Consider the following 72,089-nt stretch of genomic DNA (forward strand, 5'->3'; position numbering starts at 1 on the left):
AGCTGTGGCAGGGAGATGCTAAAGCAAACCAACAAGACCGTCACAGAGCAGACAACCTTCTTGTGTATGCTACTCTTGTCATGTGTCTTGCCCTCCCTTTTGCTAACCAGCAATGAAAAATAAAATTAAAAAAAAAAAATGTATTCTGCTGCACAAGTTGGGTTTGTCCTGATCGGGGGTTCTGGTGTCTCTGATGCTTTTTGAAGGTATTGCTGGATAGGAGGGAGGTGTTTCCAGCAGAATTCAGATCCAGGCTTTGAATCGAGTTACATTTCAAAGCGCTCAGATCTCTTCTTGGATTAGGAGGAATTTGGATCTACTCTTGGCAGCTGTCTCCACAATTTGGAGAATTCAGAGCCAGAAATTGGCACCGATTTCAAAGCTTTTTTTCATGACTCTTCAGGGCCTTGATGTTAGTACCATCCATTGATTCATTATCTCAAGTGATGTAAGTACAGCCCCGAGGCAGGTTTGAACTGAAACTTTTGAGAACCCTTCCAAGTTTTCTAAGATATTCCAAGATTTTGACCTTACCAGGCTTTAAGGTGAATGTGGCTGGTAAATGTTTTGTTCTTTCCTGAAAACAGAGATAAAATCAAAACAGAAATGCTTCTGTTCTTTCAAGGATAAAAAAATAAACTTTTCACTGAACCCAGTGTTTTGTGAGGTTTTGGCAAAAAGCTTCCTTGAATTCAGTCTTCAATGAATAATGTGAGCATTTTCAAAGGAAGCAGACACTTTCCACGCACAAAAAATAAATAAAGTTGTTTCATTCCCCTTTTAAAAATGGTTTAACTGTAAACATTTAAACAGCTGCCCCGTGGATGCAATGCCACTTTTTAACATATTGAATTGCCTTCTTGGAGAAATCCTGCCAAACTCTGATTTTCTTAAATCCTTACTGTCCAGACTTCCTCATCCTGAATCAAGTGATTGATGGATGTCATATCCACTTCCTTTCACGCTTAGGCAGCTCACAGCTTCACATACTGCGATTGTTCCCTTTGGCACTTTCTGCAAAGCCAATGCCGAGATACTTGCTCCTTTGCTGACTTCTCATCCAGCTGTTGGGCCAAACACTGCTGGCATGGAGGATGACCCCTCATGGAGGGTTACTCATTGTATTCCTACTTCAGAGAGTGCTTTCCAGTTTATTAGATGGGAATCTTCCAATTCATTAGCCAGGAGGTTTTTTCTGTGGGTATTTTTTTTTTTAAAGCATCATAGCATCCTAGATCTCACCCTGCATTCTCCAATTACTGTTTCAAATAACCACTCCAATAGTGAGGGAAAGCATTATTTTCAAGGCCTGTATTCTACCACATCTTCTCTCACAGCTTTTAAAATTACGTGCTATTATGACTTTCCTCCAGGGAAGCATTTGAGGATATTCTTTGCTTCCAATCACAATTATAATATATCCCCTTGTAGTTCATCTTCCCTCTGGGCTGGAGGATAGCAGCTCAGAAGCACAGCTTCCTACCCTAGAATTTCATTAGCCATGATAATTTCCTACCTACTCCAGGAAGCCAAACAGAAGCAGAGAAGGATGTCAGCAGGAGATCTGCTGAGTTATTTTTCCTCCCTTGTACTCCTAAAGATCCTTCTGCAATTCAAAGAGAAAGGGGCTTGGTTCTCCCCCTGGTTCTCATGTGGCAACATTTATCAGAGAGCCTGATTCTCTGGCACAATACTCTTCATCCTGAATCCTGACTAATTGTGGTTTTCTTCAAAATCTCTGGTTTCCATGACAAGGATCTTCCTTCTGCTTAATTCTGCCACAGGTTTTCCAGCCTTGTCAAGATGCATGCTCAGATGGAAAAGCCAGGAGATACCCCAATGTTCACTTAGCCCAGTATCCCATATAACTCAGCTGTTCAACCCAGCATTTTCCAGACACATCCACAATGCTTGGCCAGACTAAGCCATGTGATCTACAGGCTTTGGTTTTCCTTCTGAAATGGGAAATCCCTGGGTCAATGGTGAGGACAACTCCTTTCCCTGAGATGGTTTAAGATTCCAGGGCAGCATTTCCTAAGGGTCCTGCCTGGCGCTGTGTGTCAATGTGCATTTTCCAAGCTTTGCTCCATGAACAAAGTGCCTGGTTCTCCATGGGGTCATATCTCATAGCCAACTGATATTGCCATCTAAGAAGAGAGTTGCACTAAAATTTCTAGTTTACTGTTGCATTTTTTTTTACCATGCTGGTAAATACAAAAAGATCTTGTCTTGTACTCTCTTTTATCTAAAAAACAGTAAACTCACCTATTTTTTCCTAGGAAGCCAGAGCTTGCAACTTTCAGAATGCTGATATTGGTGCACACGGTTTTGCCAGTCCTTTTCCGCCCCAGAGGCCAGTGTTGAGCTCAGGGCTACCTTATTTGCAGGGTCAGTCTACAGCTATGCCAAAAGACAGCTATGCCATGTTCAAGAGCTCCTGTGATTCGAGAGGAGAGTCCAGAGAAGCTCTGGGTCCATCTCATCTCAAAGCTACCCTTTCTGTTTCTTCAAAGAGGTGCAGACACAATAATGGATGTCCTGTGAATCTCCAAGCCAAGTCCTCTTGCAAATGCATCTCCCACTGATGTCTGTGTGGGGTTTCATGTGACTTTCTGCCAGCATCACCCACATCCAATTTCCAGAGCTTGGAGGGGCTTCTCAGCCATACTGAGTCCCATCAGCCATACTGATCTCCTCATTTTGCTCCATGGGGGATGGGGTGGAGGCAGTCTCCATCACCTCTGAAAACCTGGCTTTACCCCCAGCACAGGCTCCATCATCATCTTACATGACCCTGAAAAGAGAGGATTCCTCTACTCCGTGATGGTGCTGAAGGAAGAGCTTGTGCTGGAGTAAACAAGTTGCTTGTCCTGAAACTTGAGCAGTACCAGTTGACCCCAGATGACTCCCTCCTCTTATTTATCAGGATTTTTTGCTGCCTGACCCTCCATCTCCCTCCCTTCATTCCTGGGGAACAATAAATCAGAATTCAGTGTTGTCTATATAATGAGAACCTCAGGCCTTGTTTCTCAGCTGGCATAAATAATCACATATCCACCAGTTCCACTGGAGTCAATATGCACTCAGGGTGAGCACCAACCCCCTTCCCCCTGGTCCATTTTGGCCCTCTCTGTAATGCTGTAAAATAAAACGCACATGTGAAAAGATGTCTTTCTTTTTCTCTTTCCCCAACAGGCATTACAGAAGAGCAATTTCCCCAAAGTGTTCTCCAGAAGCAGCCTAAAGTATGGCTTGATTAGTTTGCAAGGGTTTTTTTTTTGTGGTGCAGCTGCCCAGAAATCAGGCTGAGAGCAAGGGTGGGAAACTTTGCAGCTCACAGCCTCAGTGCAGAGAATTTCTGCCTGCTTAGCTGGTCTTTCGCCTCCAAAGATCCTCTTTTGCTGTGCTTTCCCTCTGGGGCTGCAGAAGCAACTGTTTTCTTAATGGTATTTCTTAGGTGGTTGTTTTGGTTTTTTTTTTTCCTTTTCTGTCTTTCTTTTTATATATATATAAATGGCTTGTGTAGAGAGGTGGAGGTGTTGAGCATAGATTCAATGCTGAGTTGACAGGACACAGAACAGCGTCCTCTCTCAGGAGAACACAAATGTGTTGGGAAAGGAAATCCCAGATTGTTTGAATTTCAGTGCTAACAGCCCCAACATATGCCCAGGACTTCAAGGGAGATTTACAGAGGAGATTTGCATTGGGATGGCTGGAAATCTTTCCACCTTCCCACTACCACTGCTGAGAGCCACCAGCTCTCCATTCATGCGGTGGGGAAAGAGTTTACACCATCATTTCTCAACAGCAGCATGCCAGATTCTTCTTTGGACCTGGTCCACCCCTAGAAAACTATCATAAATAATTACATATGGTATCAGGAGGACATCTCAGACATCCCCAAGCTCCTTGGGTCCTGACAAAAGACTAAGTGAAGTCTTGAGCTCAGCACTGATGTCTGTCCCGTGCTGTGATATACTAGCAAGAATGAAGCAAAGTCCAAGGCCAGAAAAGCCAATACAAACTTGTTCTTTGGGGAGGAACCTAAAATACATCCTAAGTGCCTGAAAACTAGTCTGGGTTGTCTTGTTGAACTGTATGAGCAGGGAAGTACAAAGGCTCAAGGTCATGAGACGTGCACACCCCAGCCAACCTCATCCCCCTGTGAATAAATCCCTGTGTTTGAGAACAAAACCCACTTTCTCTGTTTACCAGGACCTTCGTCCATGCGCATTGCTCAATCTCTTTCTCATGATTCACTGATTTTTTTTCTACCTTTGGAATACATTTAATGTCTCTTGCCTGCTATAGATTCCCTGGTGTCTAATACAGGAGCCTGTGTTTCGTCTGTCCCTTCTGAGCTTGTGGGCCTCTCTCCCCAACCTTGCTGCTTTTCCCAAACTTCATTAGCTCTGAGAACTCTCCCTCTGCTTTGAAAGTGGTTGAAAATTATACAGGGGTTCAGGAGTTGTTGGGAGGAAGATAAGGAGGAGGAGGGAATGGAAGACCTAGAAACAGACAGAAATAATCCCACTTCGTTAAGAAAAAGACCGTGGGTATTTCTGGCTGCGGCAGTCTGGAATGGACAACATGGAGGCCCTGCAAATCACAGGAAATCTGTAAGGAAGATGACCCATGTTCACAGCTGACATGGGACCAGGATTCAGATATTTGGACTGCTTTGTCATAGCAATTTTTGGATGTAGACTGCCCACCAGGTTCTGGGCCCGACCCTGCAGGGCATCTTGCAGGTCTCGGTAGGAAGCAAAGACAAATCAACATGATTTTGTGAGCATATTTAAACAGAGGCTGCAAGTTCTGGGAGGTACTGGGCACTGTCTTAGTACAAGACACCCCAGAGGGGCAAATTCTATTCCTTTTCTGTCTCATTCCCGGGAGAGAAAAACAGGAGAATGGAATCAGATGAAGTGCTATGGGCAGAGGTGCTCTCCTCAGGGAGCTAATGTGAGCAGAGCTCTTTCCTCCTCTGATGCTTCTGCTGCTGCAGGAAGAGAGCAGGCTGGCGGTGGCATGGCGTCACGCTCGTTAAAGTGACCCCAAGGGTCTCTGTTCATTGCCTTACCCTTTCCACATCCAGCACCTTGACCCAGTGCTGTGCCCAGCCCTGCCCATCTTCTAAGGACTGATATGCTTCCAGCTAGAACCCCAGCAGAGCCAAGGACTGCCAGCACGCAAGAAGCTGGTGAGAAGTTTAGAAAGCTTTTCTTCTTTATTTTTTTCTCGAATCTTTATGTTTTCAATTGCTGTCTATAAGCACAGACTATTTATAATCGGGAGAAGGTACTCCACCCACGCTACCGTGAGATACAGCACGGTTCAGAGCAAGGTTCAGAGCCTGGGAATCATTCTTTTTCAGGTCCTGATTTTACTGGAAAATCAATAAAAAACAACTGATGTAAGTCAAGCCCAACTATTTCCCCTCTCATTTTCAGATAAATTTAAAAAAGCTGAAAAAACGGTTATTTAGGGTCAACACAAAATATTTCTCTTGACCACCTAATTAAATTTTTTTGCTACATTTCTAAGTTACTAAAAACAAACAGGTCCATTCTAAGAGAAATTCCATTTTGAAATGACAAATAGAAGCTGAAAGGTTTTGCTATGAAATTGCTCTGGTGTTTCTGATGTGAAACACAAGACAGGTTGAAAAGAAACATTTTGACATTTCCCTTCCATCATCCCCATACTTGTATTTTCAGCTGAAGCCATCAGCTACACTCAGCCCATGCTCACAAATAACTCTCTGCCCCCATTCCTCCGCTTTTAATTGAATTAGTTCTTTGTGAAAAATGACTCACTGGACCCTACACACCATTTGGTCCAAGCCGTCAACAACTTCTTCTTTCTTCCTTTGGAGTTTGCTATCATCCAGCAACAGTGAGGACAACCATGATTTGGTGATTACAGCCCAAAATGAGAGGGAGAAGAGAAAAGATCGCTCACTTTCTGTATGGGGAAGGGGGGAAAAGAGAGGAGAAATGGCATACAAATCTTTCCTGAGCAAAAGCCCGAGGCAGTGAGCCCAGAAGGACTACAGAGCTCAACCCATCATCAGAGGTATGTTTGACCCATCAGGACCAGGCACACTGCAGCACCTGGGTGTGGGAGCAGACCAGCAGCCAAATGCAGGTGAAGAATCATCACTGGCCACTCTGGCTTTTAAACCAACTGTGAGGAAGACGAGGACTGCGAATTCTCCCAAGGGGTGTCTCAGGGGTGGGTTGTAAACGAAAGCTTTTTTGTTTCTTTGTGAAAATCCTCTTTTTACCATCCCTGTTCAGCCAGAACTTTTGCAGACTGCAGTTTAGAATTGGATAATCACCTGGGTTAAAGTAAATCTCCCTCTTGTTGCAAACTGGACATTATTCTGCTGGTTTTCCTGCTGCTTCCACATGTCTCTATAACTGCATCAAAGAGAGAGGGCAGTGCATTCGTTAGATACAGCCACAAAGACACCAAGAAGAAATGTTTTGTGATACAAGACATCTACCCCATGAGCACACACGTGTGTGCCATGCTCCAGCACAACCCTCTCTAAGGGATTTTAGCTGGAGGTGTACTGCTAGGAGGAAGAATTTTCCGGGAGCAGAGGATCTTGCCAACAACACTGATATTTCCAAGGGCATGTGGAAGTGTATCTTTGTTAGTCCTGACCCCAGCTTTGCTCAGCTCTCACTTTAAATGAACTGTGATCAGTTAAAAGCTCTGCTCACTGCTTATTCAAAGAGCATATAAATCTTCAGAGTCTGATTTTTCCTTTCGGACTGCCTTCGGAAGGCTGAAAATAAAGCCAGTGCCAATTCTAAATATTTCATGTCTCCACGTTCCCAAGCTCAAATGAGTCTGATGGCTCTGGTAAGCTGTAAGGAAACAACAAGAACAGACCAGAAATACTGGGAAAAAAAGTCACCTGTTATCACTCCGAAGAGAAAATATTCCTTTTGTTTTTCTTCCTTTTTTAGAAAAACGTGGGCTTTCAGGGGAACAAACTGGAGGGCTCCAGTGCTGTTTGTTGTTAGGTTGCTCTTGAAATCCAGCTGTAAAGACTCAAAGGATCTTCTCACTCATCTAAAATGATTTCAGTCTAGAGAGGAGGTACCCCAGCAAGCTGCTGTGAAGCAGCCGCAAATTGGCTTTAAGAGATGGGGGATAATATTCTTCTACCTGGAGGCGCATCTTCCTAACTGGTAGCTCCTCGTTAAAGACAGCGGGCAGAGAAGATTGAGCCTGTATGGCTGTTTTCTCTTCTGCTCCTTTTTCAGGGTAAATGCAGGACCATGCTTTCCCAGGCTGTCAATGTGGTGCTTTGGAACGTGTCCCACACTCACTTAAAATAAATAAATCTATGTCGGACTGACTTTCTCATGTTAATCAAGTCACTGGAGACAGTGAAGACAAATGGTGTGGGACACTGCCTGTGCTTACCAGGGAGGGAATGACACTCCTGCACCTTGCTAGGCCAGATTCATAGTACAGGGCCTGCAGCCTTCCCTGAGTTAGCACCGTTGGGTGCTCCAGGACTGTGTTTAGAACAACCACAGGTCACTGCCCAGGCGATCCTATCGTCAAACAAGAACTGGTGCTGACTAGGGACCGGCGCTTGATCTCACCACTGGGTGCTGGAAGTGTAACCATGAATTTCTTCCATCTGCCCTCCTCTGATCCACGGTTTCAGAGGTACTGATGGACACATGGCCATTATTAGATCAGGCAAGGGGGGACACCTTTCCCTTTGTAGATATGCTCTGTCTCCTGTAGCTGAGAACGAAAGGCTGCTTCTCTTCCTAGACCTTTACTTTGTTGGTACTCCTTGTCCTGGGTTACAGTGTAAAATGTGCCAAAAGAAAAAATATATTCTATTACCATCTTCAGGAGCTGTTGAGACCAGGTGGGGCGGTGCTCCCTGCCTCCCCCCTCTGGACTATCTCCTGTCAATGGGCACAACAATGCCTTATCGCCTGACCCATCGGTAACTCGCTCCTGGGCTATCTCCTGTTAATGGCCCATCAAGGAACTGCCTCACGACTCCCCATCCCATTGTGAGATACTCCGCCCGGGGAGGGGGGGGGAAGGAGCCAAGCAGTCCATGCCAAATAAAAACGGAGATTTTGAACACCCTAGCCGCCTTTCTTCCACTGGATTCCCAGAGGAGCTTTTCCCCCCACTGGAGTTCCAGAGGACAAGAGCTACCTGCCGAACACTGGACCTTCGGAGGAAGACCAGACTCTTTTACCTGATCGCTGCTTCCACAGAACTACACTCATCACTTCAGGAGGACTGCAGCCAGCATCTTATCGGACTGCTACTGCCACCCTAACAGGGTGTCAGGTTGTATTCCTGACTCTTGTCAGTGTAAACTAGTGGGTTGTTTGTTTTTTCCCTGCCTTGTGTTATATACATATATATATTAGTAAAGAACTGTTATTCCTATTCCCCATATCTTTGCCTGAAGGCCCGTTAATTTCAAAATTATAATAGTTTGGAGGGAAGGGGGTTGCACTCTCCATTTCAAGGGAGGCTCCTGCCTTCCTCCACAGACACCTGTCTTTTCAAACCAAGACAGATTTTGGCGCCCAACGTGGGGCTCGAGGGCATCGAGAGATAAAGGAATAACGGTTTTTGTGCATTGGATATAGATTCCTTGTTAAGTGGCATCATGTGGGCTAGTTTATCCCGGTTCGTGTGGCATGTGGTGGTGGCTGTATTTCTCCCATTTGCAGGCCCTTATCTAAACATGGGTCCTATAACTAAGGCTACCGTGACTGTTATCCAGTTTGTTTTATGGATTAATAAGGTGAGGAATTCATGGCTTATTAACTTCCTCTGGAAGGCGGGCACATGGATTCGGAGCTATCAAACACTAAATGTATGCTTTCGGGGTTACTTTAATAATGGTACCTACTGTGAGGAAATGACACCGGGAGAAACTTTCTCCCAACCCCTAACCCAGCTCTTTGGGTCTACTCCACCAGTTTTCGAAGGATTCAGAGCTTTCCTAAGTGCTAATGATATCATACAGTGGCTGGTGTTGCTGATAATCCTGTTTTATTCAGTATTCAGAGATCAGGGGAGATTGGCTTGGATAACTACCCTGACTAGGAATGCTGCTCCAGAATCTGACCCTGCCTCACAGCTCACATCAGAAATGAACCACTCGGATTGGGTGAAGGAGATACGTGAGATGGGCCAGATGCTGAAGGAGTGCATTCTCTCAGCTGCTGGGAATCCCTCCTCCTGCCTTGAAGAGGGAGAGTCTAATGGTGCAGCAGTAGAACCCACAGACGTTACAACCGTCCAGGCTCCAGCTGAAACGCAAGGGCAGTCAGAGCCAGCAGCAGTCGCCCCTGTGGAAACGAGGAAATCTAAGATGAAATCAGACCGCTCAGTTAAGAAAGGAGGGCCCTCAGAACCTGCAGGCGAGCCAGTGGTTGAGATAATCACAGAGTCCCTGACGTACGACAGTCTCCGTAATCCGCACAAAGACATCGTACGGCGGGGGCGTGAGGCTTTTACAACCTGGTTACTTCGGGTCTGGGATCTTATGGGTACGGGTGTGCAACTGGATGGCAGTGAGGCAAGGAATTTGGGACCCTTGACTCAGGACTCAGGTGTCAATCTGGTATTTGTAAGGGAGCCAGGGACCCTTTCCCTCTGGGAGCGGCTTTTAATGAGTGTGAGAGAGAGGTTTGTCCACAGAGAGAGAATGCAGGAGCACCATCATAGAATGCGCTGGAAGACCCTTGAGGAAGGGATCCAGCAGCTGAGAGAAGTGGCAGTATTGGAGGTACTCTTTGGGAGGGATGGACAGCATGGTAATGACCCTGACAAAGTCAGGTGCACAGGGCAAATGTTGTGGAATCTGGCAAATCTAGGGCCATCCGAATACTCCACCTTCATTGCAATGATTAATGCAGATAACGACCGAGAGACAGTGGGTTCTGTCACGAGCAAGCTTAGAAATTTTGAAAGCATGATCAATGGCCCAATGCAGGCTAACGTTTCTGCTGTGATTAAGAGCCTACAAGAGGAGATGAGGGAAATAAAGCAGGAGGTGAGGAGGAGCAGTTCCCATTTGGCACCGGTACAAGTCACAGGCCCCAAAGTCGGAGCCCAACGTCCCCCAGCTAGAGGGAGAGGGTACACCCCACGAGCTGAGCTATGGTACTTCCTGCGTGACCATGGGGAAGACATGGGAAGGTGGGATGGGAAACCCACTTCTGTCCTGGCAGCACGGGTGCGTCAACTCAAGGAGGGAAACACTAACCGGGGGAGTAACACTAAAGTGAAGGTAGCCTCAACCTCCCAGGACCGAGCTGCCAGATATTACAGAAGGGAGGATGATCTGACAGATCCCCTTGAAGGAACCTCTAGTATGTATGTCCAGGAAGGGAATGGTAACCAGTGCTAGAGGGGCCCTGCCTCTAGCCAGGGAGAGGCACGGGAAAACCGGATATTTTGGACGGTGTGGATCCGATGGCCTGGCACGTCAGAGCCACAAAAATACAAAGCGTTAGTTGATACTGGTGCGCAGTGTACCCTAATGCCATCGGGACATGTGGGGGCAGAACCTGTTTCCATTGCCGGGGTAACGGGGGGATCGCAGCAATTGACTCTGTTGGAAGCCGAGGTGAGCCTTACTGGGAAGGAGTGGCAGAAACATCCGATTGTGACTGGCCCAGAGGCCCCGTGTATTCTGGGCATAGACTTCCTCCGGAACGGCTATTACAAGGACCCAAAAGGTCTCAGGTGGGCATTTGGGATAGCTGCTGTGGAGGCAGAGAGCATTAGGCAATTGAACACCTTGCCCGGACTATCAGAAAACCCATCTGCAGTAGGACTCTTGAAGGTGGAAGAGCAACAAGTGCCAATTGCCACCTCGACAGTGCACCGCCGGCAGTATCGGACGAATCGAGATGCCGTGATCCCCATCCACAAAATGATCCGCGAGCTGGAGAGTCAAGGGGTGGTCAGCAAGACCCACTCACCCTTCAACAGCCCCATTTGGCCTGTGCGCAAGTCTGACGGAGAATGGAGATTGACTGTGGACTATCGTGGCTTGAATGAAGTGACTCCACCGTTGAGCGCTGCCGTGCCGGACATGCTGGAACTCCAGTACGAGCTGGAGTCCAAGGCAGCAAAGTGGTATGCCACTATTGACATTGCCAATGCTTTTTTCTCCATTCCTCTGGCAGCAGAATGTAGGCCTCAGTTTGCCTTCACCTGGAGGGGCGTACAGTACACCTGGAACCGACTGCCCCAGGGGTGGAAGCACAGTCCCACCATCTGCCATGGACTGATCCAGGCTGCACTGGAAAAGGGTGAAGCTCCGGAACATCTGCAGTACATCGATGACATCATTGTGTGGGGGAACACAGCAAAGGAAGTATTTGGGAAAGGAGAGAAGATCATCCAGATTCTCCTGGAAGCTGGTTTTGCCATCAAGAAGAGCAAAGTCAAGGGACCTGCCCGAGAGATCCAGTTCCTGGGGGTAAAGTGGCAAGACGGACGGCGTCAGATCCCCACCGAGGTCATCAATAAGATCACTGCGATGTCTCCACCAACCAGCAAGAAGGAAACACAGGCTTTCCTAGGCGCCATAGGCTTTTGGAGAATGCACATTCCTGAGTACAGCCAGATCGTGAGCCCTCTGTACCTGGTTACCCGCAAGAAGAACAATTTCCACTGGGGCCCTGAACAGCAACAAGCTTTTGCCCAAATCAAGCGGGAGATCGCTCATGCGCTAGCCCTTGGCCCAGTCAGGACGGGACCAGAGGTGAGGAACGTGCTCTACTCTGCGGCCGGGAACAATGGTTTGTCCTGGAGCCTTTGGCAGAAGGTGCCTGGAGAGACTCGTGGCCGACCACTGGGATTCTGGAGTCGAAGTTATAGAGGGTCTGAGGCCAACTACACTCCCACAGAGAAGGAAATCCTAGCAGCCTATGAAGGAGTCCAAGCTGCCTCGGAAGTGATTGGCACCGAAGCACAACTCCTCCTGGCACCCCGACTACCGGTGCTGGGGTGGATGTTTAAAGGAAAGGTTCCCTCCACCCACCACGCCACTGACGCCACATGGAGCAAATGGATTGCCCTCATCACACAACGCGCCCGTATTGGAAACCCAAATCGCCCTGGGATTTTGGAGATAATTACGAACTGGCCGGAAGGTGAAGACTTTGGCCTCACTGACGAAGAGGAGCAGGAACAAGTGATGCGGGCTGAAGAAGCTCCACCGTACAACCAACTACCAGCAGAGGAAACACGATATGCTCTTTTCACTGACGGTTCCTGTCGCATCGTAGGGATGAACCGGAAGTGGAAAGCAGCCGTATGGAGCCCCACACGACAGGTCGCACAAGCTACTGAAGGAGAAGGTGGATCAAGTCAACTTGCTGAACTCAAAGCCGTTCAACTGGCCCTGGACATTGCTGAAAGAGAGAAGTGGCCAAAGCTCTACCTTTATACTGATTCATGGATGGTAGCCAATGCTCTGTGGGGCTGGCTGGAAAGGTGGAAAAAGGCCAACTGGCAGCGTAGGGGAAAACCAATTTGGGCTGCTGATGAGTGGAAAGATATTGCCACTCGGGTAAAGAAGCTACCTGTGAGGGTCCGTCATGTAGATGCTCATGTCCCCAGGAGTCGGGCTAACGAAGAACATCGTAACAATGAACAGGTAGATCAGGCTGCAAAAATAGAGGTGTCCCAGATAGACTTAGATTGGCAACATAAAGGAGAGTTGTTCTTAGCTCGATGGGCCCATGATGCCTCAGGCCATCAAGGCAGAGAGGCCACTTATAAATGGGCACGGGACCGAGGGGTGGATCTAACCATGAACAGTATCTCCCAGGTTATCCAAGACTGTGAGACCTGCGCTGCAATCAAGCAGGCCAAGCGGGTGAAGCCTCTGTGGTACGGTGGACGATGGTCGAAGTACAGGTATGGGGAAGCCTGGCAAATTGACTACATCACTCTTCCCCAAACCCGTCAAGGCAAGCGCTACGTGCTGACCATGGTGGAAGCAACCACTGGGTGGCTGGAGACCTACCCTGTGCCTCATGCTACTGCCTGGAACACCATCTTGGGCCTGGAAAAGCAAGTTCTTTGGAGACATGGCACCCCTGAGAGAATCGAGTCAGACAACGGGACACATTTCAAGAACAGCCTCATAAGCACTTGGGCCAGAGAACATGGAATCGAATGGATATATCATATCCCTTATCATGCACCAGCTGCCGGGAAAGTTGAACGGTGCAACGGGCTACTTAAGACTACCCTAAAAGCACTTGGAGGGGGGACTTTCAAAAATTGGGAACTGAACTTAGCAAAGGCCACCTGGATGGTCAATACCCGAGGGTCCATCAATCGAGCTGGTCCCGCCCAGTCTGGACCCTTGCACACAGTGGACGGAGATAAAGTCCCTGTGGTACACACGAGAGGTATGTTAGGAAAGACTGTTTGGATTAATCCCACATCAGGCAAAGGCACACCCCTCCGTGGGGTTGTTTTTGCTCAAGGACCTGGTTACACTTGGTGGGTAATGCAGAAAAATGGGGAAACCCGTTGTGTACCACAAGGAGACCTAATTTTAAGTGAGAACTCTGTGTAAGGTTTCATTGTGTATATATGTATATATGTATCTGTAAGGGGGCATTGGGTTGGGTATGGTGTAGATGGTAATAGAATAAGGGGTGGATTATGTCCTGGGTTACAGTGTAAAATGTGCCAAAAGAAAAAATATATTCTATTACCATCTTCAGGAGCTGTTGAGACCAGGTGGGGCGGTGCTCCCTGCCTCCCCCCTCTGGACTATCTCCTGTCAATGGGCACAACAATGCCTTATCGCCTGACCCATCGGTAACTCGCTCCTGGGCTATCTCCTGTTAATGGCCCATCAAGGAACTGCCTCACGACTCCCCATCCCATTGTGAGATACTCCGCCCGGGGAGGGGGGGGGAAGGAGCCAAGCAGTCCATGCCAAATAAAAACGGAGATTTTGAACACCCTAGCCGCTTTTCTTCCACTGGATTCCCAGAGGAGCTTTTCCCCCCACTGGAGTTCCAGAGGACAAGAGCTACCTGCCGAACACTGGACCTTCGGAGGAAGACCAGACTCTTTTACCTGATCGCTGCTTCCACAGAACTACACTCATCACTTCAGGAGGACTGCAGCCAGCATCTTATCGGACTGCTACTGCCACCCTAACAGGGTGTCAGGTTGTATTCCTGACTCTTGTCAGTGTAAACTAGTGGGTTGTTTGTTTTTTCCCTGCCTTGTGTTATATACATATATATATTAGTAAAGAACTGTTATTCCTATTCCCCATATCTTTGCCTGAAGGCCCGTTAATTTCAAAATTATAATAGTTTGGAGGGAAGGGGGTTGCACTCTCCATTTCAAGGGAGGCTCCTGCCTTCCTCCACAGACACCTGTCTTTTCAAACCAAGACACTCCTATCTATGAAAGCTGCTGGACTCAGGCTGTAATAAGAACAGCAGCTCTAGTCCTGTCTTCAATGTAACTCTGCTGTTCAGGATCCTGCCTGACAGCCCACCTAAGCCAGTCAAGGAAAGTGGCTTGATTTACATCAGGTGATAATCCAGTCTGTTTTCTAAAAGTGGAGGGAAGAGGCAAAGTTCCATAAAAACAGAGGTGGATGCCTGGAAAACTCATTAGAAGCCCTCAAAATACAATGGCTAATGAATCCTCAGTGGGCCATAACATCTCTGTAACCCAGTGGGCAGCTGACACCACATTTATCTTCCACATGTTACCTCTGGTCCCTTAAAACACATTATCAGAGCAGATCTGTGTTGCTGGAGGACTGGAAACATAAACACTCCAATTAAAATCTTTATCAGTCAGACAAAGTCCTGCGCTGAGTCTGTCCATCTCCCACTGATGCCCCCTAAGATACACTGCTGAAAAGGCTTTGCAAAGTAGGCTGGGGAAAACACTGTCCTTTCGCTGCTTGCCAGCTAATTGTGGGCTGCTGCAGCTTGTTTTGTTGTTGTTGTTGTTGTGTTTTGGTTTTTCTCTGTCCCCCAGCGTTGAAAATTCATTAGTCACAGGGGCGTGAGGTTAAACGACACTGCGTGCAAATCACATTTTATTTTAGGTTGCATAAGCTTCACAGAATTTCTGCCTAATGCTTTTGCATTCTCTTGTGCCCTCTCCTCCTCCTTTCCATTATTCTTGTCAGTCTAACAGCTAACAAGACTGATCTTGCTCACTGCTTTCTGATCCCTGCTCCCCCTCCCAGCTCTCAGTTTACAGTAGTTTTTATTGTAATACAGCTGAATAGGGAAGATTCAAAGGCACAAAGGACCATGAGGGATTTGCTTCCCATCAGTCTCTGTTGAAGCACAGGTGTCTCTGTGCCCTTGAAATCTCACCAACACTGGGAAACTGTGGGATCTTCCATTGATCTTCAAATTAATCCTCACATTGCTCTTGTTCTACCTCCTCCCAGCTTCCTTTTGGTACTCGGGTTCATTGGTCAAGGAGTTTGGAAGTTAAAAGAGGTAGCAGGTTCCCACCAGCTGGGAAGCTGACCTATGGAGCCTGTTTAATAGCAGAACATGTGGTCTTGGCTCTGTATTTTTATTCTCGTTCCTTATTCCATGAGCATCTTAACGATGCTGGAGTGCCTTTCCTTCCTATTTACCTTGCAATTATGGTCGTTTGGATTCACATCATTTGAAGTCTTTAAACTTTAAATCTCTAAGACTTTAAATCAGTGTACACTTCTCCATCTGAATTAGCTGCCCACCTTCCACATCTAATCAAGGGAGAAAAATGGGTACTTCTAGGAATGACTCATCGCCTCCTAAGTGAGTTTCTAAACTAGACAGATGGCTTGTATCCTGTTTCACTCCATTGGCTACAAAGGGAGCCCGGGGCGCTAGCTCCCCTGGAGACTTCTACATTGCAGACCTGTCTATTTGCCCAGAGGAACCTCAATGTAGACCATTGGCTAAAGAGTGGGCATGTAGACTAAGACTGTTTAATATTAGGGGAGATTCAAGGAGAACAAGAGCTTCTGGAATACATGCTAGGTCAGACGAAGCCTGCTAGTCTGGATTTTGTCCTTTAAGAACAAACAGTGACAAAGGTCCTTTCTGGATATAAGACCCTGTCAGCTATATTCTTGCCTAATGTCATTGGGAAATTAGCTACACTCTAAAGAGAAAGGCTCAGTGGCAGCTCTGGGTAGGAAACCACAAGGTTTCATGAGGATGTAGGGCAGGTTGTACACGGGAGGAAATGTGATGGGGGAAAAACAGGTTTGTATGATATATCTGTTAATGGTTTGCTGGTTTTGGCTGTCCACCTCCAGTTGCCAAGGGATCTCAGGAAACTACTGGGAGGACTCGTGCTTGAGTGTATTCTTGAACCTTGGGCCATATTTACTGCTCGTGCCAGGCTCAGGAGTTGGTGGCATTTAATATATGCTCAAAAAAACCCCCAAAACAAACCAAAATAAGGAAGGGTGTCCATGTTTCTCCCAACAGTAATGCAGTGTTGATGTTGGTGGGAGATGCTGGCTAACAGAGGGCAGGTAAGAGCCTAAACAAAACATGTGGATGGTGACCATGAAATACACCTGTCTTCCAAGGACATCTGTCTGCTGGGCCAAAGTGTCAGGCACTCTCGGGGAGCACTTTGACCAGGATGCTGTTTTGTAAGCCCTTATTTTGACCTTGGACAAACAGGATCAAGAGAGCTCTTATGTTCAGCTCTTGTCCAACAGCTCAATAAAAGCTTGCTCAACACACAGTTCAGAAAAAACATTGTCTCCTCTCTACAGTGATGGACACCAACCAACATCCCCACTTTAGGGCATAAAAAGGGCTCAGAGAGACTTGAGATTTGTTTTTCAGCAGGAATAACTCTTTGGCAAAAATTGACCTGGGCGTCCACAAGCCGTGGAAATTCACCTATGGGAAATGTTCTTGAGGAAGCAAACTGGGGAGGGAGATAGATGGGAGAACAGTTAGAGGCCAGACTCACACTCTATCAACACCGAACGAATGAGCTGTCACATGAATATATAAGGAGAGAGACACAGGTTAGTAAATTAAAGCCCTGACAGCTCTTGACTCCAATCCAAAGTGCTAATTGGAAAGACTTCAACTGTTGCTGTCCCCAGAGACCTATATCTCAATCACAGGCCCGCCCTCCCCAGGTCAGCCCAAAGAGCTGTTATCGTCTACTGCTTGGTCTTTTCCTGGAAGAGGCTCAGGAGTATGAGAACAGGCAAAAAGATGTTTTCTTTGCTCCTGCATGGCTTTTCTGAGCTCTGCTGTGCTTGAGTAGGAGCACACAGAGGAAGGCCTGATCCTGGTGAGTCAGTGTCTCACCACTGCAGAGCTGCTGTCACCATCCAAGAAACTATGCCACTTTGTGCAGATTGGAGGCCTTCTGGTGGTGGCTGGTGGCAGAGTTACTCCGCTTTAAACTGAAAGAGGGTCAGTCCTCATTACACTGGTGTAACAAACACTGAAATAAGTGTTTTGTTAATTATTATTAATTATTAATTAAAATAATAATTTCACACTCTTAATTATGGCTGTAACTGATTCCACTATTGCTGGTTAAGCACCAATTATGCAGATTTACCATAGCCTGTGGCATTGTCTATATCCAGCATTTGATGACCCAAAATGACTTGGATAATGCTGTATTAACCAATAAGGTGATATCTGAGATACTGCTCTTTCTTGCTTGACCAGCAGGAAATAACTTGGTTACATGCAGGGAAAATCTGACTTTCTAATCGTGGCTACTTTGACTTTGCAAGTTGGATCCATCTCGATTCATAAAATCTTCCTTTACTGGATACTGAAATCTTTGACACTTGTTGGGTGCATTTCTGGGCAGGCACTTTCCCAACTGGTTTGTGTGTAGCTATCCACCAGAGCTGGACCCAGAGACTTTATTACTGAACCTTACATACTCTTGCAATCTCTTCAATAGACAGAAACTACATCTTACTCTCTTCTGTGGAAGTCATACGAAGACATGCATTTTTTTATACTGTATCATAACACAAACGCACAGATGCTGACTTGGGGACAGGTGCTCTGAAGTTATTCTAAAGGCTCTCCTTCACAGGGGATCACTTCATTCAAAACTGGCCAAGAAATGCGGATAAATCCTCCACCTTTTTTAGGAGGGCCCCAAGAGCTACAATTACCTCAAGAAATTAAGACCACAGCTCTTTCCCATGACCCAGTAGTAGCAACTGAAGAAAATATTCCTCTAAATGTCTGCTTCAGTTGAGACTGATCTCATTGGTAGCCCCGAGCAATGTAAAGTTTTCTTACCAAGTTATTGTAATTCCATCTTATTGAAACACTTTTCCTGTGGCCTTTTAGAAAATAAGTATTTTTGGTAAATGCTTGTTCATCAAAGCAAGAAAATGATACCCATTTTTGCTCCATACAATGGGCTGCCTAGGCACATGGTCAATGCTACCACAGTGGGATGGAGAAAAGGAAGGCTTCCTGCAAAAGTATTTTTTGAAAAAAACATTCATTCAAATGTATTGTTGCTAAACAGTCAAGCTACTCAGAAGGGCATTTGATTAACTGGTGACTGGACAGCTTGTGTCTGCTGTTTAGGGAGAGTGGAGTAAACACTGCTCCAGAGAAAGTCAATGGGAGAGTGTCTCTGGGAGGGTTCAAAGATAAGATGCTTCTGGTATATAACATCAGGATGGAGGATAGCTAAAAAGGCAGTTAAATGTCACTGCACCATGTTCTGCTCTCACCGGTTTCATATGGATGGATTCAGACATTTTGAAAAGGTCTGGTAGTAAAGTGAAGGGAAGTGAAGGAAAGAAAGGGGAAGCTGAATCCAGTATTCAGGATGCCTCAAACACAGAACTCCAGACCTGGAAATGACCCCCAGGTGACAACCCTGGTAAAATATATGCTAATCAGACTAATAAAATAGAAATAATCAAGGAGCCCTCACCCCTTGGGAGCTTCCAACAATCCTATGCGACACCTTCATGACATCTATGAAGCTACTCCTGATTCGCGTCCTGGAGTAGAAGGATCAGGCCCAGATACTACAGAGCTGTGTAGCTATAACCGTCACACATGTCTCAACAGAAGAAAGGTACGTCCTCTGTGGACTGATCTCATCCTGGATTATCCACCCGTCTTGTTACAGTTCCCAACACAGCTTCCCAAGGACAGAAACATCCCAGGAAGGAAACTTTGGCTGCCTCTTGATCCCTGAGCTCCTGCCATGGCGCCATGCAGCCTCTGGGTTCAAGATGTGGACGAGCTTTTGCTACCACATGGCTCCAGGTGAAGAGCCTGGCTCAGGTCTTGAAAGCCGGGCAGCCTTCCCAGCTCAGCACCGCTCCAGAGGCAATTAGCTGTGCAGTGCTGAGAGCTCAGGCATGATGCACGTTCCCATTCCTGAAACAGCCACTCTGCTACTGTGCCTGGGAGTTCACCCAAGCTGACCCTTGACTGAGTATTCACACTTGGCTTTTAATTACTGTTACAATTAGCATTGGTTTCTTGGCTTCCTTCTCATGCAGCTTTGCAGGGAGCAGAAGCACTGAAGCCACTGCTCTAAACTCACTGTGGAGGAAGGGATGTGCCCTTAAAGCCCAAGGTGATGGAAAGGCACGGAGAAGAAATGAGCTGAGCTGAGAACCAGAGAAAGTGAACCTGTTAGAAATGCTGAGAGTCCTGTTCAGCACCCAGGGAAGGGGACTAAAAGTCATTTGAAAGAGGTGTCTTTTGAATGCAGCTACTCACACTGCATCTGGACACAGGGACCTGAATAAAATGCACCAGACCTATGGTAGAAAGCACTGTCCATTGCTTTCCCATGCCTGTTCAATTCTATGATGATGCACTCTCAGGATTTTTTCCCCTCTCCTGGAAACAGGAGCTCACACCTCATTACTTGGAAGGTCTGACATCCATGAAGGACTCGGGTTGCAGATGAGTGATGCTGCTGCTGCCACCACACTCTGTGAACATAAAGACACATAAGCAGAACTTTCAACCATAACAACTTTCACTTTGCTAACATCTCTGCTCTAGTGACACCAGCTCCTGTTTTTTCACTGATCAGCAAGTAAAACATGGAATAATCCTCTCCAACCTGATCTTGATTTGAAGTTTGCTGCTTTTGTTTCAGACCTACAAAAGGCCTTGGGAACCCAAAAGCTCCCCAGTAGCTCCCACACACATATCTCATGCATGAGTAAGGGATGCTGCCCTTTTCATACCATCCTGCTTCATGACTTAGCTTTGGAAATCAACCTGAGTGCATTGGGCAGCCAAGCAGTGATAATGCAGCTGTATGCTCTTCCCAAGGCCTCCACGAGGACATGGACTCTGCAGCATGACTCCAAACCACAGCAGACTGCAAAGGAGGATGGTCCTTGTCTATTTTTCTCTGTTTCCATGCTGAATGTCTTTCCAGGCTTTCTGGGCTCTGTCCAGATCTTCTCTGCCATTGACTTGGGCTTCTTCTAAGTGGCCCTTGCCCAGACACAGTCCCACTGCTGGGGCAACACAGGCATCTGCAGGGAAACACTGCCTTCTGCAAGGCCTTTCTCCAAAGCACAGCCCTGCAGAAGCTGTGTCAGCAGCCCTGAGAAGGTCCAAAGCTCTGGTATGTATCATTGTTGCCAACTCAGCCATTTCAACGGCATGGTTTACATCACAACAATCATGCAAAGAGCCTCAAAGTGAGCTGTAAGCGAGGCACCTTTCCACTATCAGAGTATTTTTATCAGATCCCACTAGGACGTTGTTTACTAGGGCTTAAGAACTGTTACTCTACCTAATACAGCCCACACTCTTGCTCACTAGAACCCAGACTGTCCCCCAGCTCTTCACTGTGATGGGTCTAGCTTTGAGACCTTATTGCCATTTGCTGGATGTGTCCTGCAGCACACAAAGGGTTACTGTGCAACCAAGGATTTCGTGGTGTGGCAAGGACATACAAGGAAAGTATTAATCACAAGGAAATATGTGAGGAATGTCACCCTCTGTAAAATCAAGCCCTTGTTATCAGTTTGAAAGACTACCATTCTGGCACAGGCTGGGGTTTGTTTTCCTCCCAGACCTCCATCAAGTCAACCCCACTGACACGAGGGATGATTTACCTTTTGTTCCACGGACTTGGGACTTACATGGTCACTAGTCACCTTCTAACTACAGTGACAGAGACCTCACTGCCTTGACAAGCCCCCCTGGGATCTTGCAGGGCTGCAGGAATTTGGACTCTCAAAGGGTCACAGCATGCCAGGAAAAGCATGCACCACCATGCTTGGGAGGACTGGCTTTTGCAGGGACTGAAGAGACTGGTTGCATGTAGGGAGTCTGTAGGAGGAGATCATTAACTCCGTGCTTGGGACAGGGGAGAGCAGGGAAGGCACAGCAATGACGATAAGCTTGGTCAGGTTGTGGGGCGGTTGTGGGGCAGTTGTGGGAAGGAACAGAGTCTCCAAGGGCCAGAAGGAAGGTTGGACGAGTAATGCTGTTCCTCAGTCAATTCCAAAGCCCTCCTTTCCCTGCAATACTCGTTGTTTCCCCTTTCTATGCATCACTTTAGTTCATTGGCTGGTTAGATGGGAGCATCCCTACAATACAAGTAGCTTCTCATAGTCCTCTCAGTGAAAGAAGAATATCCCTGAGAAACTTCCAGGCATGTAGAGGACCTTCAAAGGGTCACTCCTACACCTCCCTCCCACACATCCAAACACAGCCTCACATCTTTTCTCCTGGAATGTTTCAGCTTGCACCCCATGAAGTAACCTCAGTTTGGCTTCTCTTGTGGTGACTACGGCAAGTGTCACTGGAGGAGGTTAAGGATGGACAGCTGAAACTGAAGCTCTCCCTGTGGCCACGTTTCTCGGTCCTTACCAATAGCTGAAGGGCAAAAAGCAATCCCCTGTCTGGAAGGTCTGGTCCTCGGTAATTCTGGCTAAGAACTGAGCAGATGTAGCTGTGACTTCTTCCCTCCATTCACCATCAGATGGCAGAAGGAGCTTCTTACTCTCTCAGCTTTAAACCACAGCTCTGATGTCCCTTTACATCTAGAGAGGACTTGGAGAAGTGCTTCATTTTCTAGCAGAGATGTTTTTTCCTGGTGGTGAGTTTCACCCAGTTACATAGTTTCTATAAAACGTGGGTTATACACCTGTGGGTAAAGGTGTTATAGAAGCCAAATTTTGTCCCCTGGCTTCTTTGAAGCTAAGTTAGTCCCAACTTATAAACAAAGAAGCTGAAACACAGATGGATAAATGGTTTTTGTGCAATCCAAGCCCTCACTCTCATTCCTGGGATAATCCTCTAGAATTATGAGAATGGCAGCCTTGGAGGGACTCACTGGCACCCAAATATACTTTCCCTTGGCTCTGGAGTGCAAATGCAGTTGCTAGGTGGCCAACAACACAGGTCCTTTAGCGATGCATGCTCTAGTGTCCTCTTCGGATCAGTGAAGAGCAGCACTTCGCTGCCTCCAGGCACTATCCACAGCATGAGCCAGGATCCAGCCTTGGGTGTCTAGCCAGCATGGCACAGCTTCTTGCCACTCCGGGGTGCCAGGGCATCAAAGGAAAGCAGCAAGAGGCACGATTGAAAGGAAGGAGGTGCTTCTTCACATGCATTGTTAGCAGTGGTGGTCCTTGCTGCAGTATGTGATGTGCCCCGAAAACTTACAGCAGTTGGAAAGTCAATTGGATGAATTCACTGGTGGGAAATCCAGTGAGGTCTATTAATTACACAGAGCCATGAATTACTGTGGGTTGGGGGACTATTATGATGTCATAGTGTCATGTATGTGCTTCTGTTCATGTCCTTCTCACAGCTTCTGCTGTGGCTGCTCTCAGAAGCAGCTTAAGCTATAGGACAGTTCTTCCGTGCCTGTGATCCAAGGTCTTGGGGTCTTTTTTTTCACTGTGGACTTAGGTGATGCCAACATTTTTTTTGTAACACCAGAGACTTTTACAGCCAGACACATGAGGGCAGAAATGCAGCATTATGTTATCCTATGGACCTGTAATCACAGCCCCAGACTGATCATTTGAGGATTTCTGTGTTTTTTCACAGGTGGCAGTCAACAGATGACTATTCCCTAGGACAGATTCCTTGAAATAACACCTTCACACCCGATATACATATGAAACTAGCAGCAAGGAAATAATTTTCCGGGACTGGAAAGGGCTGAGACACCAAAACAGTCTCCATCCTTGGAGGTTTTCAAGACCAGACTGGACAAAGTCCTGACTAATCTGGTCTGATCTTGTAGCTGGCCCTGCTTTGGACGGGAGGCTGGACTGGAAAAGTTGTGAGGTCCCTTCCAGTCCACATGAATCTGTGACACTTTGGGCTATGAATACAAAACATGGCATGAACAAAGACATCTCTGTTGCATCTTACAGCCTCATGGACATGGGTGATCCAGCAGCCCAGCCTTCTTAGTGGTGTAGATCTCTGAAAAAATAGGATCACTCTATGCAGCGGTGTCACCAGGACCAAAGGGAAGTCAAACCAGGCTGCAGGGGCTTAGTGCTTCCCCATTTGGCTCCTTTTGCTTCTCTGGCCCAAGCCACAGCTATGACAAGAAGCTGGAGGAGCATTTACCTTCTTTACTTGCTCTTTTGGAGATATGTTGAGCCAAAACACGAAGTCTTCGCAGGTCCCTTGGCTTCTGGGCTGAGGCAGCTGAGGTCGAATTTTGCAGAACAGTAGTTTGGTGGGAGAAGCTGATTGGGGTGGCTTTCTGTTTTCACTAGCAAAATCAGTATAGCTGGAAGCATGCAAAGAAGTGGGAATGAGGACCCCAAAGCTGTAGATTTACTTTGTAGGTGAATACAACTGCAGATGTTGTTGGAGAGAGAATTTTGCACCTTTACTCCCTTGTGAGGGAGATTTTCAAAAAAAAAAAAGTAAGTGCAAAGTCAAAGGAGCAAAAGCTTCTCTCCTCTGATTTATCCAAGTGGAAATGGGCTTGGAGCATTGCAAACCTGGTTGGTGTTTCCATGTTTCTTGCGTGGTATTGCAAACATTTTGATGTTTATTCTGTGTGGGTTGTTTACGATATTTGACAACTTCAGTGAAATTACAATGCAAAAAAAAAATTGACTGAGTGCATTTTCAAATTGTAATGCTTTAAATCTGCACAGAGCTTACATGTCCAGTGACCCCAAATGGCCAAAAGAAGATTTACATCTCACTGGGAATCACAATGATTCAGAACTAAGAAAAATTGATGAGAAAATTGATTTTAACAGAATTTCAATGGAGAATAATCCAAACAAGCCTTCTCATTTTGCATTGGCACTTGTCTCTGGGACTGCCAGTTCCTCACGGAAGTTTTAGTTCTCAGTGCTTTTAGCCCTAGGTTTGCTTTATGTGCTTCTCTTTTTACCTGGACGGTAGCTCACAGAGTATCTGGCATTCCCTTTTGTTGCCTAAGCTAAATCTTGCTACCTCAAAGACTATTTTTTCTCTTGTTTGATCCAAATGTTTTTCAATATATTATTCTTCTTGGTTCTGTTCAAGAGAAGAACAAATGACAAACCCAGGGAAATTTTTCAGAAGGTGAAATATCCCATTTTTTAATCCTTGTTAATTAACTTTCCCTTCTGGCTTCATCCCCAAAGCTGATCTAGTCACCCCCTTGCTTAGCTGGGAAAAGCTGATGCCGTCACAGCCTAATGTGAACATAAATTACCACCTTACACCTCTTGTATATGAAGGAAATGTCATACTGGAAATCCAGCTCAGTTCTTTTTAGTCCCAGGGTAGCATGAATCCACCATCAGGGCATAGCTTGTTCCTTGAAACTAGAATAAAATGATTATTACTGAAATGTTTCAGGAGTGATTCCTATTGCTAAGCTCCAGAATCATGCTTATTTCTTTGCTTAAGTTTGCGGGATTGCTTTTTTTTTAACCTAAGCTGACACTCTTTCCTGTCTCAGGAGAAATTTCTGTATCGCAGTTAGAGCAGCAGCTGCAAGCTGAAAGCTGCACATGCAAAGGGACATTTCAGCAAATCAATCCTCTTGGCTTTTTAAAACAGGGCGATCACTTAACAAGGAAGACAGGAGGATGCACATTGAATACCAGATCGTTTTGGAAGGCAGCAGGGTTCATGGCTGGCTTCTGCTGCTCAAACTCTGTGCGACCCCATGCACATCGCTTTGGACCTCATCCTCAGCTCTTTGTTCGCTGTTGGAAAGCTCTCAGTCCAGCCATCCCTCATCACAGGGGTTCTATCATGCTCTCAAGGAGCCCTGCTTGAGTCCTAGCAGCTCATGCCTTCCCCTCACTTCTGTGCCAGGACATCATGGAATCACAGAATCATAGAATCTTAGAACAGTTTTGGTTGGAAGAGACCTTCAAGACCATCAAGTCCAACCTTTGTCCTAGCTCTATCAACGCCACTAAATCATGTCCCTAAGTACAACATCTACCCGTCTCTTAAACACCTCCAGAGATGGCAACTCAACCATCTCCCTGGGCAGCCTGTTCCAATGCCTGACAACTCTTTCGATAAATTTTTCTTAATATCCAGCCTGAACATGCCCTGGTGCAGCTTAAGGCCATTTCTCCTTGTTCTATCACTTGTTACTTGGGAGAACAGACCAACCCCTGCCTTGCTACAGCCTCCTTTCAGGTAGTTGTAGAGAGCCATAAGGTCTCCCCTCAGGCTTCTCTTCTCCAGGCTGAACAGCCCCAGATCCCTCAACCGTTCCTCATATGAGACATGCTCCAAACCCTTCACTAGCTTGGTAGCCCGCCTCTGTACCCTCTCCAGCACCTCAATGTCCTTCTTGCAGTGAGGGGCCCAAAACTGCATCCACCATTCGAGGGGCGGCCTCACCAGTGCCCAGTACAGACGCATGATCACCTCCCTGCTCCTGCTGGCCACACTGTTCCTGATACAGGCCAGGATGCTGTTGGCCTTCTTGGCCACCTGGGCATGCTGCTGGCTCATGTTCAGCTGGCTGTCAATCAACACTCTGAGGTCCCTCTCTGCCAGGCAGCTCTCCAGCCACTCCTCCCCAGCCTGTAGCGCTGCTGGGGGTTGTTGTGGCCGAAGTGCAGGACCTGGCACTTGGCCTTATTGAAACTCATGGAATTGGCCTTGGCCCAGTGATCCAGCCTATCTAGCTCCCTTTGTAGAGCTTCCCTACCCTCAAGCAGAGGGCCTTGCAAACCTCAGGTGTCCCTCAGGCCAGGTCTGCCCCATCTCATCTTCCATCCATATGGAAAAGATTTCCCCTCCCCTCAGGTTAGACCAGCCTTGTCTCCACTGCCTGGTGGAAACCATCCCTGTTCTCCACGAGGCCCTGAACCATGCCTGGAGTGGGAGGCTGACATGCTTAGCAATGGGAATCTTTGGGTAGCTCTTTGGGACAAGAATGGGGTGCACCATGCACAAGGCTTTTGGTCCTTGTCTTCAGAAACGCCTTCCCTTGAGTAGGCGGGCGTCCCCATCTGTTTGAAGAGCCCTTATTAGATGGCTTGGGTCCAATGGGGCTTAAAGATTGCTGTCCACCACTGTCTTGCTATGAATGGTTTACCTGGGATAGAGGTTGGCTTAACAAAGAGGAAGATCTTTCATTTTCTGTGCCAGAATATGGGCAAACCCATTAGAACTACACAATGTGTCTCAGTCACTAAACCTAAAAACACCTTCCTACTTGGGGTGGAAATCCCATGGGGCTCCCTCCTGCCTGCAATTACACTTCTTAAACAAACTGCTCGTAGGCACCTTTGCTCCGATGCTTTGGAGGTCTTTAGATGTCCAGGGTAGACTCACAGATACGTAAGCAAGAAAGTGTCATTCATGGACGGCCAGCCTAGTCTCCTAGACATCCCAAGCTAAAAAGCCATCGGTGACCCCTCTATGGACAGCCTTTTTGAGATGTGTCCATCTCAGCTGAAGCAGCCCACAGGCAACCAGGCATGGGGCTGATTTACTCTGTCTTTTACCTTGGAGCAGAAGGCTGCAACAAAGCTACAGTGAGGTGAGAATGAAACCTATGATAGACCATGATAGGTCCCACGAAGATCCCATCCAGGTTGGCATGAGGATAGGGCATTTCTAAGCCTCCAAAGATCTGTTTTGTTGTCCTTGTTTTAAGCTGCCGATCTCCTTGTGCTCGGCCACCACCTTGGTAAGGAGCATGGCACAGAAAGCACGGATTGAATAGTCATGTTTGTTTGTGTGTTACAGTGCTGATCACATCACCAGCCCAAAGGCCAGGATTGTTTCAAGAGCACTGTGGGAGTTAAGTACCCTGGAGAAATTCATATAAGCCTGGCTGCGTTTCAATAAGATCTGGGCTCCTATATTCCTTTGGCTCCCTTTGAAGATTTCAGCCTTTAACAAATTAATAACAACAGGGAGACAAACATAGCATGTTAAAGCACACTATGTCCAATCCTTAGCAGAGGTCACAGGATGTCTGTCACTTTGCAGCAGCTGAGCATCTGACCCAGAGACAATTTGCTTTGTTTGGGGAAAAATTCCTTCCCGAGCATCTCAAAAAGGCGAGCATTGGGCTTCAAATCCGCCCAATTACCTTCAGCACAAATGTCCTTCAACCACACAGGAACATCAGAAAAAAATGCAGGAAAAGTTCCCTAAGTCCAAAATGAATTTAAACAAGCCAAGAGTCGAGCAGCAGACTCATTAGTCTTGCTGCTGTGTGTTGCCTCTTATTCCTGCCGTGGCTTTGCACTTTCCAACAGCTGCTTCTGTCAGGGGAGACACCTCCCTTCCTGGCTGGTATGGAGAATGGAAATTTGGACACCCAGCCCTGCCTGTTCTGACCAGCATGCTGTGCCATAATTGCAATCTGCCATCTCAGGGAAACAGACAGATTTGTTTAAATAAAGACAGCCCCGAAAGCACCTGTCCCCAGATGAAAATGATTCTGTCTCCAAAGCCAGTATGAAAGGTGCAATTTGTGCCCATGACTGAGTTTTATTAAAAGCTTCCCCAGACTCCCTTGTATCATTATCAGAGTAGGCACTGTCACACTTTTCCTCCAGATGCATCAGTATTGCTTCACGGCTGGAAAGAGAAGTAGTTTTGGGGTGTGTAGACCAGTATTTGGGTAAGTTACATGTACTAGAGAGTTAAGAGCACGTTCACAGGTTGTTATTTTAGAAAAGCTCTGACTCAGATTAGTAACTCCACAGCTTGCCTTGCTGACAAGATTTTATTCCAGATTCAGGGATTAAATCCTCACCAGCCACCTCTCTGTTTGTGGAATTGTCCCAGGAGGACTTGTCCTCACATCCTTGCTGTGCACCTACACTGGAGATGCCATCGAGTGGTACCCACTGACTCTGGTACTGACTCTGACCACGCAAGTGCAGAAGCTGCTTGCAAAGTCCAGGAGCGTGCCCTCCCATGTGACAGCTCCTCAAGGGACACTGGGGAATGCCCTCCTCCAGCTTATGGCCTCTCCATCACACTGTATGGCGTGATATGGACAATCTAGTAAAGGAGTCATCTTCCCTGCATTGTTGTTCAGTGCCTTTCTACCAACCTTTACTGCGCCTATCTTTGTCAAATTTATGGGTTAAATAAAAATGTTTTGCAGCTGGGATGACACAGCAAATCCCCACCTGAAGCATGGAACACCCAAACCAATGTGAGTCATGGTACATGGCAGCAAGACATGGCCCCTCATGACCTCCTCAGTACAGCATACAGGGCTGCTGCCTTGGAGCAAGTACAGAGCTGGAAAAAACAAGAAAAAAAAAAAAGAAATCCCCATTATTCCCTTTGAGGGAATATCTATTGCTTCCTACCTGACCACCTCAGCCCTCCAGGATGATCCCTACAGTCCTTAAATGCCATGTGATCCTGTGTTTGGTCTCTGCTTCACGCCTCTTCTCATCCTTTCCGTCGTCTTCTGTCTTCCTTCTTTTTCTTTCTCACCCTGGTGGTGTTTTCTTTCTTCTCCCCTTCAATTGCCCCCTCACCTTCCTATTTCACATCTCATTGCACCTCATAATGCTTTTGTCAAAAAATGGTGGCTACTCAGATAGCTATGAAATAAAGCTCTTGAAAAACACCTAAACTCTGTCTTAGGGAGTGCAAAGAAACTTCTGAACACTTTAATTTACCCTTGAGCCAATAAAAAACCCTCAAAAAACCCCCCGCAGACGTAGCAGCAGCCTGTATTTAATTCGTCAGGAAAGAAGGACTGTGGAGGGATTTGAGGTCTGATCCTGCACCAGATAGGAAGTTATACGGGTTCAGATGCACAGCTTTCCCCTCTCTGCCTTTACCAGTGCTTATTGATCCAGGTGTGAAAAGCCATGGAGGGGAAAGAGGATGCTGAGGTGAGGAGACACTAAAGCAGAATTCTAGTTCCTGCAGGGTCTTGCTGCTGCACAATGCCGGCGTGGTGCTGGGGAGCTCGGGAAGCACGGGTGAGTGCCAGCAGCCAGAGTACGTTCCCACATAGGTAATTTGCTACATCTATGTGTTTCTGATGAGGTCCTTGGCCTCTTGTTTTCATTTCCCATCTTCTCCCAGATGGCACTGAGTGATATATGTCACATACTGGTCCAGATGGAAAGTTTTCACCAGGAGGATCCATACTGGGAGCAGTGGGCGGTGATGATTTGATGCTGGGCGTACAAATGCTGGGGATGTGGCAGCTCCGGTCCCTGACATTTGGTACACGACAGACTTTAATAATGCCATTGCCCACCTCCAGCAAATGGGTCCTGGAGGAGCTGCAATTCTGATTGTCAGAGAGGGAGAGAAAGAGTAATTAAAAGGCCCATTGACAGGTAATGAGAAGGATGGAGCCACATCTCTGCTGAAAGACGTGGTGCTCTCCCCTGATCCCTCTCTCCAGCCCTCTCCCCCTGTGCCCATGCAAGCACATCCCTCCACACCTCCCTCTCAGCCTGGGACCAGGAGTGACCTTCTCCAGAAACACGGACGGAATTGGACATCCTCAGCTCCCACTACTGAAAGCGTCAATTAGCGCTAATTGAACGGTACTAGGGTGAGTGCACATAGTGGGGGAGGAAGGACAGGGACTGTCAGGCTTACTAGGTTTCTTTCTTCTTTTGCTTGAAAGTGCAGAAAGCTACATGATGAATGTATCGCCATACGAGTTCCAGCAGGGTGTTTTCTAAGGATGGAGCTTTTATTCAAATGGTAAACACCAAATTCCCCCAATGAGACACCGAAAAAAGTACCCACGGTCAGAGGAGACAGAGGTCTGGATTGATGCCTTGAACTTGCATTTCCCAAGGAGCAACAACAAAACCTTTGGAGTGTCAAAAATAAGTGAGGATCTTTTAGATTAGATTACACATGCTTTTATTGGTCCCGCAGTCTCATATGACTAGGTTTCTCCCCTCCAGCATTTATGATAGCACTGGTTGGTCTTCTCCCACTGTCTTATATGTGAGTGTCATTTCACTTCTAATAGTGAAGGATATTAGAAATTTGAGTGAAAAGGACTTGCTTTGTGCATTGTTGTTATTTTTATTGCCATCAGACAAGTGTTCTGACCTCTAGTGCGCCTACATTTTTATGATCACTTACATTGAAATCTCCTCAGATTTATGTACTGTAAATGGTAAGTGCTTTGTTCTTCAGATCATGTGCCCAGGATCCAGATGGCCATGTTGTGATGGTCTGTAAAGTTTAAGGGCATTCGGGGAGCTAATAAGATCTTTCGTGCTGTTACATTCTAAACTCTCCCAGTAGGTAACCTTCATGCACCCCTGATTGACAGGTTTCACATGGGTGATGCCTTCACACAGGGGATTTCAAACTTTCCAATATTTTGTTCAAGAAATAAGCTCAAGATGCTGAGAATGTCTGCATGAGGATGCTAAAGGGGCAGCTCCTGCGCTAGGCTGTTCATCCTTTATGTGGCATAAACAAGACATTTCCAAAATGCATTTCATTCTCTGGTGGTTGAATCTCAGTAGGAGGGGGAATGATGGCAGAGGTGAAAGGGATACTGAGCCAGAAATAGCTGAGAGATAAAACTCCTTGTTTTAAATCCATCTGTAATAGCAAAGACAAATTGTGAAGCTGCCTGGAAAAGCAGGATGGCTATTGATAAAGAGGCAATAAGGGGATTCTCAGAAACTATGAACACACAGAGCACAAATCAACCACCCAATTTTGTGCTGCAGAGGATGCTAAGAAAAAACACTAACAAATTTTTAAAGTGGAAATTGCAGAACTTATTAAATAATGTGGAGTCAACTATGTGTCCCTTGCTAAAAAGGAAGGGACAGTGTTAGGAAAGAGATTCACTTCTCACCGCTTTTGTTTTGGCCACCTCAGGTGATTTAGAAAGATGCTTGATGGTCTTTCAACAACTGTGGGAAGAGATCCAGTATCATGGATCCAGGGGCATACAGGAACAGCCCAGTTGAGCTTAGGAATGATCGCATGAGTGACACCCCCTTACAGTCCTCACAGACTGATGAATACGAAGGGAAGAAAAGAAATCCTAAAGCAAAAATAAAAATGCAAAAGCAATTGTAAAAAAAACCAGAACGCAGTCACTGAAAAATAAGAGTGATTCTGGCATTCGTAACTGTAACTAATAGAACAAGTACTGAGTGAAATTAGTACCCACATAGGGGATAAAGAAAGGGAGAAAAGCTCAAACCCACAAGCATATGCCCAAGTATATAAAGAGTAAATCTCAGCAGAGAAATTTGTTGCCTATTTTTAGCTGAAACTATTAGTGGATAAAGAGTTTCTGTTTGGATTTTATTAAAAACCTTGCAACCTTGCTCTCCGGATGAATTCAAATACACATTGCTTAGCCAGGCTGCAATGGAGGGAAACTGGGGTGTGAAATGTATTAACCATCTATGGAGACTTACAGAGGCAGAATACTGCTCTGGGATACTGAAGAGGGTGTAAATAGGAAGGCATGGGTGGAAACATGGCAAAGATAACTCAGCTGGATTTCAGAGAAAGAGTATGTCCTCATAGGAAGATCTTCCAGCCTGCTGGGAAAGGAGAGAAATGAGAATCCAGTTCTTTTGGATAACCCCTGCTAGAATACCTGAGACACTACCGTTTCTTCTCCAACCTTCAAGTCAAATCTTGCTTTCCTTCAGCACAGCTCTCAGTCCCTCATCATGTTTTTAGCTTTACTTTTCTCAGTTCAGAGTCACAGTTTTGTGATTTAAGTCAAGCAAATCTCATGAGCTGGAACCCTCTAGCTCTGCTCTCCGTGCTACTCCCAAGTCACAAGGCTACAGAACAGGACGTTATGGTCTTCTAGGTATCTCCTCCAGAATGTGCTCAAGTGCCTTTAGATGAGCTTTGTCTGCTTACATCTGGTTGCCTGCAGGAAAGCCATTTCTGTCTGAGCACATCAGCCTGGGGAGAGCTTGCTGGTGTAGCTGGTGGAATCTAGGACATGACTCATCCCACGCAAAAGAAGATACCTTCATTCAGCCAGATGGGTCACACCATCATCTCCACTGACTTCACTGAAAACATTTCCATGGAGAGTTTGCACACCTAGAGGACATGGAGACACAGGCACCTAGACCTTTTACTGTTTTATTTTGTGATGTCTTACTTTATGAGCTGGGTCGGGTCCTCCAGGTAATGCCACCTGGCCATCAAAAAGGTCTGAGTCTCCCATGAGTCCTGTGTCTCGTCAGCTAGGATGATGGCACAGGAGTGTCAGATACCCCAGGGCTTCTCAAGCAGCACCTTCACATGGGCAACTGAACCCAAAGTCTGCTAATTTCTCTTTAGATGCCTCCACCTCCTTCAAGTTATAAAATAGGGCCCTGGACACCTCAAATGTAGGCACCTGAATTTCAGTGTCACTGTCTGCAAGTTGAATCCCACAGCTAATGCTGGGTGAGGTGGATCCTTACCTTACAGGATTTTTGATCTGGAGGTACCAGACTACCTTCAAGTGCTACAACTCTCTAAATGTGAGCATTTCCTTCCCTGGATGGTCTTCTCCACACTCAGCATCCAAGTCCCTGGAGAAAATCACAAAGGTTTCTACCACCTTTGGACTTGGTCTTCTCCTCAAGCCAGTGTTGGGTTTCTCTAGGTGGTTTTCCCTGCCCCGGAGCAGCTGAAGGGATGCAGCACTTCACAGCAGCTCTCCCTGTCACTCCAGCAAGAAGCCGTGATGGAGTGCCATGGGGCACAGGGAGAGATTAAAAGCAGAGGCTCCAAGTCAGAGACGTTTTAAAAATGTGTGTGCTCAAGTAAAGGACTTTTTAATGTTTTAATAACAAATATTACAAGATATTTTTCTCCATGCCCAGTGCCTGCTGAGCCATCATGCTGAGCCTATATTTATGGCACTGTAAAGCACAATGAAGGCAACAGCGCTACGAATACTAATAGCCTCAAGTTTATTACACTAAGGCTGAGTGCTTCATTTTAATTGCATGGAAACATTTTAATTTGTTAGATGAGGTGTCATGTAGTTTTCCTCAGGCACCAGTAACTCATATCCACACTGGGACAATCTAACAATCTAGGGGAGGCTTTAAAATGAAATGGATTTTACTATTTCTTACCTCTTTGGTGTGTGTGGATGGCCAGATTCTTGGGCCTTGTAGAGTTAAAATATTCTGCCTCTTTCTTGTAAGACTTAGTTGTGGAAATCCACATCTTAGCAGCTGTCCAAGGCAAAAAGTGGCCTGCAAGGCACCACCGTAGGTTGTAAACAGTCTGGTAGAAGGACCACATGTTCTCATCTCTCCCGTCTTGCTACATGGACCAAGGATGCTCACTGCCTGTCCTTTGTGGCTGAACCTGCTAACGTGACCAGCCAGCAACTTTTTGCTGCGCCGATGGAAACACAACATTTTTTGGAAGGAAGGGCGTGAGTTCAGAGCACACCTGACCAGTGAATCATCTGGTCACGCTTCTCCTCAGCAGCCCTCTCCATCATTTTTCTGATCATTTATAACAGTGACATTTAGGGATTAAAGGGGAGAGGACACCCAACTGAACAGTAATGGGTTTATGTGATGTCAAACCAGAACATGTCAGAAAAACAGGCATTTTATGAAAAAAAAATAAATTAAAAAAAAAAGAAGTTTGCCAGTACGTCCCATGTGGCAAAAGGGATGGGGCAGAGGAAAATCAAGGCCACTTGGAGACAAGCTGGGTCTGTCAAAAGAGTGATAACAGCTCTGGTTTCCTGGTAGCTCACGTGTGCTCAGATAGTGATGATGAACATGGAATAAACACCTGAGTCAGCAAGATTTCATTTACCTCTGGTGTCAGGGGACCTGTAGCTCACATTAGATTTTTGTTTCCCCACATGCTGATCTAACACGTTTGGACACTGAAGTTAGAAAACTTCACGTTAGAAATGAAAGGTGATTATTTATTTTTTTTTTTCAGCTGCACAGGGAAGTAATGACTGCAAGAGCTTTGCAAAACCAGCAGTAAATACCTTATCACTCCAGGTTTTAAAGTGAGATAGGACTTTTTTCTAAAAGATACGCTGCAGTTCAGCTCCGACTTTATGGGCTCAATGCTGTCATGTCTGTGCTATGGAAGAATAATTCTCCCAGCAGGAATTACCAGGGAAGAGGAATATTATGCAGAAGAGGAGACTCTCTGATGTCCTTAATACCCACATTATCTCCTTCGAGGCAACAAAATGGATACGATGGCAATAAGCAAACATAGTGATACACACATGATGTGAAGCCACGTGTTAATGATGAACGTCCTGGCCGAGACCCACATCTTCCAGTTACCTCGAGCCTCTGGGAAGCTGGGACTTGCGCATCGCGATGGGCACGGTCCCAGCGCACGGCTGGCTGCACCCAGCGTGGTCGGCTGTCAGGCGATCCGAGGAGCGATGCGAGCAAGCGAGCACGGATGTCAGCGTTCAAACCTACTGTGGGCTTTTACCTCCCTTAAATGTCACTGCTGAAGCTGCCGCACTTTCTGAGCTCTCCCCTCCATCCAGCAGCAACAGAGGCTTTTTATAGAAAGTTTGTAGAAGGTCTCCCCCCGAGGACAGCGATGTAAAAGCAGGGCACTGCGAGAAAGACTTTCACCCCGTTGTCAGATTGCCACGAAAAGAGGGAAGTCACAGGAGGGGTTGATCTCCCGAGGATGGGGTTTTGCACAGCTCCTAACACGTGCTACAGTAAGAGCTGAGAAGGGCTTTTCCATCAGCATTTGTGGGAAATTTTATACAAGGCTCTTCAAATGTGTCAGTGGCTCTTTTTCGAGTGTGCATTTTCTGTAAATAGTCCTGGCACTGAGATTGTTGAGGCAACAGCTACACAAATTGGCTGCCCCCAGCCAGCATCCAAGAATGGTCATGGGGATGGAATTTTGAATTGATTTATGAGGCTAAAAGAGGCCCTGTATTTAAATGGCTATTGAATTTCAGTCACTTGCTCCCACACCGAGAGCAATAGCTCATATTTAGTTAGTGCACAATTCCTAGGAACTCGCATTCCAATTTTGCAATTGCCCCAGAAATCTGATTTTGAGTTTCTCATCCAACCAAAAGCACAACATTTATTATGCCACCTCTCTGAATTAATGGTTCAGGATATTTCCACCTTGGCCTTACGCTGACATTAGCACAGAAGCACCTTGCAGACGCGAATAATTTCACCATTATCATCAAAGCAGTCCTTGCCCGGAAGGAAAGGTTCAGATCAGATGTGGACTTGGTAGCCCAGAGGCATTAAGGGATGTGACTAAGGTCAGCTGGAGAAGCACTGTCCCACGTAACTCTCCTGGAGGCCACACCAGCTCCTGAACCTCAAACCTGTCCCTGCTTTCAGACATTATCCTGCTCACAGACTCCTTACAAGTAACAGAAAGGCCAAGAATATTCACAAGGTCATCAGTGAATAATTCTGACTAATCCGCAACCCTGGGAAAATCACAGGTCACTTGCAGAGAATTCATAAGCATGAAGAGACAAAAAAAGGAAAAAGAAAAATCAGAATGAATTCTACCCCAGACATCTATCACTGCTTTAGTTGCCTTAAAATGAACACAAGGAAATCATGTTTTCAGACAATGAATTAACCTTCATGGACAGCACAGGAAAATCTCAGTAGCCAGTAATTTGGAATACCAGACACTTGTAGAAAGCTGCGACTCCGTACGCAATCACACTGACTAAATGGTTGGCTGCTACCAAAAAAATGTGGTCGCATTTCTTTTCCCTGTACTTGTTCATGGCTGTGTGGTCCTTCCGCTCTGACTGTGGTGCTCATGGACTCTTCTGCGATCTTGTTTGGCTCCTCCATGTAGCAGAAGCCTAACCCTTTTTTGATCTCAGGCAGGATTAGTGAACTTAATTGACTTTGAGATGTTACATTTCCATTGCTAAATAAAAGGACGCTATGGAGCAAACACTGTGTCCCGTCACTGTTGCTGTCCCAAGTTTAGTTTTGGACAGCTGGGGATATTGACCCGTGGGGAAATGCTTGGGGAGAGCTCAGTGTTAGGTTCACTCCATCAAGCAGCTTGGATAGGATGGCTCCTTTCAACCTACACCGTCCTCCAACACCATCCCTGAAGACTTTGCATCCCCGAGTAATGCCCCAAGTGCTATCAGGGTGTGCAATGAAGCCAAGCGTGTGGCAGCACGGTCTCCATGTTATTCCAGGCATGCAGAGCTGGAGAAGATACACAAAGAGCAATGACACCTTTGGGGCTGTGGAGTCCCAGCAGAGCCATGGCTGGTCTGTTCAGAAGAGCCCTTAGCCGCTCCCAAAAATCTCAGGAATTTGGCTGAGCTCGCAATCACTGCCCTTTGGACCCAATTTGCAATTGGAATTCTGGTGAGGCACTAGCTCTGAAGGAACACAGGGACTGGCATGTGCAATGGGGTCAGGACATGAGTTGCACCATATGCCCGAGGGGTTTTTCCTTGATCAGAGACCTTAAGTGCCCACTTGAGTGCATATTTAGGAATATAACTATGGGCATCTAATTTTGTAACTCTTGACCAATGGTCCAAACTAATTTGTAGTTGGCCTTGTATCTATTAATGGATTTACAATAGGAGAACAATTTGCCTCTCTATGCCAAAATAAGTATATTCGGATGGGGAGTGGAGGGTGCTCTCTTTTCTTTTTTTTTTTTTTTATGGAAAAGACAAAGGTACTTTGTGCCTGATTTGAATTTCAGACAAACATTTAACAGATCACTTTGCTTTCCCAAATGTACAGTGCAGCCTCTAAGAGCAAGCTAAATTGCTATAAATTAAAATTAAATGTCAAAAAGGCAAAGATGTGCAGGAATGCAGGAGACAATCTCCGTGCAATTGGGGTTGTTACTGAGGTGCTTTTATCCACTTTGCTTGCATATTGTTAAGTGCTTTTCCTGGAAAGGGGAACTTTTTTTTCTTCCCATTTTTAAATAAATCCCAACCCCCTCTTTCACTGAAATAGGACGTTATAATTTCTCATTTCCAAATATCATCAGAGAAAGAATTATGATTGTCCACTCATTTTGCTTATCATTTCATTTGAGTTTTTTAGCCTGCTCTTAGAGAAATGCCATCCTTTTGATATAGCAGGTATCAACCTGCTCAGTAAAAGGGAAATTAAGATGCCATTTCTACCTGTGCTGAGTAGTTGGCCTCTGTGGGAGGGAAGTAATGAAATCCCTTCTTCTTCTGTTACTTTAAAATAGAAAATATAAGGGGAAAGGCAGTGTGAGCTGTATGTGACAGACAAGGAAACAAGTACCAGTGTTCCAGTAGCTAAATATCACTTATAAAAAAATGACTTCTGAGAGATCAGCCTGCTCTTGCCCTCCCCGCTTCTAGCACGACCTCTGTCCCCAACCCCACAGTGTCCCTGCAGCATGAGCTGGAGGGTGGGAAGATGCCTGATCTGGCACTGCACAGACCAAGTGGGGCTGAGGGCTTCCCTGCAAGCCTCATCTCCTGAGATAACGTGATCTAAATGCTCCCCCTTGCCCTGCAGTCCTCTGGATCTATAAACACAACAGTACCTAAGCCTCCAAGGGATGTGTTTCAACTAGCTGTTACTTTAATGACACTGAGATCCTCACGGAGAAGGTACTTGCTGTATAATGCAGTACACAAGTAGCACAGAAGAGTGTATAATACGGTAAGTAAGCAAAATCTACCCCGTTTGCTTTGGGGGCCCTGCTTATTGTCCTAACCTTGGGTGCAGTTTTTTCAGCAAGGGGGCATCATCAGCCCACAACAGGGAGAAGCATCTCAGCGAAACCGTGCTACTGTACAAGGCAGGCACCCTACACTACCGCACCCTGTGTTTTTAGGGAGTGCAGTTTCGATGCTCTTTGATACCTGTGCGACGCTTTTACCTGATGGGAGCTGGCACAGCCTCCAAGGATACTTGACATGTTGCGGCAACAACCTTTTGATGTGAGTTCTTTCATGCTGTGTCGAGTATTCCCTGAAGAAGGGTTTGAGCCATACATACACAGGTTGTGAATGCAGCTGCCTTAGGCCATTACTTAGCAATACAGAAGGTTTCCATGAAATTTTAACGTCCAGTGTTAATTGGTATTATCCTTGCTGCGAGGCAATATGCAGGTGAGGGGGGCAGTGTGCGCACCTAAAGTCTCTCTGGAGCCCAGCTCAGCTCTAAGCTGGAGGGTGTTACCCCTGAGACCAAGGGTTAGCCCTGGTTCACACATGGGCTGAGACATCGGATCCCAAAGCTCACTTCATTGAGCGGATTTTAAGAATTAGGAGCCTTTCCCACTGTACATAGGAAGATCTAGGGTGCATCTCCCTCTGAGGCTTGTGCCGTGGGAAGACCTTTGGGGTGGAGGCAACAGCACTGCAGACAGTGGGAAACTATTTCCACATTGCATGGCAAGGAGAGGTATGTCTGTTTTGATCTAGAATTGGGGATAGCCCTGTTTCAAGCAGAAGGTTGGACTAGAGACCTTCAGGCTCTGCATCGAGCACTTCCATGAGTCTGTGAATGCATGGAGCTATCGCTCTCTTAGTCCTCCCTTTGGTCAATCTGGTCTTTGTGCTGTTTTCCTTGTTGTGTCTACCCCATGACCCATCCTTACAGAGCACAGAAGTGGTCATAATGCCTTTAGCTGCCAACCTCACCACGCTGGCAATTCCTTTTGATGAAGTGAATACAGCATGGAGGGCTACCTCCAATTTAGCTGCTTCATGTCACTGTAGTCAATAGATAACTAGTCAATACAAACAGGAGCGTGTAGGCCATGATTACTCTGATTTAACACAGATGTCAACTGGAGGATCTACTTTGTTCATTGACTGTACCAACTAGATTGTACTGATCATCATATGGGCCATAATGCCATCTCATGTTTGGATACCTTGTAAAGGGTTTAAAGCGTGACATAGGAAGATTGGAGCTCAAGTCAGATATCTGAACTTGCTGTGTAGTGTGATATTCTAGACATGGGCTATCTGTGATACCTTAAGACAATGACGTCGACCACCAGGGTCTGGCAGATGGGTCATAAGTTCTACAAGAGACCGGCCAACTCCATGGGTTCGGCTGGAGTCTGGAGGAGGTAGATCATCTCTAATGCCAATGGATATCTATACTAGGCCCCCACAACAAGTCCCAGATGATTTAAAAGGCCCTTCTGACCTCAAAATACAGAAAGCAGAACCCGTGAGCCCCGTTTTTAGGTAGTGTCTTGTCTTTCTTCATTTGCAGTGTAACAGAGACACCAAAAGCTGCAGTGCTATGCATTCCTCTCCACCCACACACCAGCAAAGAGCAGGATCTCTCCTTTTCAGGCAATAAAGCATAGGAGGTAAGTAAAGACACTGTTTCTGATTGACATCAGAGTTATGCTGTGCTAAAAGACTGAATCCTTGAGTAGCAGCCTGTCCTGTGAGCTTTCTCTGTCCCACCACCTTCCAACCATCCAAGAACCAGGCAGAATGGCTTGTACAAGATTTCGGGGGGGAGTCAGGAGCTTGCATGAGTGCAGGGCCCCTTATTTCCTGGAGAACATGCACCAGCTGTATTTGAGCTCTTGTGTGGATCCAGTCAAGACAGAGGAAATGGGAGTTCAGTGTCAAAGACTTGCCACTGCTCTTGAGGTTGCCAAGAGTCTGAGCCTCGTGCTACCAGATTTACAGCTATAACCTAGAAAACCACTTATAGGGCTTGTTGGTTTTGGCACGTATGTTTGAAACCCCCAGGAAGAACAAAAGCTGTGGACTGAAACCCTGTGAGGTGTGAGGTCTCATCTTGGCTCTGGGACAACACACATTTTGGGTAGGATAAAACCTTCCTGACAGGATCGCAGGGTGAGACAATATGGGTGGGAGGATTCCTCTCCAGCAAGAATCCTGGATGTGTGCATAGTTCAGGCTCATATCTGATGGATCTGTCTACATAAATTTTCTGTGAAAGATGTGATTATTTTTTTAGGCTGGCTTCCTAGGGAAATGAGCCCTTTATGTAACCGAAATATCTGCTTGTCTGTCTTAGTCCTCCTTCATAACTTTTGAACTCACAGACAAATTTCAGACAATTTTGCTGGCTTAAAGACCTTAAGACTCTGCAAACTTTATAAAGAAATATATCTGGCTTAAATGCACTCTGGTCCTATCACTGGGCTCCACTGGAAAAAGCCTAGCTCCATCCTCTTTGCACCTTCCTTTCAGGTATTTATATACATTATTAAGACCCCTGAGCCTTCTCCAGGATGAACAGTCCCAGCTCTCTCACCCTTTCCTCATAGCAGAGATACTCCAGTCCCTTCATCATCTTCATGGTCCTTTGTTGAACTCTCTCTAGTCTGTCCCTGTCTCTCTTGTACTGGGGAGCCCAGAACTGGACACAGTGCTCCAGGCATGGCCTCACCAGTGCTAAGTAGAGGGGAAGGATCACCTCTAGTGACCTGCTGGCAATGGTTTGTCTAACACAGCCCAGGATACTATTAGCCTTCTTTGCAGCACAATGCTGGCTCAAGGTCAACCTGATGTCCACCACGACCCCCAGGTCCTTTCCTGCCACGCTGGTCTTCAGCTGGGTGGCCCCCAGCACATACTGGTGCCTGAGGTTGTTCCTCCCCAGGGGCAGGATTCGCATTTCCTCTTGTTGGACTTCATGAGGTTCCTGTTGGCCCATTTCTCCAGCCTGTCCAGGACCCTTTGGATGGCAGCACGACCCTCTGGCATCTCAGCCACTCCTCTGTTTAGTGTCGTCAGTAAGCTTGCTGCGGGTGCACTCTGCCCCATCATCCAGATCATTAATGAAGATATTAAACAGGATTGGACCCAGTATTGACCCCTGGGGTACACTGCTAATTACTGGCCTCCAACTAGACCTCGTGCTGCCAATCACCACCCTCTGCAGTTTCTGCAGCATGGCCTTGGTGGTTTCTTTTGTTGGGAACTAGAACTTGGGGACCTGATTTGTGTCTCTTCCTGCAACAAGGTGTCCACAGAGGGATCAGAGCTGGGTGTCAAAATGCTCTGTGTAATCCCTGCAATCCTATCCTGTGAGAGCAGGGTTCACAGCAGTGCTACACACTGTGACCACCTTGGAAGTCAGATTGCTGGCATGGTGGGACTTCTGGTCTTCTTCTTCCTCCTGTTTTCATCCTGCTTTCCTTAAGACTCAGTGGGCATTTTACTAGTGATTTCAGATGGGAACAGGATGATACTCTAAATTCATTGCACCCAATGCCTTCAGTTTAGTTGTGAGTGTTTACTTACAAATAAACTATAGGGGAAAAGGATCTATTTGCAGAAAACCTGAGAAGATCCCAGGCAAAGGTACAATCTCCTATCTCAGGAGGGCAAGTCCTCTCTATAGAAAATAGAGAATAAAGGAGAACATACTGATTAAGTCTACATTGATATACACACTTGAACATGATGCCACCTCCCCCCAAGCAGTCACAACAAGATGCCCTTTACTATTTATGCCATATCCTACAGCCTGCCCACAAGCAGGCTGTACTTCTTCCTCAAGTGTTTTCCTACGCTTTGCCTTATAGCATAAGTCATAGTTCCTCTTCAGGAAGAACTTGCACCCCTTTCACTGCCAAGAAACTAGTCTTAGATAACAAGTACATGGATGCTCTGCTGTATGTCTGTCTTATTGCATGCTCATCGTGGCCCATGCACTTCCAGTAGATAACCTCCAATCTTCCCTTCTTTGGGCTTGGATGTTTTGTATGAACTTGCTCCCTCAAAAAAAACCTGTAAGGTACAAGCCTCAGAGCTCAGTAGCCTCTCCTGAGGAACCAACTTCTGCTTCAGTTTCTTCCTTTAGCTATGCTTGCATATCCTTTTCCTTGATGCATTAATTTAAATTAACCCATTTTGGATGAGCCAAGAAGACTCCTGCCTTTCCCAAAGCAATCAACAGCAAATCGCTCTCCCTCTGCTCCCAGCCTTCATGTTCTCCCTGCCATCTCCAAACTCGTGATGGAGATGTCTCTGTCACCTTCAAAATGACAAGTGGACATGCTGGGTTCCTTGTCCGGTCCCACACTGAAAGGCCCAACACAAGTCTCTAGAGAAGAACAGATGCTCATTTTACGCTTCCCACAAGCTCATTAGAAGTGTACAGGGTCCCTGTCCCTAACCAAAATGAAACCTTTAAAAAAATCACCACCAAAGTAAATAAATTTCCATGCCCTTTTCTCTCTCTTTCTTCAGTGCTTCAGTTCCCTCTAAGCATCTTCAATCACTACTCAGGATCTGCTCCAAGTCCAGCCTGGAGTTATGCTTAGTAACATTATCTCCAGGGTCTCTTATTTTCCCTTCAGGAAAAGATGGAGGCAGAAATGTAGGGTTGTTGGATTTTTCTACTGAGGCACATGGACTGCGTACATGTATCTGCCCTGGGGTATTTAGGCCCCCTACACCAGCTGTAGCCAAGCTTTCTGGATCCTCAGAGACCTCAGACCTCCCTATGCAATAACCAAACTCAAAGCAACGCAGAGAAAATTTGCTGCTGTGCACCAGCAGGGTGAGGCTGATTTATGACCCATTCATCCATGACATGAAGACTCACAACGTTTAGAAATCACTGGCCCAAGAGTTTTAGAGCCATAGGAGGTGGTGACTGCATCCAACTCACAAAGAAGCAAAACAAAGATAACAACCCTGCTAACCCTCCAAGCAACTGAGCTTAGAGACCTTCCTGCCAGGGTTATTCATGACAGCTATTCTCTTCTCCTGACCTGATAGATTCTTGTGCTGCTTTCAGCACTTTGAGGCTTCATGCTTTTCATTACAGTATTTTCATTTTTGCTTTTAACTGGTTCTTCCAGAAACTAAAATAAATACAGTACCCCCTATATATGCATACACATATATATATATATGCACTCAGACACACATATATGAGTTACACTTCATAAAACTCCTAGAGAAGCCACCAGCAGGATTGATTGAAACCAGCAATATAGTAGCGAGCTGCAAAGTTCTCCCCTGAATCAGTGAGTCATGATGCCCTATAAAACACACACTAAAACGTCATAATGACCTACCACTATTATTTCTTCCTTAAATCTGCACTGTGAGAGGAAAGGGAGCTTGCAGAGTGAGGGCAGCAGGAACTGAGATGACTGCAGCACAAAGCAAGGCTCGCTTCTGCGAGCATACCTGGGGAGGTAAGGTTCTCCATTGCTGACAGTATTGTGGTTAGGTGGTCAAGGAGAAGCCAAGACATGTATTTGTAGGGTCAGAAATCCCCAGATCTTTCCTTTGCATTCCTAGGAACAGAACAGGTTGGATGTTGGCAGCATTAGACATTCAACCCATAATTTAATTCAGTTAGAGAGAAGGTATGAATGAAATAAATGTCCCTTTCCACACACACACAGAGTTACACACAACCCCCTAATGGGCTTTCTCACATTCATCTTCACGACTATGTGCAAAGATGAATTTTTTTCATTTTTCTAAGACCTTTCTCTCCTTCCCAGCCTCCCACACTGCTGCGATTTTCTCTGAAATCAAGAAAGCTCAGCTTTCACTGGAAAGCCTTGAGGACCGCATCACAGAATGAGCTGCAGTTTCTGATGGTGTATGAACCTGTCTGAGGACCCAACCATAGTGCTAGACCGCAATATCAATGGTAAAGACAGCCTGAGGAAAGCCTGTGGACTATTTCTGATGGCAGTGGTATTGAAAGGTTCATCTCAAGGAGGATCAGAAAGCAGCAGGAGGTAATTCAGCTCTTGCTTCCCATGTAATACCCCTATGCAAGTCCCTTCTTCTTGTACCCCTCTTGTGAAAGACAACCAACTGCCAGTGAGAAATTTCAGCCTCTTTCGGACCACATCCTGGTCTAGAAGTGGGGAAATGCTTTTAAACTAAACTGCCAAGCCAAGTCCATTACACAGAAAATGTGCAAAGACAACTGTAAAAATAAGAAAAAAAAAATATTCATGCAAATGAACTTTCCATTGGACTGGTCCTTCATTGCCTTCTATCTTGATGCAACCACTTCCATCTACAGATGGGAAACCATTGCTAGCCCCTATGGAATGCATGACAACTCTTAAAAGAAGAGACAGACTTCTTTTCTGTCTCTATCAGTGCTGAGCTCAAGAAGACCCTGCACTTAGTGAGCTTTTTGCACTACAGTATTATTAATAATATGGTCATGCCCTTGTAAAGCAAATGGACAAGAAGGCATTGGCTCCCTCTGCCTTACACAATCCTCCAATACTATCCCAACGTGCTTTGCACCTTCACCCCTGCCCTCATGTCACATCAAGGACCTTGAGGTTATAATATTTAGTGCTATAAAACCACTTTCCACTAGGGTTGCAGGGTGGCCTGCACATGGTCTAGGACATAGTCCATGAGTGCATCAAGAGTCTTAGGGGAGCATTGTCCCAGAGGAGATCCAGGGAAAGCGTTGGGTTGTGTGGGCACCGCCAGTCCTTTAGATGCTCCAGTGCTTTAGAAGTGCACCCTGTTCTAGAGACACGGTGGAGATCAGTCACTGCATCATTTGGATTTTGGAGCAAAGATTGATCCTTTGTCTTCTTTTATTAATTGTATAGACATGTCCCAGTGGATTATTTCTAATGCACACTTTTACCCATCTGCAAGTACAAAGGCTTTCCTGTCCATTAATTAGTTGAAGGATGTTACGCTTACTGGATCAGCATCATGCTTCCAGCGCACAGGGACTGGCATCTATTTTAGGCTGCAATTAATTCCTCCCTCGCAGTGCTGATCACCTTGCACAGACTAGAGAAAGAGCCTTTTTGACTAGTTCAGCTTCCGCTCCAAACTTTTTGAGGATTCATGTGAGATCAGATGAGTGATAATGTAAGTAGGACCTGGCTGAGTCAAACCATATGCCCAGTACCATCTGTAGTTGTGGCTAAAAGCAGATGCCAAGTGAAAAGTCTAAGTACAAACACCTGCATCTTCCAGTTTTCCATCATTCAAGTCTAAAGGGCTTTCAGGACTAGGTTTAGTTTCTATGAGTCTTCAGCGGATGGCTCGTTCTTGTCCACCCACCCCTTAAACAAGTGTGAATATTTATTATCCACAACATCTTGCAATAAGGACTTCCTCTGCTCCTCTTCCCCTTGTGCAAAGAAAAAACTCCTTTTGTGTTCATTTTTTTTCTGAACCCTTCTGTCATTGCCTTCCTTCAATGATCCTTAGTTGTTGTACTGGAAAAGGCAGGAAGGAATTAATCCTCTCCATAATTTCTGTGGCACCCATACTTCAACCTCCAGACTTTATTATGCCTTCTCAGTTTTCTCTTTCCCAGGCTGAAGCCCATCCTCAGCTTCTTGTTCCACTCTTGAGTTACACCAGACTCATGCAGGAATCATGTCGTTGACTTGAGTGATCGTCTGAACCCAGCTATGGCAGTTATGCAGGAATAAGTCAAATGCATGTTTCTGGATTATCTTGTGATGCTTTGCTGATGCACACATTTTTATTGACTTTTACTGGATCAATTTTTGATGCCTGTGTGGGTTTTTTTATAAGCAGACTCCAGCAAATTTAGTTGGGATTGACAACCTAGATGTGTGGAGAGATACAGTAGCATAAATGTCATTGAAATGAGACAGAAGGACACCAAGGAAGATAAGAACTTTGTGATACAAAAGATGAATAGCATCCAGATATTTTTTTCTTCAGCTTAAGTTTTTTTTGTATCCGGCATCAGATACTGACCTCTCAGAATGAGAAAGTAGGCTGAAGTCCATGAAGGTATGCACGATGCTGCAAGTTAAACAAATTTGTGAATCTTTGTGGGACTGAAGACTCAATTAATAAAAGGAACCTAGGAATACAAATAAATTTTTAAATAAATTTCAACCCTTTTTTTTTTTTTTTTTCCCAAGTAAGAGGCTTTAATATTGTGTTTATCTTATTTTTGACCAAACTCTGGTTTTGTTGTTAGCATCGCGGTACGTCTTGAATTTCCTTTGATACAGTCAAAAAGCTATTTCCAAAAGAGAGAAAGAAAGAAAGAAAGACAAACTTTCCAATGTCTTTTTCTTTTTTCCTGCTTGATTTTATTACATAGTAAACAAAGCAGATTTATTTCTGTGCACACCTGTATTATTTCTGAAGAGCTGTTGAGCATCTGTGAAATTAACAGATTGTCTCTTTTTTTTAAATAAAAAACCCCCAAACAAAATTCACAGAGCTCGAGGCTCCTCTGTGTCATCATTCACATTGCAGCAAAGTGAATGTAGCATCATCTCAGCTATTCAAATCCAATAGCTCTTCAAACCTCTTCTGCAGTGGTAGAAATGGCAACAGAAAATGTGAGCCAGGCATGAGTCTGTGTCTCGGGGCTTTTAATTATGTTAATAAGTAGTTCTGGGAACAGAGGAACTCATGGAGCCTGAGCAGATTCTCTGGTGTCTAATAGGGTTTTTTAGACAATCCTATGAGCTTCAATAATAAAAAGCCTTTCAGCTGCCCAGCTCTCTGTTTTCATTAAGTCCAAAGGACTTTAATGTATTCACAGTTTAGTGTATTGAAGAAACTCCTTTTGTTTGAAATCATCCAAGTGATTCAAAAGTTACTGTCAAAGAAAAAGGGTGGATGTGCAGACAGACACACAGATGAAGGAAGACGGCACAGCTGCCTAAGCTAAATGACTTTAGGACACCAGGCCCAAAACAGACGGATGCTGCTCCTGTATAGGTTGTGCACAGGGACCTGAGCCCCACAGCCAGTTCCCAAAATGCAGAACAGGGAGCACGACTTCACCGTCACACCACCATGAGCTACATCAACATTCACAATTTATGATGCCACCCTTCCCAGCCCCTCCACTAAGGCTCTCAGCAAAGCCAAGCAACCATATACTTTGTCCTGCTGGTGATGAAGCTCATCACACCTAGGATCTACAGCCCAGGAGATGTTTAGGACAATGAATTTGTGCATCACTGCTTTGGGTGAAGCTAGTTTTAACTTCTGCTTCAGCAACAGACTATCTACAGCTTTACTCTCCCTCTATCCTCATCAGAGCTGCTGCTTACGTTAAGAAAAGTATTTTAGGTGGACCCTTGCCAGGTCAGGCTGTGCAGCTCACTTCTCTGCAAAGGCAAATTTGTCGTTGCTGGAGCGATGAGCCAGTAATCCAGCAAAGAGTTAAAGGACATGAAAGCCCTTCCAGAAGCAGCTTAGTGCACACAGGCAAAGCAATTGGGAAGTGGGCACATTACTGCCGCTGAATGAGTGACCCATAACGTCATCATGACACATCACTATTGTTCCCTTGTAGACTATTTCCTTCAGGAGCAAAATGAGCGAGAAACAAGTTCCCGAATGATTGCTATTTAAAAGAAAAGAAAAAAAAAAAAAAAAGAAAAAAAAAAAAGGGAGGTGGGGATAAAAGGGGGGGAAAAAACCCAGAAAGGCTTCATAGGCTAAGAGCAAATTACTCTGCAATTCAGCGAGTGATTTCATGGACATGCTGCAGGGATAATGTATTCTGAGTGGCTAGAATTTCATTTAATTCCACTTCATTGTTGAGCATCTTTTCCAGTGGTTTTACGACTGAACACTGTGTGCCCATTTTCCCTGTTCTTAATCTGGCTGTTTGACAGTTGCTCTGGATATGCAGTGTTCATGTTTATTTGCACGGCGTCCCTTTACTGTATGTGCCCTGATACAGAAGCAGTAAAAGGAAAATGTTCACAAATGCACCCTAATTTCACTCGAATTGCTGTTCAGGCTGGTGACTCAAGGCTTTTGTCTCTGCCACGCACCCCGGGGTAACACAGGCTGTCAATCGCTTGTTGATCAATTAATTGTCGATCTATTTTTCTATCTTGCAGAAATCTGTAGAATTGCCTGCAATGACTGAGAGGAATAGAAAGCTCCATGAACCTCAGCTCGATTGCATGTGCCTTGGTCAGGAAGCAGCCCTGGAACAGTCCCATGCTGAAATCAGGAGTATCTCTCAGTTTTCTGTAGCTTTCTCACAAAGCCATATGAAATCTCGAGTGTTTTGATCAGGGTAATAGTGAGATCTGGGGGTCATTTGAACCCTTAAAATTCTGACAACACCAACCAAACACAAGCTATGGCCAGAAGGAAGCTGCCAAGCTCTGCACAGAGAGCTCTTCCTCAGCATTGCTATCCAAAAAGGCAAAGTAAGTAGAAAATACAAACATCTTATTTTTTTTTTCCGCCCACACAAAGTTTGAAACTTCCATTTGAGAGGAAAAGGTGTACAAAAAAGAGGACTGTGACTTAAACTTCCTTCCTGACACGCTTGTTCTAAATACATGCTTTTCTGAGCTAAAGCAGCTCAGCTGTGCATGGAAGGGGGATGTTATATCGATAAATGCACTTTCCAGGGTGTCCCAGGTGCCAGCAGACATCTCAGCTTGGACCCAGAAATCTATGAAAAGCTACTGGAAGCCGCAAAACTGGTTTGCGCACAGACTTTCCTAAAGGCATGAAAAGAGGCTCTAAACTAGCAGCTATATAGCAAAACCTCTGGAAATTACTGTTCCAGGTGTATTTCTCACATTGTTCCGGTTCCTTTACAGCAAAAAAATAAAATAATAATAATAATAATAATAATAATAATAATAATAATAATAATAAAAGATGTGTCTTGCCTCTTGCCTTTTCTTGAAGGCCAGATAACTGGTTGGAGAGACCTCTGGTCCCAGGCGGTACCCCCGTTCTTCCTACTTGTTGTTCAAAGACCATGATGCACTTTTATCTATAAGCTTTTAATCAAATGTAGCTTTCGATATAATTTTCTGGACCAGTTCTGGACCATTTATATTGGCCATTGTGCCACCGGAAGGAAACATCAAATTATTCCATTTTTGTATCCTTTCTGTTTTTTTTTCTCTTCTTTTCTCTGTCTCTGATGGCTGGATCAACCTGGCTTGTTTGGCAGTAGCAATGTGACAGCAAAATTGTCCCAAGTCGTTCTTCTCTTGATCCGTTCTGTCCATGGAAGGTCTTTTTATTACAGCAGAGGACAGGGAAACCTCTTAGAACATGTTAATTTCTATTCAGGCCCCCCCAAAATCATCTTTGGGAATAAAAACTAACCCGCTTCCTTCCACTGTGAGCTTTTCATAAGTGAAGTGGGATGAGTGGAGGGAAACGGTGACATCGCAGGTATTGAGATGGAGCTCGCTCTTCGCTCCATGAGTAAATGATCACGGAGCCATGAAGAAGATCAAATTTGGCTGCATGAGAGATTTTAGCTAGGTGTCATTGGGAATATCTGCCTGAGAGTTTTCTTGTGCAGCCCCATCTGCCTGCCTCCACTGTTCAAGATCTCTTGCTTTATAATTAGCGCCAGCACTGTTGCAAGGGCTGATTTGTCATTCCGTCTTTATACAATTTCCAGCACAATGGAGCAAGTCACATTTCCGTGTAAAACCTCTCTTTGCAGATCAAGAAAAAGGACAGTGTGGCCTAAAATCCCATTTTGGCCCAGTGGTGAAAAAAAGGCAACAATTAGAAATAAAAAGACAATAGAGGAAAAACAGAACTTAGGAAGACAGTAATTAGCAAAAAGGAGAAGCTATGAAATTCAGAGAGTTGTTTAGGAAAACTAGAGACATTAGGGGAAGTCCCAGGCTTAAAGAACTGTAGGGTATGTTAGAAACACAAGGGATCTCAGCAATGATCTTTAGCTCATTGTTAGTTGAGGAGAAGAGAGTAATAACATGTTCTCCATCCCCCAAGATGTTCTCTCTTTCCTCTCCCATTTTTTTAAATAATGTGAAAAAATTATATGTATTTCATTAATATGATTAGCAATAATTATCAAGAAAGTTATTAAGAAACCACTAGGAATGCATTTGTTTAAAAATCGTTAGGTCATTATAATGCATTTAAAATGTTGGCTGAGGAGAAATCTGCACAGGCATGTAGTAAGCCCTCGACTGCTTAACATGAGCTTTTACTCAAAGTAAATATATTATTGGTCATGACAGGGATAGGAAGGATTTTAAACAGACAACTGCGAAGTTACCCATGGAGATTTAAGGAATGCAGACCATGTTAGGGAATAGGGTTAAGGAGTCTCAGAAAACAAGCAGCTCACCATAAACTCCCACCACGGTGCTGTAGCAAAGAGATCAACAGAGACCCTGGAGAAAACAAGAAGGGAGTTGTAATTAGGAAAGGAGAAATGTTTTCTGCTTCTACGCGAGACTGAGATGTGTAGACCAGCTGGTTGTCTGCTGTCAATTTTAAAAAGGAGTTGGGGGAAAGGCCTGAAGAGAGTCCAAAAAAAAGAAAAAAGAGTGCAAGAAAAATTACTTGAGAGCTGGAGAAAGTGCCTTGCACTGAGACTTTCCGCAATCCAATCTGCTTAGTTTATCAAAAAAAAGAAGATGGAGAGGTGACTGATTTGATTAAGGTGTGTAAGTACTTTCATAGGGAGAAAATTGTGGTTAGCAAAGCAATCTTTAATCTTGTGGAGAAAGGTATATTTATGACTGGAAGTGGAATCCTGACATATTCAAATAGAAATAATTTTTAACAGAGTGATGGACCATTTGAACAAAGTGCCATGGAAAGCACTGCATCTCTGCTGCTGAAGGCTTTCAAATCAAGACTGAATTTCTTCCTCAAAGAGATAGTCACATTCGACTTAAAGCTCTCAATATGCCGCTAACCAGCTGAATTCAGTAACAAATAAGAGGTCAAATGAAATGGTCAGTGCTGTTTTCTGGCCTTGAAGTCGCTACATCATCAGCACAACGCTCGAGGGTCTTGCTGTTTCACAGCCTCTTTAGGGTACCAGGAGTAGGTACAGATGCTCCCTAGTCACCACATCTCCTAACCACCCCCTCTGACCTTTGGTGTCACATCGAATAGCTCAGGCAGAGCAGTAGGCATCCCAACCGTCGCTTGCGGACTCAGCATCAGCTCCCTGAGAGATGACCTACTGCATCGCAAGTCACTCTCATGCTCTGGGCTTTATTTTAATACCCTTTTTTTTTCCCTTCCATTTACTTCTTCTGTTGTTCAGAAAGGGACTGCTGTAAAAAACAACCTCACACGGAGCATAACAGAAGCTGGCGCACCTCATCCGGCATGGCCTTCATCAATCCTATGATTTAGGGTGGAGCCTGTGAGTATTTTTACTAGATTAAATAGCTTTGCTGGAAGTGCACCGAAATGGCACATTTCCCAGGACATATATTCTTAGTCGGTGTGAGCATAACATCTACCACAGCCTAGCTGTCGCTTCGAAGGCCTGCCACAACGCAAACCAGAATGGATATATTAAGGTTGTAAAGGGGAAACGCAGAAGCGGAAAACTCTTTCTGCCCAGATGACAGAGTTTGGAGGATATCTTTAAGCAAGTGGCAATTAAAAGGAAATACGTTGTGTACCTCCCTGCGTTCCAGGGAGAGGTCTGCAGAGCATCCTGCCTTGCACGACACGGCAGCCCGGGCAAGCGCTTCCCTCGCCGCTTTGCGATCCGCTCTTGGCAGCCTGCCTGGTACCAGGCTCCGGCAGCATCTCTGAGTGCTGATCTTCTGTCCCTTTGGAAAATGTTAAGGAGGCCTCTGGGGATCATCACCCCAACTGAACACCAAGGAGGCTTAATTACAATACCAATGGTTAGCTGAGCTGCCAGCTGGGACTCGGCGCATGTGGCATCCACAATATGAAAGTCATCTCACTGAAGCAGAAAATAGGAATGTGTTGAGCCATCACGTGGCCTCCTATAAAGATAGAAGTGCTACCAGGGGTTTCTAGGCTATTTGTGTGCATCCCCCCATTTCCTAATTATTATTTTTTTTCCCTTAGTCCTTTCAGCTATAAATAAATAAATAAATACATACATGCATAAGCATTCACATCTCTGTGATAATAGCTGGAACATCTATTTAGCCCACAGCCCTTTGCTGGTATTTGCAAGGCTCGGGCTGGCACTGGTGACTGTGATTTGAATTAAAAAGATGTAGAAGGGAATTTAAAATCAATGGGCCAGATCATTAGCTGGTGCAAGTCAGTGAAGACCAGTCAAAGGCAGCAGAACTAAAATTATTTAGATTAAGCAGGGAGATCTGACTGTATGCATAGGAAACCCTGCCCAACCTGTCCTTACCTCCAAGCTCTTGCTATTTGCTATCCTCTGCAGTAAGAGAGGTTAATTTTCATCATCTAGAAGCACTGGAGTGAAATTACGTAAAGGAGGATTTAGGAGGTATGTCAGGAAGTGTTTCCTCGACGTGAGCTCTGTTAGCACAGTATATTCTGTGTGAGGGCTGTCTGATCACCTGTATCAGTGAAACTCAGGGTGCTCAAAGTGCTGTAAAAGATGTTATAAGGAGCAGCACCCCTCCATCCTAGGAAAAAGATCTGAGATCTAGCTGAGCACCTCCGGTTGTTTGACCCCCTGTTTCTGAGTGATCACATTTCCCAACGAAAGTGCTAAGCAGGGCACAGGCTATTTGAATTATTATCCAAGCAAACACGCTCATTCTCAAAATCTGGGAAGTTTTCCAGCTTAATTAACATTAACATTTGTTTTCACTAAGCCGTCTGTCAATGTGCCACCAGAAGCACTAAATATGAGCTCTGAGTACACACACGGGTAGCTAGCAATTCAGGTGGAGCATGCAGTTTTATTTCCAAGCTTTGTTCCTTACAAGGTTCGTTATTCCTCAGGTCTGTAAATCATCCCCTCTTCAAACTGCAGAACCCTTTCCCTTGACACACGGTCTCATTGAAAGCTAATGACCAAACATCATGTAACATCCTCAGCTCATCTGTACTCAGACATGAACCCTGATTGTCTTTTGCTGGTACTGATGTTGGTTGTAAGGGGAGGCCAAAAAAATGGGTTTAAAGTGGTATCGTGTCCCTGTTCCCCTCCACAGCTCCATTTAGACGCAGCTTTCTTAAATATCAGTTCTTTGAATGCAGAGGCATTAATTCCTCATCTTGTTGGGCTCTCTTTCCCTTCGGTTGGCTTGTGGCTTTGATGGCAATTGGTTCTTAAAGGCGATGGCGAGAGAGCAGTCTGATCCACTGCAGAAGGTGGCTGAGCCTGGCCAGATACATTGCAGGTTGAGAAAAAGGGGTACAGAGTGAGACAGGTTGCAGTTGTGGAGGGTGGCACCCAGGATTTTAGCTGTACATCACTGACACAAGCACACCCACCACCCACACGTTCCCATTGCTGACATCAGCTAAACGCTCTGGGCAATTTTCCACATCACCACTGCAAGCAGCTTTAAGCTTTCGTGGCTGACACATATCCACACTGGTCTTACCAACCTCGACAACCTTGCAAATGTCATGTTTCTCCCCTGGATGAACTGCTCTTGGGGAAGCTGTATGACACAAACAGGTTCTGCTTCACCTCTGAGCTTGCTCCATCTTCTACTTTGCTCTTTGAAAGGCAGATTTATTGCTTCTCTCACCATTAGCAAACAGGGGCTTCCTTACACGTGGGTGCAAGGACCGATACTCTGGACCAGTCCCTGCTGCCACTGATCCCTTCCCCTGATTCATCTGATCCAAGCACAGCTCCTCTCAAGCACATAAAGCCTCCCACAAGCATTGACAGAGGTTTGGTACAGAGCCAACCTTTCTATTCTGCTTGAACCTCCCATGTGGAAAAAGCCACAAGAACTTGGTCCCATCCGTGCCCGTGCCTCGAAATACAAGAGTAAAGAGCTCAGATACAGAAATCAGGTGCATCTGACTTGGGTTAACTCTCCTGGGACAGGGCAATAGGCTTTGGTCAGAGACATTGTACGTATTGGGTGCTCTGAATTTGCTGATGTATTTGGGTGTGGAGGACATGGCACCCCTCAAGATCTCACGCTTGGAGCTGAATTGGAAGTGGAGCTATCACTCCATCCTCTGCTTGGCAACAGAAGAAAAGGTTGGCATGGCAACCCTCTTCCGACACATAAAAGGTTATAATGAAGGGGACTGAGATCAACTGTTGTCATGTCCACTGAGAGAAGGGCAAGAAAGAAGGCAGCTTAATTTGAATTAAAAAAAATAAAAAAAAAATTTAAAAAAATTAGGGATAGTAGGGAAAACCTTCTAACCACCCAACGGTGAAATGTTGCACCTGGCTCATGAGGAAGGCCACAACATCCCCCTCACAGTAAAGTCTGACAAATAGGTAAGATAAAGCTGTCAAGGCTGGTCTAGATGCACTCAACCCTCTTCAGTTCAGAGCCTTGAATGGGGAGATTTCTTGAAGCTATTTCAGCTGCAGTCTTCAAGGACTCCTCAGATGCTTGAGCTCTTCTTGGGTCTTCTCTGCTTTTCACTGACAGGCAAGAAGCTCTCCGTTGTCCAGTTTCTCCTTGCCTCTGCCATGCTGCCGTCAGATGCCACCAAATCTCTACAGCTGCACATGTTGCATCCTACTATAATACCAGACCTGGTCTTATTACCCTGTTTCTAACTTTGTTTTTCAAATTCCAGACGAACAACTAAACTTTCCCCAGTTTTCCTAGTTCAATTCACCTCATTTGCCAACTTTTAAACTTATTAAAGATCTGTCTCTCTTGCACCCTGCCCTTCCTTCTTTCTCCTTCTCCTCTTACAGGACATCTTGAGAGTAATGGCCCTGCACTCTGTCTGGCTGCTTTAAACCTTAAAATATTTCCACTTCACAGTGCCCAATTAGAAATTCATCTTTGTACCAGCTGCATCTTCTGAGGATTCAGACAGGGCAACATAAGAGATGACAGCTGAAGGATCCAACCCTAAATGAACACACAGTAATGGAGTGGGCATCTTAGGGAAAATTAACACTTTTATCAATCTGTTTGGGATCTTAGTGGGTCCTGAACCACTCTAGCCTCTATCTTCTAGCTAAAATATCTGGACTGAAAAACAGAAAAAAATGGGGTCATCTCCCTGTGACTGCAGAGCATCCTTGATGCTGAAAGCATTCCAGATACCCACAAAGAAATGTGGAGAAACAGTGCAGGGACACTAGTATCCGAATTCAACCCAGTATAAGCGTTCCTTCTGTCCTTTTCTGCAAGTCAAACTCTGCGTGAAACTGAACCACCCTGTTAATTTGATCCATATCCCCTTAAATTCAGGTTTTCCAGACAATACGTTTAGGGTCCATTTTACCTGTTCTTAGCCCATATCATATATTTTCTCAGCCCATTATTATACCTGTTCTTAGTCCACTTTAGGGCTTCCTGGATGAGGCAGTTTCTTATACGCTGGGTTCTGACAATAGAAATTCAGACAGCATCACAGCTAGTCCTTGGCTTTGGAGACACTCATGGTTATCCACTGTAAGCTGTCTAACAGAATGGGGAACAGCACACATTGGGAACTGAATTATTAGGACACCGCGGAGGGGTAAGGAGAAATTTAAGACTAGAAAGATCACACCAGAAGGAGCAATAAGAAACATGACTACAAAGAATTAACACCAGACCTTTAGACCTTTAACATAAAACACTATGTTGGTAGCAATCATTTTCAGTAGGATCAAGTAAGGCTCAAGATGGTGCTTGCTATGAGCAAGGAGGACAGAACTGGTCCTTCATTTCAACTTATTCTTTAACTTTGCCTGGTCAAAAAAGTAAAACAAAGCCCACAAAACCATAAGACAGAATCTCAATCTCTCCACAAAATAAAAACAAGCAAACCTTGAGTCTCTCCGATCCCAGCACAGAATCTTAGCCTGCTATAAACACTGCTGCATTTAAATATCAAGTATATTCAATGCATCGACAACAACAAAATATAATCCATGTTATTTCATATGACAATGCACAGAGTACAAAAATAGAAAGGCTCGCTCCATTAAGCTTGCATCTCAAACTGTACTGAAATTATAATCAACAGCTTCTTCAGGGCAAAGGAAGAGAAAACAAATGAAGGCAGAAGTAAAAAAAAATAGACAGAGGATTTTTCCATGTCATTCAAAAGAACCCAGTTCCTGCCTTTTACTGGCTCCCTGGACAAGTGCTCCAGTGTGGCTGCTGCAGCCAGGCTTTGCTGAATGCTGAGGTCTCTTTTTCCAGCATCACACATGGAGCTGCAAGCCAGAAGCCCAGGAGCAAGGCAGGATCCATCAGCAGGGTCCACAAAGCTCCCTCCAATCCCCTGCCCTTCTTCCCTGTCCTGTCCCAGCTTCCTTGATGTTGACACAAGCCACAGGGAAAGCCACAACTGAACCCACACGGGTTTATCACTGGATCAGGAAGGTTTAGTGTGTGAGGCATCAGGAAATGTTTAGGGTGGAGGAGCCTGACCTTTAGTCCAGGTCCCTGCTCTGCTTACTATCCATTCAGGTCTCTCCTCTCTTGTTCTGAGGACATAGTAAGATGACACTGGTCCATTCTTATTGCTTTCCAGTGATATTTTTCAATAGACATTAGAGTATCACGCAGAATATTTCCCTTTTTTTTTTTTTTTTCTTGCTAACCAGAACTCGTTGAGGTCACCATTTAAAAGTCAAAATTTTGTGGAAAATCAAACCAATGAATGAACAAGGATAAAGTTAAAAATGTCAATTTTATATTTTTTTTCCTGGCCTGACCTCACCCCTGGGATGTAGAAACAAGGGCTAACTTCTCTGAGCAAGGAAAACAAGAAAAGTTTAGAAAAAAACAGCCCCTCTTGTGCTGTTCTCTATGGAGCATGTCTATAATCCTCAAACTCCTTCTTCAGATTCCCCAGGTTCCCTGAAGCTACAGAATCTGATTTCTGTTATTACATTTTTTTTCATCATTGATTTGTGTAAATTAAATAGTAAGAAATACCAGCACTCCAGCCAAAAGGAGAAATGCTGGTTTTACAGGCTCTATATTTCACACAGATTATTCATTCTTCCTTGTGAGCAACTTCTTTTTTTCTTCTCACATTATATTTTTACTGATAGCATTAAATGCTGAATGTAGGCAATATCTTTGATATATGGACAATTTACAACACACACAGAGGACCTTGACAGGATTCTTTTTCGTTTCTTTATCATCTCGTTCATAAATTACAGCTGCTCCAAAAAGGGGGCTCAGCAATGAGAAATCAGGGCTGTGTTTGAGGGGTGAAAGCATGGTCTATCTGTAACATATGACCAGTCAAGCTGCATTTGGTGCATATATCTCCTGAACACACTAAGGCAGTTTGCTTATGGCCTGAGGGTTGTATATAGCCTCACAGGGCAATTAATATTTTTTTCGTGGTGCCCTCCTGAGTGCTTTCCTTTTTTTGGGACAGCTGAGGAAGGGACAAGAGAGGGGAAAGCTGACAGGATGAATTCATGCAAGAACAGCCATACCAGCACAGACCAAAGGCTTGTCTAGCCCAGCTGCAACTACAGTCACGTAGCCCGGTGATGGCCAGCAGTTGCCACCCAAAGAGATCTCAGGAAGGTTACGACAGGCTGGTGTACTTTGCTAGCCTCCAGTGATATTCCTTACAAGTTGCTGGTCTTTTTGCCATCGTTCTGGGATGGTTGAAATCCATCGCAAGCCCACATCTTACACGTTCTGACCACATTTTCCCCATTATGCCACCACAGGGAAGGTGCCAGGCTTGCTTTTCTGCATAACTGCTGTAGGAATGAGCACAGCTGACAACCTCCCCCTGCCATCAGAACAGCAAGTGTCACAGGGCTCCCTTGACTTGCATGCAAGGAGATGGGTTTGGGTCCCTGAGTGGCTGTCATGATGCTCATGCAAGGAAGGAGATGCCCACTTCTCCATCATTGCTGACAGTACACACACCAGTTGGATACAAATTTGGGACTGACTCTGGGACTTCTCCACTTTCTGCCCTTGAAAGTCGTATCCGTGGAGTCCCCTTGCCTCTTCTCCCCCAACTCCCTTCGAATTCGAGACAGATGCCAACGGCAGAGACCACAGATGGAGAGTGTAACCTTCCTTGCTAGGATGACAAGGGAGCATGATCAAGGCCCCCACTCTGCGGAGTGGAAAGGCACCTGGAAAGAATAGAACTGGGTGAAAGCCAAGAAGGAGAGGGACAGAGGAACTGTGAGTTTCCTTCTTCTTCTTCTTCTTCTGGAATAAAAACATTCTGTTTCTTCCTGTGGGTCATAGTAGCAGCAGAAGTGAAGACCTAGCAAATTGCTACAAGGCTGGAGGTGGGAGGGGTGGTGAGAGTAAAGTGCCAGGCACAAAGTCACAACGGTGTGAACTGAAAACACATGGCATTTTTTCAGAAACTGTTAACTCACCCTAGTAAGCTGCTGCTCTGTAAATGCAAACTTCTTGCCTTAAAGTTAAGTCACATGAAGACACGTTCAGATCATACAGGGAAATGACCTGGGCTGGGTGGTCCCATATTGAGAAAGTCGTTCATCGCTGTTGCATCTCAGCAATGGCACCCAGAGCTTTCCAAGTTCTTGGGCGCTCCGTATGTTTGGAGGAAGGCGCCATGTAGTCACATAGGAGCCCTGGACAAGGAAAACACAACTTCCACGACCTGCTAATCTTGGGTTGCAGTTTTAGGTCACAGACTGTTTCTAGAGGATCATTTCAGAAGACAGGACTATGTGTATTTGTGGTAAATTGTTTAGGAGCTGTATTAATCTTGCTCTTCATGCATCTATAGTAATTTTCTGCTAGTTATAAGCAGCATTTCTCTGCATAATTGTACACTACCCCCCCAGGGTCTGTTACAAACAGAACTTGTGTTTAAAATAGAGTGGTTAAGCTGATTCCCTTTTTTGTTTTTCAAGATATAGGTCAATGCACATCTGTTATAAAACATCTGTTTGTAAAATTACAGCAGCTACCTCCATGCTATCTGAAGTCATGGTTCCTGCCCGGCTACTGGCTCCTGGATCATGATTAGGAAGCTGTTATGACTTTGGATAAAAACAATGCTAACACTGACAACTTTGGCACAGGCTTTCCTACAAAACAATTGCCTGATTGCTCTGTCTCTAAACCTCCTTCCACATGGATGGGTGGATGGGTAATCGGCCTCCAGCTGATCCATTTGCAGATCTAATCTTCAGGAAGACAGAGGCTGCACAGGTTTACTGGTTAATGAAGATGCACTGGTTTCACCTAGCTGAGAATGATGGTACTTAAACTGAATCCTAGAGCTGGAGTAAAGAGGGAAGTTTCCTCTATTTTCCAACACCTTGTCCAATTTGCAAGGTCTGCTACAATTTCTTTTGCCTTCTTATGCAGGGTGGCCCAGAGTCTAATACCTTATTTCCAATCTGAGCCTGGAGAAGGGCCATCCTCTTTGAGAACTTTGCACTTTTCCATCAGAACGGTTGTCCTAACAAAATATACTGCTTCTGGCTACAAACTTCGTCTTGCTAAAAAAATCAACGCTTCCTATGATGACCATGATGATCCTCTGCCTCTATTATTGCCTCTTTCTGGAGCATATTGGAGTTTCTTTGAACTTGACTTTTCTACTTATCCTTACTATAAGCCATGCGGAAATATTTTGCAGCTTGTGGAATTGATGACCTGCCAATCCTGCTGGACTGGCCACATATTGATGAGTTGCCCATAGTTCTGCAGGGGGACGCAGTATAGCATAGATAGTCCCTCCTGTGCCATGATTTTTTTTACAGTAACATAATCAAATTGTTCCACATTTATCTTATTCCTGTAGGAAACCACAGATTGTGAGCAAACTGAGGAAGATATAGGCTGTCTACATGAAGGAGACATTTGTATATATTCTCTGCTTATGAACCTTCCACAGACTGGTCTTGTGTTCTTACAAGTTACAGAATCATACAATCATTTAGAGTGGAAAGGACCTCTTGAGATCAACTTGTCCTCCTCTCCTGTTCAGTCAGAGTCACCTAGAGAAACTTGCCCAGGACCATATCCAGTTGTGTTTTCAGTATCTCTACAAAGACTCCACAACCTCTCTGGGCAACCTGCTCTGGTGTTCCACCACCCTTACAGTAAAAAAACCTTTTCCTGTGTTCAGATTGCATTTCATGTTTTTTAATTAGCACTCATTGCCTCTTGGCTTGTCTCTGGGCATCCCCAAGAAGAGTCTGACTCCTTCATCTTCATTAGCTATGGTCAGGTATTTATGCACATTGCCTCCATCATTCCGTTTATACTCCATTCATGCACAAATGCCTCCATTATTCATAATTCACAGCATATGAGCAGCATGCTTCAGAAGAGATGTGAAGGAAAACACTGCCTCAGACAAAGAGTTGACAGCAGTTGGCTGAGCTTTTCGGATCTGCTCAGAGAGGGACAAACATATAAAGCCCATAAGCAATATCAGAAACATTGCCACCATAGTACCCATTGTAGTAACTGAGCTACACACCATGCTTGAGAAGAGGTCATCTGAGCTGAGACGGTAGCTTCCAACATTGACAGTGGTGATTCATGGCAGGAGACTGCCTGAAATCCAGGACCTGGACAGAAGATACCAGTGGTCTGGACAGGGTCAGGTCAAGGTAGGCACGACCTCAGCTTTACAAACTATGTTCATTCTATTGTTGCCTTGTTGTTCCCATCATGATCACTCTCAGGTTTGTTTCCCCAGCTGTATACCAAATCCATAAGTGACTTTGCTAGACCCTGGACTTACTTCCCTGGCCTCACAGTGGGTCAAGCTGCTTCATCACCTGCCATCTGCAAATGAGTTTTCCTGAACTTGAGAACCTTGAATCACTGTGTCAAAGTAGACAGGCTTAACATGGACCTTATATTTGTAGCTTTTTGATCTGATGCTTTCCATGATGAAGGCTCATTTTCATGTTTTGCTTATAGATAACAGATCCTTTAGCACAGATAGACACAGATCTCCCCTGAGCTGTAGACTGTAGTTGATACTCAGTTTCTCGTGAACAAGCCTAACTCTAAAAGAACAACTACAAGGTCTGTTACTAAGAACAAGGTTGACTCTCATTCTTTGATTCATCTCAGAGCCCCGGCAGATATTTCTGTGGCCCCTTTCTCCTGCAGAGCTCATGGCCTGGCATGAACCAGAGCTATAACTCATTCAGAAGAAAAATACCTTAATTTCATTAGGGCTAAATCCCTGGTAGAAGCAAACGAAGTAGACAAAAGAGGAGCTGAGAATTGAGAAGCTGGAGATCAGCCTTTGTGGTGACTCACGGGACTTGTGACAACACATCAGCACACAATAAAATATCACACCATGAAAAATCCTAATTGTCTGGCCATAAATCCTTTTCCCAGCTGGGCCATCTACCGGTCTTCTGCCCTGCTAAAGGCCACGGAGCTGTTCAGACTCGCCTGTAAAAGTCCCCAGTGTGGATTTCAGGAAGGGAGCCAATACTTTCCCAGGCTGGGGCTTGGGAGGTAATCCTTTGGCTCTGACAGGGTCTGGATTGGCATTTCTTTGGGGCTAGGGTTGAGAAGCAGAGTATCAGCCAGCCGGAGAGGCAGAGCAGATGCCTGACTACATGATACAACAATGAGGAGAAGGAAACTGTGGTCTGTAGTTAGTGCCCCAGTGATGTTCATCATTCTTTCTCATCTTCCATGACAAAGTGGAGTAGCTTTATCAGCAGCAACAGGGAGCTTCTGGTGTTGGAGTATCTTGTTCCCATGTTGTTGGAGCACTCATGGGGGACAAGTGGATTCACACCATTGCAGGCAAAGGAGAGAGGCATCAGTTACTGATCCCTTACTGTTTGGGTAGATGCTGTAGCCACCAACTAATCACAGTAGGAATGAAGATCCCTCTCCCCTGCTCCAGCTGTGGTCTCTGTAAGGCCTGTTTTGGAAGGTGGGATCCCACATTGAAACAGGCAACGTTCTACCTATTTTGGGGATTCCACAGGGCCATTAAGAGTGGCTGGTGCTTTGGACTCAGGCCACTCTGGACATGCCTAGGAGCAAACATATAGACAGCAAATGATGGGAATCATCTCCTCTAACTTTGTGCCCTCTCTCTTACGCACAGAGACAGAGGTTCCTCCTGAGGCTTAGTCATCCCACTTGAGCTCTACTCAATGGTCAAGAGAGTGAAGACATCTGCTTTGAAATGGACAAAGGCTGTTGGCAGCAATTGTGGTACCTGCGTCTGAGATGCCTTGTGCTGACAGAGGACATGACAGCAGGTAAACCCTGGTCTGACAGACCCTACGTATGGTCTGGGATAAGCATTCCATAAGGGTCAACACATTTGCTGACTCTGACTTCACTACAAGAAAGAATATGTCCTTTTGTAACTCATCTTAAGTCAAAACACAAAAGACAATTTGGAGGTTGTTTTTCCATGCTGAAGAAGAGGGCATTAGTCAGCAAAGTGATGATAAAAAGTGGCCATCCTCTTCTTCAGAGCCAAGAGTAAGGCAAATGGTAAAAGAGACACTGTCACCTGGCAAGAGCTGAAATTTAACTCCCACACAAGAAGCGACCTCAGCTCTGCTCCCTGCCTGGCAGAGCTACATTTTAGAGCATTCATGAGTCTCTTTGGAGTAACATAATCAGTTCATATGTTGTCTCCCTGGGCACATAGAACACCTTCCTCCCTGCAAAGATGTGTGTTGAGACCGGACAGATGTTCCCAAGCTGTGCATTCATACTGGACAGATGGACAACTACCTCCAGCCACACAGTGAAGCTGCTCTTGGCTTTGGTGGCCGCCCCAAAGGGTGTGATAAATCGCCAGCCAAGCTGTCAGCAAACCTGTTCTCTTTTTCATCCTGGACACTAGCAGTGCATTTGGCACATGCAAAGGACAGCGTTTGTGTACAAGGTTTAACTTTGGTAAGGAAAGCTACCAACAGGCACATGCCATTAACAAGTTTGCTTCATCTCCCATTGAAATCACCAGAAGATTTTTCACTGATGTTGTAGAAACCAGTATCAGGCCACGAAAGACAAATTTTTCCTTTGGATGATTTGAGCCTCATGAAAAGCTGTTTTGTTCCGTCCCTGTGGGATGGAACAGCCCTCAGTTACACAGCTGGGATCCTGGAGAAAATTGCACTTTCATTTTATGGAGAAGTAGTCTTAAAATAGGCCAGGAAATGACTGGAGAATGGGGAATTCCCATCTCATCCCAGATGTTTCCCATAATCAGCCCTTGCTCTGGCTGACTGATGGCATTCAGCTGCCCAGGAGCAGTGTGTTTGGATGAAAATTGCATTGTCCATCTGAATGCTTGGTGGCCAAAAATTTTGGACATGCAGCACCTCAACAGTTCTCCATTCTATTCTGCTCAAACTAGCCTTGCCATTTGAGAATGCTGCAGGATCCCCCAGTGAAGAGAAGAGTGGGTTTGTAACCACTAGAGGTGGAGGGTATGATGTGACAACCTTCCCCTGGTGCAAGCTCCTGTCCTTATCTCTAGTAAGGACAAATGTGGTCTATCCAACTGTCTTAAGACTGGACTCCTAGAAATACCCACAGATAGACCCAGAGTCTGGAGTCAAATAGAGCTGCTGCTTTTTTTTTTTTTTTTTTTTTCCATAGAGGAAATAAAACTGATTTCTGTTTAACAGCATCACACAGTGGAAAAGTCACCATAGCCTATGCTGAATGGATCATTCTTGAAAGTAGCCATGGAACTTTCAGTCAAACAGGTTTCCCAGGAGGGCTTTTTCACACCATTTAAATTTGGCGTAGGAAAACTTTTGATTTATATGACACAAGAACGAAATGTTTCATTTTGTGTCTGGTCTTAATTATATTTTTGATATGGAGTAATGACTTCATTTTTCTTTCTTGTGGACGTTACATTACCAAAGTGGGACCTCCAGACTTTAAGCTACATTCTGAGCTGACTACGCTGAAGAATTTTTTCTCCTGGAATGCAAAAGGCATCTCTTCACTGCCTCAACTGCATGATGCATTGTGAGAATCAATGGCTAATCATGATGTTGGAGATATAGTTCACCCAAGGTATAAGGCAAATAGTACATAGATGGTAGTGGGTTACAAGAAATGTGTCAAAATAAGAAAGGTTGTGACTTCAAGCAGAATACTGGGGAACGTGGTAATGAACTCAAGATAAGGCATATTGATTTGGGAAACTAATTAAGTGCCCTTCGGGTTAAAATTCATGAAGCCAAACAGTCTGGCATGTCTGGATCTCTTGGAATTACTAGGCTGCAGAAAATTTTGGAGTGTCGATGTTTTTGGCCAAGTTTGCTATAAAAGGCAATGTTGATATTTTCATGGGGAGGAGGACGAATTCTCCATGCTGTTCTGCTCAAATTAGCCTTGCTATTTGAGGATGGGTGCAAGATCCCTCTGTTAAGGAAAGAGGGGGTTTGTAACCACTGGAGATGGCGGGTTGGAGCATCTGTCACCTGCGGTGGCCCTTCCTCCACTCACTTATTTTGTTATTCCTCTGTCTCAGAAAACACACCACCTCACTCCAGCTCACAGCCAGCGTATCTTGTTATCCTTTTGTGATACAAACTGAGGAGCTCTCTCATTTCAAATTGCTGTTCCCAAGCAGGTACTTACAGACAATGATAAATTACCCCATAACCTTTTCTCCATAACACCAGGCAGCATATGCCTCCCATCCTTAGACAAGTGTCCTCCCCCTGCTCCTCTCATCCCCATCCCCAAACCTTCAGTTTCTCCTATGGCTCTTCCCTGAACTGCCTCCAATTAAACAGCATCCTTCTGGAGCAGTGAGCCAAACACAGGGGCACAGAGGTACCCAGCCAAATACAAAGCCCCCTGTATCCACCTGGGTGTTGCTGGGCTGATATTTGATCTGCCCCTTGTAGGCAGCACGTGTTTGCTGGGTGTTGTTGCTTGTCGCAATTGCAATACAGTTGGGTGTAAGACCCGCCACAATTCCTCTCCAAATCACACTAATCTCTCCTTTCCCCAAAAGGCCACCCCCACACCTAAAATTCCCCCTCTCCTCGTGCTGCCAGTTTCCGAGGGAAACATTGGCCAAAATGACCCAATGTTCTTGTAGTGATTAGGTAGCACTGGGTTGGGAATCACAGTAGGACAGGCGGTCTAGAAGACCCCCTTTGGTCCTAATTTCTGAGATATTATGAGATTTCAAAACCTAGACAATATATAAATGGAAGGAAACCCTGTAAAGAGACAGAGGTCTCATACCCGTGACTATGGAGGCTGAAGAAATCTCAACAGGTTTCTGCCCTTTCCAATTTTATAGTGCCCTGCTCTGGTAACACGTCCTTTCTCTTTTCTCTAGTCCAGGCAAACATGGAAATGAGCCCAAGACAATCCTTCCAGCTGTCCTTCTGACATACCTGCTACTCGCTTACCACTACCAGGAACGGGCAAGCAACATCCACTGGTACCTCATCAATCATCTCTAAATGACACACCATAACGTGTAGGAAGCTTAAATCAGTGGTTGCCAAATAGCAGTGTGCTGTTGGGGTAGATGAGGCTGTTTTCCTTTTCTATTACATCTGACAGCTGGACCAGTGCCAGGACAGCATGGTTTCATGATATGTCTCTAAATTACAGTTGGACTGTGACATACTCCATCAGTGTTAATTCTACCCACAAGACATTCAGAGTGAGGAGAAAGATCTCTTTCAGTCCGCGAGTGTATCGATCTGAGTGCACGGGACCCTTGGTGGGAATGAAAAGAAGTGCTGGCATTTATGAAAGGGAAAGAGACTGCATTGTATTTGGTGGCTGGGAGAAGAAGAAAAGGCTGCTTGTCAAATTCAATGAGTGGTTTCATATGTAGGGAACTGTTTATGGCCCTTTCTAATTGCTGTAATATTCCTGCTGCAGCCACAACTCTTTTTCTAGCTGCTTCACTTGCTCTGACAAATCAGCTGCCAGAAGAAGAGAAAACAGTAAAGTAAATAATTTAAGCAATGAAAGGAAGGGTGACCAATCCTGCTGATTTCTCAATCTCTGCTCTCCACTTGCAGGAAGGTGTCCAAATGACATGCAAGGACTAGCCATGCCCTGTCGAGTATTGGCCTATTGAACTCTAGCTGTGGCCGATCTGCTACACACACCTTGAGAGAAAGGCTGCCTCCTTTCTGTACAATATGTCTCATAAATTGTGCTTTATCATCCATAGGAGCTGGAAGCAAATGTCCTTTTGAGCCCAGCTTGTTATTGAAGCATGAGGGGCAGGTAACCCTTGGTTAAACTTCAGAGCAGAAAACATAAAACATGCTTTGAGGCATAGAGTTCAGCATCACCTTGAAAAACACGTGCAACCTCAGAGGCGAGGTCCTGGTCCAATGCCTTTCTTTCAAAATAGGATTCACTGGAAATCGTGTTTGGTTATTGGTTAGCAAAGGACCCATGAACCTCACCTGCAGTCAGACTGTGAGCTCTTCCAGTGGCGCACTTCTGCTGTGCTTTTACTGTGACAGAAGTTGTGGTCCCTGGGGAAAAACTCTTTTTCACTGCCAGAATCTCCTTCAGAATCTATAAATGCTCACAAAGTAGTTTCTGAAAAGTCTAGGGCCTCATTCTGAGTGTCTAAGGCTAGGGTTTTTTCAGTTTGGAAATCAGAATTTGACAAAAATTTAGCTAGTTAGTGGCTCTCATTGTCTTGGACTGGTAGCAGCTGAGGCGTGGATTGATGTCTACAACAGATGTCTATGGATAGGGGAGACTGGTGTGCATGAACCCTCCTTGCTACAGCAGACAGCCCTGGGTGCTCGGCCTTTGGCAAACCAGCAGATTGTTGCTGCAAGCAGTGGGGCAGCTGTCCTCCAGCATCGGTTTGGCAGTTAGCACAGGTTACAAACACTGATAAATATTATTGCCACTCCCAGGTTGGATAGCTGAAAGAAAAAAAACCCTCTTTCCTTGACTATATTTTACTTCCCCCCCAACATCTGGAGATTGTTGGATGCCCAAGTGTATCTCCGCTTTATGCTGTGGAAGAAAATTTCTCAGCACTTGAATCTTTGAAGAAAAATTGCAAGCCCATTTCTTGTTAAGCAAAAATGCACGAAAGGTTTGTTTTATTGGTGGTTTGACGGAGAAGAGCTCTCAAGAAGCAGGCACAGTGCTCTCATAATACTGAGCACACTGACTGGAGTGCCTAGGTGGGAGTTCAAACGGCTTTGAACTTGCCCCGTTGCTAATGACACACACTTGGCCTATTGTGCATAACTGAGGTATGTCTGCAAATTGCTGCTAGTGGTCTTTTGTCACAGGCAGGAAAGATAACCTGTCTTTACTGCAGCAAAACACAGAAGTGTTGACACGATCTGATGTCTCTATAGTATGAATAATGAGGTTTGGCTGGATACATCCTTGCAACACAGAATGGAAGGAGGGATGATTTCAAAATACTGTAAGCATCTGTTGAATTCTTACCATGGTCATTCCCTTCTTTCCTCTCTTCGCCTTTTTGATGACAAGGGGAGCAGGGTTAAGAAGTGGCTAAGCCCTTTGGGACATCCCACCTGCAGATGTAAGGAAGCAGCTGCCTCATTCTTTAAAGGCTCTGAGGTCCTCATCTCCCTATGTTTTTTTGAGGATCTGAGTTTTACATTGCCTCTGCATTGGCCAGTGAGTGAATTCTCTGCTGCTTGGTCCCTTGATGATCCACATGGTACATACATTAGTCCATTCTCAACTCCCTTCAGGAGTGATAAAACTCTGGAACTAAACCCAAGCACTGTTCTGGGGATATTTAACCCCAGGGAGAATGGCCTATAAGCAACAGGGCTTGCTCCAGACCTCCAGTCCTCATCATTATTCTGTCAAGATTTGGACCCCTTGAACCCCCTTTACCCCCATGTTTTCACACAGCGAGGCAGGCAACACGTGCCTTCAAAGTCATGCAATAACACTGGCTGCAACACAGACATTGCTTTATTTTATGTCCTTTGATCTGAAAACACACACATTCAAAAATAACAATTACATGCTGGCTAGAGGAGCCTAGAGAAGAGGAACCACTCCAGGGGGTTAGCCACTGCAGCATGGACTTGAGCTGCTGTGCACCGGGTGGCTGGAAGGACAGAGGTTGCTCCCTGGTCAGAGGATTTAAAGGTGGGACCAGATGATCCTTGGGGTCCTTTCCAGCCTGAAATTCTATGGTTTTATGATCCTATGATTTCAACACTGTGTATCTGTAGACTTTCTAGAGCAGCTTCCCAGAGCCACCTAGGAGTCTGAAGAGAGAGATTTATAGAGATTCTCCAAAATGAGCATTTTTTAAAATCCCAGTAGACATCTCTGCATCTTTAGGTACCTGAGTGCCTTTAAAAAAATTGTGTTTCATCTTCACCGGTGGAAAAGGGGTTCTAGCACCTTTGGACTGCACAGAGCTGCAGGGATGACACATATGAGTTGCTCATATATATGAGTCACTCAACTATTATGAGTTTCTTGCAGCGTGTTCAGAGTTGAAGACAAAAGCTACGTCCTTAGAGAAGTTCAGTTGCTTTAATCTTTGTCCTTTCCCTCAAGCTGTCAACTGAAAAGTCACCTGGGATCATTCATGGGACATTAGAAAGTGCTGGATGAAGTCTTCTTATCCGTGCTTGGATGGAAGGAGGGGCTAGAGGCCATGGCTTCCCAGTTACAGGAGCCCAGCACCAGTGGTACCTTCTGCCCATATGAGGGTCTAACTTGAGTTACAGACCACCCAGAAAACTGGGTTGGTCTGGTTCCCTTTCAGGGAAAAGGTCCAAAAGAAGGAGAAAAGCAGCCTTCTCCCCACTCTTCATGCAGCAGCTTGTTAAATCGATTAGCAAACACATACTGAGAAGAAAATAGGAAGATTAAGACACAGAATCATCATTTCATAATAGAATAGTTGGCTTGATGAGAGGGAAAAGAAAAAATAAAAATGACAGAAACCCTCAGCAGCACGCTGTCTCCAGTGAAATATCAGAAGAGGGATAAAAAACTAGGACAAAGTCTGAGATTTAGTATCGTTTTCTGCAATGTGCAGAGGCAAGGACAAGTGTGTTGTAATTTTCTCTGCAAATCCCAGCTCTTAGGTGAGCTCTGACAGGACAATACAGGAGAAGACGTGTCTTCATGCCCTGAGATTGGGGAATAGATACCCTCCTCTCCAGATCAGATGAGCTGTTATGGTTGAGTTCCCACCTGTACTAGGTGTTTATAATATTTTCAGGGATCTGCACTCCTCTTCAGCCTCGTGGGGAGTAGGGTTCATCTCCCCCAGCCCAAGACACACAGACTGCAAATGCCACCACCTGAGCTCACCTGGGAATCAGCAGCAAGAAATCCACACTCCCAGCGGGTGATCTTTTTCGGCTAATTTTGGCAGGATGAATCATGCCATAGAAGTGCCATTGACTATAAAGAGAGCTGAGGATGAATATCGCTAATAGAGAGGTTGCTGTGAGTACTATGCTGTGTAAGGTCAAGAGAGAGGCAATCAGCATGAAGCACCTATTCTGCAAACGTCGGCTCCTTGTTTCCCTATGGGTAGAAATAACCCCTGGCATCTAAGGGAGGTGATCTTACATGCTATAGCCACCTCTCTCCCTTGCACAGAGAGGCCTGGCCACACTGTGGAGCAGATGGCATGAATTGCTCCTCACAGTCATGGCTCTGTTAGGCACAGGAGCAGCACGTGGATCTGGATCACTCCAGAGCATCTGCTCTGTGTAAGGGTTTCCTTACAGGGTGCAGCTCCTTTATCCCTGTCCTGATGCAGCAGAGTTGTAAGAACAACACAGATAAATCACTGCTCTCTGCCTGCTACTCCCGCTCATGGGGGTGTTCCTCATGGGAGGTCCTCAGCACCCCAAGACCAGCAAAGGCAAACCCCAAGGTGTCCGTGGTCTTTGGTGGAGGGACAGTGGAGCAGAAACAGATCGCCTGAGGATTCAGATACTGATCTGAACTTGAGTCCCACCTTCCCTCCCTTCAACTATGCAAGTAGGGTGTATGTCAAAAGGGAAAAAAAAAAAAAAAAGAGTAAAAAAAAATAAAAATCAGATGCAAGAAGACTCTCCCTGCCTTCCTGAAAATACCACTCTGCTGGAGAATGAAGGGAAGGATTGTTTGGGTCCTCGCAACCCAAGGCACTGGGTGGAGAGTGGCACAAACAATCCTTTTGATACTAGACATGACCTGGCCTGCTCACCCCTCTCTCCCAGTGCAGGGCTTGACATTTCAGGCCAGCCATGTGACATGCTGCATGAGATCACTCTGCATTCTACTCTGAGCGTTTGGTTAGAGAAACACTCACCCATCCACTCCCAGCAACACTGCAGTGCTCATTTTGTAAAGCATCAATTGCAGCAAATTAGCTGCCAGTCACAGAGGGAAATACTGTTGCTAATGAAAACTTCCCATTTAGCAGCACAAAACTCATCATTAATATTATCACTAACATTATTTTTTATTATTTTTAATTTATCCCTGTGAGGCATTGAGGTCAGGATCAGGGTTCAGTTGTTATTTGACTTTCCAAAACACAGTGGTGAGTAACACCCCCTGCCTGGTCAAGCTTACAGCCTTGGTCTGCTTTGCTGAAAGTTCTAAGGGGATTACGGTCACAGTCAGAAGATAAGCATCGACCTCCTTTTCCTTTTCTCCTTACTCTTTGCGGCAAAACTTCCTTCAGCCATGTGCTTGCATCCACAGTGAGAGGTGGGAACTGCTCTGGCTGTAGACCAGCTAGCTCTGCAACGGCCACCTCCAGCCACAAACTGGCCCTGGACAGTTATTCCGAGTAGGAATAAAACTCCAGAGAACTGAGTAATTTTGTTAGTTGTCAGCAATAATTACAGCCATGGCCAACCAGGGCCATCAGGGCTGAGGCACTGAAGCGCTGCAGCAACTCCAAGGATGTCTTTTGCGAACACCCAACACATGATGCTACGTTCAGTCTTTGCCCACTGGCTCCTTCCCACTTTTAGCCTTTCTCAGAGGTGGAAAATTCAGAGCACACAAGGCTGGTCAATGTAGATAAGAGAGTCTGTTGGATGATAACTAGCTCGTTCTGAGACATAGGTACTCAAATATTGTCTTCTATCACACATCTGTGTTTTCGCAGTTCAAGGAGATAAAACCTTCTACTTGATTCTGGAAAGAGAAAGGCATTGTAACTTTAAGGAAAAAAAGTAAAGAATACAGCAAATTAAAAAAAAAAGGAAACCCTAGTTACACATCAGGGTTTCACTGGTGGTCAGACACAAGCTGTAACTTCATTAAGTAAAGGACAAAACTAAAAACACAGGAAGAACCTTTCCAAGCTCTTTTGGTGTAAGCTGCATTTATTCTGCATATTAACACAGACGGGCAAGCTGTGAAAAGTATTTACACCCTCACACCATTACCAGCCAATGGTGATGGCTCTTGGTAGCCCCAAATCAAACGAAGCCTCTCAGTGCTGAGGTCTGTGGCGGCTGAACAGCATTGCTGTGTTTGGTGGGGTGGAAAGAGGAACGAGAGCTGGTGGCTAATGCATTTTAGCAATGGGTTGGCTCAGTAGATTGAGGTTGAGGAAGATGTTCTGGTGACACAGTCTTCACCCTAAGGGTGATGTCGTTATTAAAAGCCCAGCTGAAAAAACTCTGTTCAAGGTTCACCTATCCTGCAGTGGAACATCTTGTGAAAGAGAATAGGATACTGTAAAGCAGTGGCAAAAATGGAATGTCTGTCCTGGGGAAAGTTCTGATGTTTCCTGTTTGCCCCTAGTCTGAGTCAGAATGTAAACCTGAAGTAATGAAAAAAAAAATAATAAAAGAGAAACAAAAC

Source organism: Leptosomus discolor, chromosome 4 (genome assembly GCF_034619465.1).
Source record: "Leptosomus discolor isolate bLepDis1 chromosome 4, bLepDis1.hap2, whole genome shotgun sequence".
Classification (NCBI taxonomy): Eukaryota; Metazoa; Chordata; class Aves; order Leptosomiformes; family Leptosomidae; genus Leptosomus; species Leptosomus discolor.